General features: G+C 41.1%; 1 protein-coding gene across 2 annotated transcripts; it reads left to right on the forward strand.

Moving 5' to 3' along the window:
• The first annotated feature begins 369 nt into the window (after positions 1-369).
• Positions 370-50,163, forward strand: SLC37A1 (solute carrier family 37 member 1). Of its 2 annotated transcripts, none has more exons than XM_006137867.4 (20): positions 370-982; positions 4,650-4,908; positions 6,576-6,657; positions 11,108-11,234; positions 15,298-15,376; positions 16,204-16,339; positions 17,871-17,947; positions 18,736-18,902; positions 20,093-20,130; positions 25,983-26,066; positions 31,975-32,106; positions 34,805-34,895; positions 36,280-36,342; positions 37,836-37,921; positions 38,784-38,832; positions 41,570-41,643; positions 44,419-44,497; positions 45,189-45,286; positions 47,693-47,745; positions 48,680-50,163. In XM_006137867.4, the coding sequence occupies exons 2-20, from the start codon at positions 4,853-4,855 to the stop codon at positions 48,693-48,695; spliced, it is 1,587 nt and encodes a 528-aa protein (XP_006137929.1). In that variant the 5' UTR covers positions 370-982; positions 4,650-4,852; the 3' UTR covers positions 48,696-50,163. The 2 variants fall into 2 exon arrangements, with proteins under 2 accessions (XP_006137929.1, XP_014436502.1); XM_014581016.3 differs by having other exon boundaries at positions 4,655-4,908.
• The last annotated feature ends 2,515 nt before the right edge of the window (positions 50,164-52,678 follow it).

The following is a 52,678-nucleotide window of genomic DNA, read 5'->3' on the forward strand; positions in this document are numbered from 1 at the left end:
ACACTTTGATCATAAGTTGTTGAAGAATCAAGGCCAATTACTATATCACCTATGAGAACGAGGCACTTTCTAGTAAATGCCTCTTGTATTTTCAAAATAATCTCAAACAAATACAAAACCATAACTTACAAAAATCCTGAATTGCAAATAGAAAGTGTCAGGTTAAAATGCTTTTTAAAAAAAAGCCTTTAAGAAATAACGCTTTCTGTTGATTAAAATAAAAGTTTAAAAATATAACTAAGGTCCATGCAGCTCCCACCAGGTGGGACTCATTTCAAGAGCAAAGCCCTACTTTTCATCATTTTATATTTGTTTACTTCTCTCTTGGCTTGTCCAATAAAAACACAGCAATCGATTTCTCTTGTTTCTAGCCAGTTTCGCTTTCAGATTCTTCTGCAAGGAGCACAATCTTCCTGCAATTATGTGTTAAACAAAGCGGAGGAAAGTTGTTGGGTGTTTTTCCGTATGGATTTTTCTCTGTGGGGCATTTCCTTTTGGATTGTGGATTATAAAATCTAAAATTTGTGCCAATTCGTGACCTGAGAGTTTTGCCTTTTTAACCGGAAAGTATGTGTGACAAATGAAACCGAGCTGCGATGTACATTAGGGAATTAAATGTCTAACACTTTGCAGCGCCTTGCATGCGTGGGTTTCTCTAGGCAGAAGCGCTGCTGAACGTACACTGGATGGGCCAACTGTAAAGGGAGCTGTGTTGTCTTTGTGCACATTGCGCTGCTTTCGTCTTCCTGCGCTGTATGTGGAGCTAATTCAGAGGGCGAGGCGGGGGGAGGCGCGCCCCGTGCAAACAGGTTCTCCTAGAGCTCACCGAGAGCTGGGACCAGCTGAGCATGAATGAAACCAGGGGGAGCCACACCCGGCAGCTCAAGCAGGAAGTATCCAAGCAGCAAGGAAACACCGGCCAATGCGCGAGACTGTGCAGCTCAAGAGCCCTCGCTTGATCTCCTCCGAGCGCGATTGTCTGGTGAGCGCTTGGGTCTGTGCCTCAGAGGGGACCAATGGGAGGGGAAGAGCCCTGGGGGAAAGGGGAGGCTCGGGTGGTGTGGGGCTAGCCGGGGAGGAGGGCTCTTGGTTAGAGAGACGCACCTGCTCCCTCCGCCTGGGAATCATTCTCGTCCCCTATGCAGGGGAGGCAGGCTGAGCGAGTGGCACGGGCCAGCGGAGGCAGAGTTACAGCCTCGTGCTCCTGCTCCAAACAGAGAGGCGTCTGGGTTGCTGGTCCCCCCCTCCTCACTGATTCACTCTGCCACTGCTTCACCCCCAGAAAGCCTTTGGGAGAGCCGCAGTTGGCGCGGACGAGGCTGCACACAAGACGAACCCGGTCTTGCTTGAGTAGCTCATTGTCTTCAGTGAGACTAGTGCGTTTTGCGCTAAGGGGGTTAAGCGGTAGCGGTCCATCTTCCGTTAGCTGCCCTCCTCATTTCCCCCTAGGCTGATAGTGAGTGTAAAACTTCTTGCTACTTCATTTTCCCAAGCGTACAGTCAGTTAAATGTCTGGGCACTTGGAAGTTCTGTGACTGAACCTAATGGTGCCTTTAAAAATACATTCTGTTTCTTTTTTCTCATGTGGGTTGAAAGAGTTGTAATAATCTACTTAGCTGCAGGTCCCAAACAGGAAGTTTCCTCGGAGGCGTTACCTGTCAGGTAACCACCATAGGAGGTGCACTTTTTAGGCATCATTTATACAACCAACTGTCTTGCAAGAAACCTGTATTTGTCTTGAAGGTAGTAATTGTGTGTGTGCATGTGTGTGTACATATAATTTAAGGCACAGTGTTTTGGACAAGCAACACTAAAGTGATGAAACCCAGAGATAAGCACTGTTCAGGATGGTGTTGAATCCTGGTGAAACGGATCTGTAATGTGTAATCAAACGTTCCAGGATGTAGGCTTTTATAAAGATCAGGAAATTCCACTACCTGTTAAACAAGGTAACCTTCGATTCTCTCTTTCCTCTGTTAGCAAAATACCCTAGGAGACGCAGTCATTATGCAGCCAATAATGACAATTCCTATTTAAGTAGTGGCCTTGATTCAGCATATTGACACTTAGAGAGACTGGGCAGTTATCACTAATTGAATGATTCAGGTTTGCTGGTCATCACTGATAGCACCAACTATGTTGCATGTTCCTGAGGGTTTTGTTTAGGTTTGTTGTTGTTGTTGAAATCCCTTATGAGTTATGACAAAGCACAGGCACATAGAACATTAAGAGAGTTTATAAGCTAAAGAGAATAGCAGTTTAGGGCTAGGTTTTGAGTTTCATATTGACTTAAGGGAGTGAAGAATTCCTTCATACCTGCTTACTCGACTTCTCCCAGAGTAGGTAGGAATGGGCAGAGGCACAGAGCCTTTTCTCTAGTCCCCCAGTGCAACACTGCTTAGGCCAGTGTTGAAGGTTGTTGCAATTTGCTACTGGTATAGGCCAACAACAAATTATTATATCTTCAGGGAGGAAGCAAAGAGGGAACTATGCCTCAGAGGTCTGTAATGCACAAGGTCTCTGGGGATAATGCATTTTATGCGCCACTCTAGCTCAGTGCTTTGCTTAAAGGTACAATCTAGCCCTGAGATTGCAAATACTATTTCAGAGATAACTATAGCATGCCTTCCCCCACACTATCATAAAAGGAGGAGATGGTAAGATGCTCATTTATCCTGAACTGGATTTAGGGGCAAGCGACCCAGGTGACTGCTGGGGTGCTGGACTGCATGGGGTGCTGGGCTTGCAGATTTACAGATTCTAGCATGTACATTTATCATCTTATATAGCAGGATTTGTTTTAAGTCATGAAATAGGCTAAAATGCAACAAAAATAGGGTATTGAAAAGTTTAATTAATGGAGCTGCAGGCACCAAAGATGTTCCTTGCCTGGGGTCTAGAGCCATCCCTGCATTTATCTACCAGGTTTGACGTGCTCCTTTCCTGCTACTTAGTTGCTTCTTTTAGGTTAGAAAATTAAGTCCTTAGAGTTACTGAAAACAAAACACTAGAAAACAGAATTAATTTTTTTTCTGATGTGTATTTACACTTGCTTCAATAATAAAAAAGGATGATTCCTCAATGAGTTACCTATTATGCTTGCCATTGCCTTTGTAACATACTACTTCCCCTTTCAGATATCAACTTAATATTAATACTTAATGATCCCATGCTGCCATAAAATGAATATAACTGTTACTATGGCTACATCTTTGTCACTCTTGTCACGGATTCTCATTTTCATTTTTTTAATCACTTCAGACGTCTGGTGAACGGGTGGGTGGATAGATGTGGTGGTAAACAATTGAAATTTTCTTCCATAAGAAGTTAGGCTGAGATCTGCTCCCTATGCATAAAGACAGAGATTGGCAGCTTTTATGTGGGTGGTGGATAAGACAGTGAAATCAGTCCCCACAAACTAGTGTCAGGGTGCTGGGCAGCACTTTCCATGCAGCCATTATTTCAACCTTTTGTACCAGTTGTATGAAGCACAAGATTCTGCCAGAGCTCCATTGTGGCCTTCATACTAACTTGTGTGGGACTAACATGGAAAAATATAGCTGACGTGTGCAGTCATTCATGTGTGTCTGCTTCAGCAGCAGAACCCTGGGTGAATGTTATGTGTGTGTGGGGGGAGGGGGGGGGGACTCTTGACCTGGCTGTTCATACCACATCTGAATTTCACTCAAGAAGAAAGGAAAGTTAAACCAGGGTCAGCATGAGAAGCTAAGGAAGCAAGTGCACAGCAACCACAAATACGTATGGCAACATAATGGAGTGGACCAGTGAATTCATGGTGTTGGGTAATTATTTCAGGGGTGATTAGATTTCTCCATCTAAAGACTTAAACTGAAACATCTAAAATATAAGTGGAGTTAGGCCAGCTTTGATACACTCATTACTGTGTTGAATACTGGCTGCTGGTGGAAGAGCAGAAGCACAATTCTTTCTGCTAATACAGGGGAATAAAGATTAAAGGACTAAAGTTCACAAATCAATGCCTCTGGCATCTATGTGACATCTCTTAACAATCCAGTAAGTCCTTAGCAATAGTGAGGACTTTAAGATTTTTCTTTAGCTTACATTCTTTTGCTTGTCTAGGGAGGCCAGTCTTATTATTTATCATTCTGGGCCAAACATGCCAAGCAGCAGTGTAACTAGTACACCCTGCAGTATCTGCAATCAAGGTTATTATGTACCTTTTCTTATTAGAGGAGAGGGTTTAAAATAACTGTATTGGGCCAGGAATTGGTAAGTTCCCCATGGCATCAGAAATTTGAGCGCATCTGGTGTTTTAAAATACATCATTGCCTGGTAGGAAATTGCCCACTTGCAGTCTCTTGGGGTCAGAAGCAAAGCCAAATGAAATCAATGGGATCGTTTCATTAACTTCAGTGATCTTTAGATCACATCCTCAATGAGGTCTTTTTATCTGTTCTGATGTCATCGAGAAAAACGTATTTGGGTGTGGTACCAACAAGGAGACAAAGGTAGCCTTTAGAAATTTATAATTTTTTTAATGGTTTAAACTGTTGCTACAGATTTTTGATGTCTTTTTTTTTTAAAGTTGTAGCACTTTATTTACATTACTGAAAATGGGAACCACTATGCAATTAAAACACTAACGTTTCAATATCTTTTTAAATCAGAACAGTTGATCATTCAAAGTGACTGAAAATATCAAAGAGAAGTCCTAAAGGGGATCTGCTTGGTCTGACATCTTTCAGAACTGTTCCACAAAATTCAATTACACAGCATTAGGACCATCCTAGATAAAAAGCTTGAATCCGGAACAATCCTTTTCCAAACATAGCATTTTGTCACCTAACCCCCGATTCTGGCACTGAAGTAAATGGCTCAACTTCCCCCTGGAGTTCATTTCATCGTTTTATTTACAAGAGATCAGTGGTAAGTTGTTTTCAAGTATACCATACTGACATCCATCCCACATAATACCAGATGTTATCTGAGAGATTATTCCATTGACTCAGACTCTCTAACTTTTTTTTATTTCTTAGAATGTAAAATAAGTCTTTATTAAAGAAATGGTTTTTTTATTGCATAATGAAGAGCCCTGCTAACAATTTTTTAATCAGGAGAGTTGATGCTAGTACAGAGTGATATAGGGGTCAGGAACACATTTCCATCATCAATAATTTTGTATGCTAGAGAATAAGCACTTCCGCTGTTTTACTTCACATATTATGTGCTTGGAGAGATGAATCACAGCCTTTTATTTTGAGTTATTTGGTTTATGTCTGTGAAAAAAAAATCAATGGTTATCATAGACACAGATCCTTCTTCTCTTGGGTAATACAATTTTATTTGCAACAGTGCCTATCACAACAGGACCTTGATATTGGTTGGTACTACTGTAAAATAAATAACTGTACTTGTCTAATTGTTCTTGGAAACTATAACATGAAAGTCTTTTGACAACTTTTTAATTCTGTTTTGGTCTTTTCAGCTCTTCTTGGCTTTTCAAGGGAAAGAGCGATGGGATTTGTTACAGTAAATAAATGACTTTAAGAAAAACTTAAAAAGCAACAAATAATCTAGTAGCACTTTAAAGACTAACACAACACGTAGATGGTATCATGAGCTTTCGTGGGCACAGCCCACTTCTTCAAGAAGTGGATTGTGCCCATGAAAGCTCATGATACATCTACATGTTTTGTTAGTCTAGTAGCACTTTAAAGACTGTTTGTTGTTTTTTAAGTTTTTCCTGTTACATTTGAACAGTTTTTTTTATCATACACTTCATCTAACAGCTGCAAGGGAAGATTAATTGCAGTTTTATTATGAAATGCAATCTTCAGTAATGGACATAACTGAACACCCACTATAAACTCTGATACCAAAACACAGATGGGGTGTTTGGGTAGTCTTAGTTGCATAGTCTGCTGTGCAGGTGCTGGTTCTGCAAGCTAAGCAGGGTTAAACATAGTTCTTGGAAAAGTGATGACCAAGAAAATCCAGAAAATTACCTGTGGCAGAGAATGTGTTATACAAGTTACTGAATTGCTGTTTGCCTCTAATTCCATGCTTAACCAATGCATTCAATATTACTACTGTATTTCTGGAGGTACCATCCATTAGACAGCACCCGAAACTGAAGCCCTGACTCCTTGTGGTCACTAAGGATCCTGTGGTGTTTTTTGTAGTAGAAGTGGTGTTAGCCATGGTGTTTTGGCACAATATCAATTATATGGTATTTGTACTGTATTGTGGCTACCTACACTTCAGTTGGAGATTTAAATGGATACATTACACTTGTAATAGCATTAGTAACTGGAAAGGAAGAGAAGAGTCAGCAACATGTTCTCTGTCAACAACCAGTGAACCTCTGGGGTAAATGATGCTTTGTTCTGATGCTGGCTTAAATAACTATAGAAATTGCTCAAATTTGCACCCTGAGGATCCTAGTTTAAAGCTAATTTAGAGACATTTTAGAGTCAAGGGTTAGTAAGAAATGAAAAATGTAAATACTTTGAAATATTTTGAAGATATAAATCTAGTGAATGAAATAATTTAAGAAAAATCGGTGTTTTTTATATTTTATATTTTTCTTACAGGTGCAGAGCCTTCACTTTTGTTCTGACCTTTTTGCTATATACTAGTTTCCACTTGTCAAGAAAACCTATTAGTATAGTTAAGGTAAGCAACAACGAATCATTTTGTTTAAATAACCTCCTAATTTTATCCACAGGGAAGTATCCTTTTGTCTTTTTTGAAAGACAGTGCTCAAGTTTAACCCACAGTGCTATAAAAGCAATCTACAGGTAATTACAGGTAATTGTCATACCATAATCTCATACTATAAATGTTTTTGCTGAAACCATACATAGAATACTGTGCATACTTCCGGTTTTAGGCCCTCATGCGAGTTAAGCAAAGTACATGCGTGTTTGCAGGATCAGGACTTGAAGTCTTAGAGCTGCTCAGTTACTCAGTCTTGACTGAGTAAATTGTGTGGATTTGATGATCAAAAAGGATTGTGCAGTACTACACATGAGCTAGTGCAGTGAAATCAGAGAAATACAATATGTTTCATTTTTGCCTTTAGTCTTTTAGAACAGATTGGCAGTATATTAACTTGAGGTTATTTCTTGTGTATATTTTTTAAAACTTTTTCAACAGCCTATTTATATCAAAACCAAAAATTCTCGCTCCATACTATAAATAAAAAGAAATGAACCTGTTATCAGAGTGCAAATCACTTAGAGATGGTTTCATTGTTTACATTCCAAACTGTCAAGTGTTTCATTAACCTTCTGATTTAATTCCCAATAAGAACCTGTTTATGCAAGAGATAAAACTGACTTGAACACTGTTTCCTTCATATATATACACCGAGAGAGAGACAGATCTTTCATATGAAACCCATGTTATCTTAAATTAGACTGTATTTTGCTGAGATTATAAAATAGCATTTTTTGACAGGGAATAGTTGTCAAAAGTGAAATTCCCATCCATACTGTTTCTGCAGTGTCAGTATATGTTCCTGTTCCATTTCATCTTGAGCATAAGGCTCCATTCCTGGAATGTGATCAGTATGTGTAAATCTCTACTTCATTATGGAGTCCTGGTCATGTCAGTGCAACTCTTCACAGACCTAGAAGTCTGGTCATGCACGTCAGCTTGCAGTATGGGTATGTGCAATTGCTGTGTGCTTGGGACTAAGGAGCAATGTTTGAGAGAAACTGAAAAAATTAAATGTATTTTGTATGAAGAAAGGGTATTGCAATGTTTTTAGATGACATAGGGACAAATTTGCCCTTATTCACAGCAGTGTAAATTCAGAATAACTTCCCTGAGGTTAATTCCAAATTTACACCTGTGTGGTTGAGAATGTCACTTACATATGAGCATTTTTTAAAAATATAAATCATTAACCCCTTTATACACAGTGAATAGATCATTCCTCGCAGGGAGAGGGATGGAGATATTCTGCTTCTGTGTGGTGTATATGGTGTCCCATACCACTGAAATATTCTTGTTGACTTATGGGAACAGCTGAGTGAACTGGAACATTTTTTCAGCATATTGATTAGTGTGCTGTGCTGTTGGAAATGCCATCTTTCCAATGATATATAAAATCCAAGTCTTGGTCTGTTTCTGATCATTCATGTTCCCATAGCACTTGAAATGATAATAGGGTGTTGATCTCTGCTGTGTCAATCCTGCTAATTACATTTCATCTCCCTAAATTTCCCTTGCAGTTTCAATGGAGTGTGTTTTCTCTTCTATCCCTGACCTAAATTTGGCTGTGCTGCATTATCTGGGATGAAATAAAATATACTTCCCTTGGTGATGCAAAGATAATGCACATACTTAACACTGTGCACAGAGACTTTGATGGGATTATTCACAATACTTAAAGTTAAGCAGGTACCTGTTTGCTAGATTCGGACTGCTGTTTTGAGCCCAGTCCTGCTTCAAGTGAAGTCTTGGCAAAAATTTCACTGACTTCTAATAGGTGTAGAATTGTATTTACTCTAATCTTATACCAGTGTAACTCCCAGACAAACTTTGTAGGCATCCTTTGACATTCAGTGACATGAAAGTGAAGCATAAGAGTGGTTAATCAGCCCTAGTGTTTGTCATTGTAACATTGCTGTTAGCCTGACTGGTGAAGGGTGCTTCATTCATAGGAACTTATCCAAAGCCATTAGAGTAGATATTAGAGAGATGAGATGGATGAAAGAATATCTTTTGTTGGACTGACTCTAAGAAGAGCTCTGTGCCATTCTAAAGGCTGTTGAACCAATAGAAGCTGATTCCATAAAAAACATAACCTCGCCCACCTTGTCTGTCTGGGTATGTCCACACTACAGCATTATTTCAAAATATCTTATTTAGAAATAGTTAATTTGAAATAAGTTATTTCGAAATAATGCATCTACACACACAATGCATTTTGAAATAGCATTTTGCTATTTTGAAATAGCACGTCCACTCCGAGTGGACGTTTAATCGCATTTAAGGATGGCCGGAACCAGGTCCGGCAGGGCATCAGGTCAGGAGTTACTTTGTGTGGCTGCTGCCTGTGGCTATCTAGGCCTGTGCTTAAAGGGACCTCGCCCCACCCTCCCCGGACAGCTGGTTCTCAGGTTTCCCTGCTTGCTTGCCTACCTCAATGAGGGACAGCAAAGCATTTTGTCTCTGCGTGCTCTGGTTTCCCTCACTTGGGACACCACAGCACTATGCAACATGGAGCCAGAGCTGCCCCTGGGCACTCTGGTGCTTCTCTTGGATGTGTTGCTGCGAGCCTGGCTGCGCTTTCTGCAGGCTGCCATGTGGGAGGTCCATCGGTGGGCTGTCAGTATCCAGGAGGCCCTGCGGGAGAGCTTCCACCCTGAGGAGTACTAAGAGCCTCCCTGGTCTTCCCCACTGGGGGCTTGTGCCTCATTCCTCCCTCACATCCTTCCACTTCCCTCCCTCCACCCCCGTTCCTGATGTCAAATAAAATACACATTTTCATGAACACAAACTGTCTTTATTTAACAAAACTGATGGGGTGGAATGAAACTCTGGTGAGACTGGGGAAAGGAGGTGGGAGAGAGGAGGAGAGAAAGTGGGAAAAGGGAGGGGGAAACCTTGGAGGAGGGAGCTGGAAGGGGGAAGCAAGGGGAAGAAGGGAGAAGGGAAGTTCAGGGATAGGAGTCTCGCCAGACCAACTTGATTTTCATGGAAACCTGCTCCTGGGTTCACATGTGGCCTTTGGTGTCCAGGCTGGCAGCTATTCTGCATAGAGGGCCGCATTCCTCCATCTACTGCAGAGATCATGGACGTTGGGGGCATCCCTCCCAAACCTGAATAAGGTCCATGATCTCCACCCTGGACTAGGAAGGTGCCCGCCTTCTCCGGGCCCTGGCAAGCTCCTGGGAGCTGGCAGACTGCTCTTGAGGAGAGGTAGAGGGCTGGCTGCCAGTGGCTTGCTGGCTCATGTTTTGGGGCCACTGGGTCAGGGGCAGTGACTGCTGGCTCTGGGCTGGCAGGCTTGGAGCTGGCACAGGCACTGTGGCCAGAGTCTACCCTTTTAAGGGCTCTGTGGAGAGGGGAGGGAGAGGAGTGTTCTTGGCTGAGGCTGGAGTGGCCACCAGGGCACCCTGGGAAGGCTGGAGGCCCCCTATTTTGAAATAAGTGTCTACACAGCACTTATTTTGAAATAGCTATTTCGAATTTGGCATCATTCCTCGTGGATTGAGGTTTACCAAATTCTAAATAAGCACTTTGCTATTTCGAATTAATTTCGAAATAGCAGTTTGGCCGTGTAGACTCTAGGAAAGTTATTTTGAAATAACGGCTGTTATTTCGAAATAACTTTGCTGTGTAGACATACCCTCTGAGATCTTGGCACCAACACAGCTACAACAGCACTGCAAATTAAAAAGGATAGACATTAGGGATGTAATAGTTTAGTCGATTAACCAATAAGTAAAAGTTAATTGGTTAATGTTATAGACTACACACGTTTTCCCCCGCACCCCCCAGTAAATTTTATTGGACGTTGGCCAGCAGCCCAACTCATTCCTGGCTTGTTACGGGTTTGGGACCTACTCCCGCTGTGGCTCTGCATTTAAAATGTATTAGGAGCCAGGCGGGCAGGTAGCCCAGGTCAGTTCTTGTTTGCACAGGATCTGGGAGCTCAGACTCCCTCTCCCCTGGACAGGGGCTGCTGCCACCTCAGGCTGCTGCCTCTATATCAGAGGCACCAGCATGGGGTAACAGGAAGCTCCTCTGCGCGGGGAGCTGGTTTTTAAACTGGTGCCTCTCATGGACCAGCTCCTACCTTACACCCCACGCTGCTGCTTCTGATACAGAGGCAGAAGTGCGGTGTGGCAGAGGGCTTCTCAGGAGTGGGGCTGGAGCACACTGACTGCTGGCCGCACCCCCGGGGACTATAGAATAGTCGAGTAACCGATAAGAATTCGTGAGGTTAATTGACTATTCAATTAATTGATATTTGGACATATTATTGAGTTAAATGGGCTTTGGCTAGGGCCCATAATTAGCTAGATTTGTTAAATTTAGTACTCTGTTGTGCATAGCAGGAGTTTGTGCCAAATGAGTTTTATATTGTCAAATTCTCTTTCTACATTAGGGAGAACTACATAAGCACTGTGCTCCTCCAAATGAAATTGAACTCAACTCCTACAAAGAATATGCCATCCACAGTCAGCTTGATAAGAAGTTATTTAATGAGTCTCAGTGTGGTTGGGAGCCATTTGGTGAGTTGACCTGCATGCTAATTTTGTAATAAGGGTATTTATACAAGTGTCGTAATTTGTTATTTATGACAGGGATCCTTCCCATAGGAAAATGTATAGGAGGTGCATGTTTTGTTTCTAATTAAACCTGGCTAATATGTTGTGAGTGTCACAAATGAAATGAAGCTTTAAAAGGCAAGTCTCTTAATAACTTTTCTAAATAAATTATGAGTACAACTGCTGAAGTCTAAACTATTAGAGCTGGTCTTAATCTTTTTGAAGGAACAAATTTCAGTCCGAAAATGCAAATTTGTCAAATATAAATGTTTCATGGGATGTTGTTAATTCCATAGATTTTTGTCACAGAGATATGTCAAAACTGATTGTTTAGGCTCTTTCGTTTTGTTTCATTTTGACTTCTATCTTATAATCATATAATATATAATAAAATACTTTCAATGGGTATGATACCACTGAAACAAAACAATTCAATGCTTCCAGAATATTCATTCTGTGGAAAAATGTTTCCAACATGAAACAAAAACAAATTTTGAAATGTCAGACTTTCCCATGGAATTTCTAACCAGCTCTATAAGCTATTCAGTGGCACGGGGCACATTCTAGAAATGCAGGCACCTTCAAAAAGAAAATACAGGCAGTCCCCGGGTTACGTACAAGATAGGGACTGTAGGTTTGTTCTTAAGTTGACTCTGTATGTAAGTCGGAACTGGCGTCCAGATTCAGCCACTGCTGAAACTGACCGCCAGTTCTGACTTACATACAGATTCAACTTAAGAACCCCAAGTCAGCTGCTGCTGAAACTGATCAGCAGCTGATTCCAGGAAGCCCGGGGCAGAGCAACTGTGCCTCGGGCTTCCTGTAGTCAGCGCTGGTCAGTTTCAGCAACGGCTGACTTGGGGACGTCTGGGGCAGAGCAGCTGGGGTGCTGCTGGGTTGCTCCAGTAGCACCGCTCCTCAGTGCTACTGGACCAACCCAGCAGCACCCCAGCTGCTCTGCCCCAGGAGTCCTGATTCAGCCGCTGCTGAAACTGACCAGCAGCGGCTGAATCAGGACGCCTGGGGCAGAGCAGTTGGGGTGCTGCCGGGTTGGTCCAGTAGTGCCCACAGTGGCGCTGCGGGACCAACCGGCAGTGCCCCAGCTGCTCTGCCCCAGGGTCCACAACAAAAGCCTGGTCTGCTGGGGGGGGCACACTAGCTGCGCCCCCCCCCCAGCAGACCAGGGACACAGGGAGCAAAGCGGCAGCGGGGGGGGGGGGGGGTGCCTTGCCTCTGAGGCTTTGCTCTGGCACCGAACCGCTTTGCTCCTGGTGCCCCTGGTTTTCTGGAGACGGTCTCCAGCAGACCAGGGACATCGCGAGCGAACCCGCAGCAGCGGCGGGGTCCCCGGCTTCTGAGGCTTTGCTCTGGCAAAGCCTCAGAAGCGCGGGAACCCGCCGCTGCTGCGGGTTTGCTCCCGATGCCCCTGGTCTGCTGGAGACGGTCCCCAGCAGACTAGGGGCACCGGGAGCAGCTTTTCTCGCCCCGGAGCTCGAGGTGGCTGACCGCTGCCTGTGAGCTCCGGGGCGAGAGAGCCCCGTTCGTAAGTGCGGATCCGACATAAGTCGGATCCGCATAAGTCGGGGACTGCCTGTATGCTCATTTAGAAAGCCCTTTAACTACAATTTAGCTATGTTTTGCTTATTTACACATTAAAACCATAATAACTTGAATATAATAATAGATTTTGAATAAGTGCTTGACAGTTTGTGTTCAATATCTGATCATTAACAGGGAATGTTAATAGATGTGATAGCCCACTAGCAAAGGAGAAACTATTCAATGATTTCTAAGGCTGTGACCTCTAAGGCTGTGATCTTGCACTCTGAGCTGTATGTAGGCTGTTTTACCAAGTGGCCTTGTAACCCACTCTATATAGCTCTGAGACTCTCGAGGGCAGAGGCAGAGAACCTTCAGCCTGTGAGCCAGCCTTGGCCCCAGCCCTCAACTTACCTTGAGCCAGCTCATGGGAAAGCTTATGGTTTCTCAGTCTGGGGTCAGGTAAAGGATGTTTCCCTCCCTTCCCCTTCTCACTTGTGTGTGGCCCCCAACCAATTTTTTTGTGGGTCAGTCGCTTCCGACCTAAAAAAGTTTCCCCAACCCCGGCTCTTTGAGGCATGCTTCGTTAGGAAGTGGGGTGCTACCATTGAGCCACCCTAGACGCTGCAAACCAGCATCTGAGATGCTGCTTACTGGTCTCTGCTGTCTATCCCCCAGTTGCTTACACTCATTGTCACAGAGTTTCACTTAGTCTGTGTGTACTGTGGGCTTTACCCTTTGGGGGTAAAGATGTTAAGAGGTGGGTAATTTGCTAATCATGTAGCTGATAGAATTTTTATCGACTACTTGAGTAGTCCATGAGGGAAGAAGCACTTAGGCTCAGCTTGCGCCAGCTCTGGGAGCTACCCCTGCTGTGGCTCTGCAGTTTAAATGTAGTAAGAGCTGGGCATGCAGGCAGCTTGGCTCCCACTACAATTAAACTGCAAATAAGCTGGAGTAGGTCCTGGACCTGGTGTGAGCTGGAACTGAGTCGGGCTGCCTGCCCAGCCAGAGCAGCCCCTGTCCACAGTGGCCCGGGCTAGCTGCAGGCAGAGGCTACTCTGACAGCAGCCCCGTCCACGGGGAGTCCCAGTGGACAAAGGCTGCTTCGTGGCAGCCTCCTCTTGCCCCTCCCTCTACCCCCCATGCTTCTGCCTCTGATCTACAGGCAGCCAAGGAGGGGGGAAATTTGAGTAGTCAACTTGACTAACTGATAAGCCTAGGTTCAATGGTTAGTCAACTACTCACTTATATCCCTATGTTGGGGATAATGTGGCAGGTAAGCAAGGAGCAGAATTTCTTAACCACAGTCACATCGCTGGTACAGCACTCAAGTTACAGAACTTTGAAAATAACAGTTTTGAGACGCACAGACTAGAGAAGAGTGCAAATCCCTTGTTGTGAGTCAATGGCTCATCAGCATTTCAAGCTGAGCAGAGTTCTCCTTTAAGTTCTTTTTATCCTTCTCTTAAGTTTGTGTGCTGCACCTGCATTTTCCCTTCAATATTGCATCCACTTGCAGGATCGTTGGAGATATACTGTATATTTATGAATGGTTTGTTTATCACGGTGGGTCAGGGATTTCATGCAAAGCTTCCCAGAGGATGGCACTGCTCTATAGAGATTTACAGCCTGAGTGATTTGCCTCCATCACCCTCCTACTGCGTTTAATTTCTGCAGGAACCAGTGGTAACTTTTTCCCACTGGAGTTGCCTACAATCCTTGGCTCACCAAAAAAAACCCCATTAATAAAATTACTATAGTATTATCCCCATCAATACTGGACTCGGTTGCAAAATCTGTCACAACGTGCTCAAACTGCGGGCTGGTTCACGCTAGATGGAATTGATTGACCCAGCTACATCATTCGGGTGTATAAAATCCTTACCCAAGTGACATAACTCAGCTGGTTTACGTCCACATGAAGACAGCTCTTAGGCCAATAGAAGAATTCTTCTGTTGACCTAGCTACCATCGCTCAGGGAGGTGGATTTACTAGAGTGATGAGAGAACCCTTCCTATCCCTGCAGCAAGTGTCTGCAGAGAAGAGCTACTGTAAATGCAGGCCCAGCCTGAGAATCTCCAAATCCACCCGGCACACATCCCAGCCTCCTACGGCCTTGTGTAGAAAGACCGTTGTTCCATGGGATGGCCCAGTAGTTGAGAATCATTCAAAGCTGACAGTTCTGCATCTCTATCCGTGTGGTAATCCTTCAGTGATGTATCAAGGTGAGATTAAGGATACTCTGAACAAATTTTTTTCTAATATTTAATAGAGGAAAACAGAAATTATGGTATTCTTTCTTTAAACAGAATGCAAAATGTCAGCAACTGACATTTTCTATTTTTTTTTCTACTAGAAAATTCACTTAAGACTAAAAATACCTTTTAAAAAAAAGATTTCCAAGATCTGTACATGTAATGTATAAGGGCTTGAAAGCTATTGATAAACGTTTTCCACTGATTTGTTTTGAAAATATATTCTTAGACAAGAACAACTACAAGCAATTACTGGGAGCCCTGGATTACTCGTTTCTGTGTGCTTATGCAGTTGGAATGTATTTGAGGTAATTTGTTTCTTTTTTCTCCCCCCATACTACTTGAACTATTAATTCAGACAGCTGCATCACTTCTAATTTGTTATCCTTCTCTTTTGGGAAGCTTCTGATGAGTAATCACTAAAGATAAGGGAGCAGAAACTTGGATTGTTACATTCACTTCAAGCCCTGTGAAAAATGTATCTATCCTGAGACTCTTACAGAAATTCATAGGAAGGATCCGTATTCCCTTGAACAGAAATGTATCACAGGTGACAGTCTAGTCTAGCCCATATACATCAATGAGTATTCCTGGATCTGGTAGACATACACATACCCTAGCTCTAGTGATTAAAAGGAGCAGGGTGACTGTGGTGATATCAGTTAGCCACCTGAGTACATAGTGGGCTCGTTCCCTGAATATAATCCTCTCCGAGGTCCTGAGGCACAGTCCTGCTCTACTATGTTCATGCTTCTGTTTTTAGAGCACTATCTCAAGCAGGGCTAGTGCATGCTTGAGCTAGGAATTACACTTCCCAGCTGCTGTGTGGATACTCCCACTGTGACACTAACAGTTGTGTTGAAAGCAATTCCCATTATGCCCACAGTAAAACCATTCTATTTATTATTTCCATATCAGCATTTGTCATATGATGAACCCAATACTTCTTATTATTTAATTGAATCACATTTTACAAATTGCTCAATTTTAATTATAATTTCTGTTGAAACTTCCAGGGGGAAACCCTAATAGATGTAGAAATTTAACATTCTGTATTTGGGATGAAAGTTTGTATGAAATGTTTCACAATGTTTCTTTTAAATATTTTACTCCCTTTACTTCTGTACATTTGCAGTGGTATAATAGGAGAGCGACTGCCTATCCGGTATTATCTAACAGCTGGAATGCTTGCCAGTGGACTCTTCACTGCAATGTTTGGGTTGGGCTATTTCTATAATATACATAACCTGTGGTTCTACATGATAGCACAGGTGAGCAGTCTGTTGTTAGTTTCCTTAGTGGCATTGTCTTTCCACGTTTATTTATTTATTTTCAGGTGTCATTAACATGTAATGGTTACATTGCTGAAAACAAGACAGAATTGCATTTAAAACAGGATGGAATGAAAGAGTTTGCATGCACTAGCATCTCAAGAAATGCATAGTCTTAAAAATGAAGATCTGTTTTAAATGAAATATTTTTTTAAAAGCCCTTGCACTGATTAAAATCCCAGATCATGAATGTGTCTAAACCTAAACTTGAATAATTCTATACCTTTGAAAACAAATACATTTACATTTATTTACCTGTCTGCTATGACCTGAATGCAGGGTACTGGCTTTCTCTGAGTGGTTTCCTGAACTGGTGAAAGTATTTGAGATCACCAACTGTTGCAACAAAAACCCAAGGAGTGGAAATTCTCAGAAATCCTGTGGGTCTGATCCAAAGCCCATTGAAATCAATGGAAAAATGTTGCATTGATGTCAATGGACTTTGGATCAAATCTTAAGTGAAAGGGCTTGTGCTCTTGACTCATTTAGGGTATGCCTACACTTCAAGTGGGAGATACAATTCCCAGATCAAGTAGACATACCCACACTATCTCAGCTAGCATGTAAAAATTATCTGTAACTAGCAGGGTGAGCTACGAAAGAGCCTTGCTTCCCTGAAGTATTCATCAGTCTGAGACCAAAGACACACATTCAGGGGAGCGATCCGCTCACATCACTTTCTCTTCCACTGCTATAGAGCAGACCTGCCAACAGGAGGGCATAAGAGGTCCCAGCAATTCTTAAGGGCCTGGGGCTTCCGGCCACTGCTGCTACTATTATGTCCATAGTGTGCCCTGGGCCCTTTAAATTGCTGCTGGAGCACTGCATTGCACGCTCCAGGGGACTCTAAGGCTATGTCTAAACTACATCCCTCTTTTGAAAGAGGGATGTAAATTAGACAGATCGAAATTGCAAATTAAGCTGGGATTTGAATTTCCCGCGCTTTGTTTGCATAATGGCGGCCGTGCAGTCTTTCAAAAAGGGTATTTCGAAAGTGAAACTGCCATCTAGAGGGGGTTCTTTCAGGGGGAAAAAACCCTTTTTCGAAAGATCCTGTACTCATTTTCTTTGAAAGAGGGATGTAGTTTGGACATACCCTAAGGGCTGTGTGAACAATGGCGCAGTGTGCTCCAGGCAGTGTGGAGGGCCAGCTACCCTTGCCCCGCCCCTTCTGCCCAAAGCCTCACCCCTTCTGGGACTGAGATCAGGAGCTCAGTTTGTTCAGGTACGCGCTATAAAAAGCTTTGAAATCCTTGGATACAACACGATGTGCATATATTACTTTGCTTTTGCTGAAGAATGAAGGTATTAGTGTGGGGGGAGGGGAATATTAATCTAATATTAATTATAATGTTACTTTTTAAGTGCTAATGTAGGCTTATTCTTGTGCAGTTTAGCTTCTAAGGAAGCACTTAACATGAATTGTGTAGGAAATTTCATATTCATAAAGTGTTTTGAAATATGATTTCAGATAGCTAATGGGTTGGTGCAAACCACTGGCTGGCCCAGTGTTGTTACCTGCATTGGCAACTGGTTTGGAAAAGGAAGGTAAAATATTTAAAGTACTGGGACTACATGTGGGTGGTTTTAGGGCCTTATTACAAAACCTGGCGAAGCTAGTGTCAGAACTCCCATTTGAGCTAGGTGATTTTTAAATTAAGTCTTTTAGGGAAGAGCCTTTAAAAATAAGTAAATTACTTGTCTGTCATTCATAGACAGTGTGCGACTCTTGTATTTGGGGAGGCTGGGTGGGAGCACGGGAAGCAACCTAGAAGTGTGTGGGGGGGAATACTGGGGCTCATATCATGGCCCTTCTCCACCAGGAGGGCGCAACCCTAGTCAGTCTCTTCTGCTCCTCTCCACCCCCCCACCTACTCACTTCTGCTTGCCCCCTCCTGCTTTAACGGTGAGTAATGGGGTAGCGAGGGCACAGAGGAGAGAGTAGCAGGTGGGCAGGGCCTTTGGAAGAGGCAGAGCAGGAGCGGAGCCTCCAGGAAAGCAGGTGCAGTGGGGGTGAGCCACAGGGGAAGAAGCCAAGTGAGGGCAGGGCTTCAGGGCAAAGCGCAGGCTGAGTCCACACAGGGCCATGATCTGGGCGTCAGTGGAAGACACTCCCACACTTCTTGGTTCTCAGGAGCTTCCAGCAGCAGCACTCCAAAGCCATTGGGCTGGTGCACCCCCAAAAGAAGGTGTGCCCCATTTGGCATTTCTTGCTCCATATGCGGAGGCTTAGCCCCCCAAGCCTCTTATACCTGCTGCCCATGTTGTTGTAGCAAGTAACTTGTTAATATTGTTTATGAGTAGAATAACTAACACTGGCATCCTTTTGATTGCAGGAGAGGTTTGATCATGGGAATCTGGAATTCTCACACTTCAGTAGGAAATATCTTGGGATCATTAATTGCTGGTTACTGGGTATCTACCTGCTGGGGTCTGTCTTTTGTGGTGCCTGGTATTATCATTGCTTGCCTGGGGATCGTTTGTTTTCTGTTTCTTGTTGAACGTAAGTATATATTTCCTTATTTTTATTTATAAAAATAATGTAACTGTCCATCCTATGCTAGAAATCCCCTGTTCACAATGCAAAATACCTATGCAGGGCTGCTGGTACCTAAATAAATATCTGCCAGATATGGGTCATATCCTTCCCAGGAGCTTACATGGAGAAAAAGATGGCGTGTTCAGACGGTCAAGGTCTGGTATGCTAATGGAGAAGTTGCAAAGTCCTAATCTGATCCCCTGCATCTCTCTTATATATAACTTAAGGGTCTTCACTGATCACAACTGTGGCCTGGAAGAAAGGCAAGCTCTTATTTAAAGCACCTCAAACCATTTAGGACTTTACAGACTAAAGCCAAGTCCTTGAATTCCCCTCTGAAACTCATTGGGAGCCAGTGCAAATCATGGAGCCCCCTGGTGTAATGTGCTCCTTGCTAGGACTTCTATTTTAAGCTGGCCATAGCATCCTGCATTATTCTTGTTTCCGAGTGGTCTTAAGATACAACACCATGTGGAGTGATTGTAGCAACATGATTTCGAGGTGACAAAGGCATGATCTATCCTACTAGAATGTATTTGTCTCCTTCACCTCAAACTATATCACCTTGATCTTGTATCTTGACTTCAGTAAGTCGTCTTGGGAAGCAAGGGTCAGATTCTGTGTATGGATGGGAGAATTGGGGTATTCCTAGTCTGATAATATGTGACCTGTTCACTGGACTTCATACGCATGTGTCAGGCTGAAAATGACTTAACTGTGCTCTTTGTCTATGGCCTGAATATTAAAGAAAAGAAACAAAAACTCTATCTGTAGGTCAAAATGAGCGTGGGTATTTTTTCATTTGGGCCTAAATTATACAAGACAGTTTTGCTATTTTAACCATAATTAAAGCAGTAAGAATGCATGCAGCATGAAGGCAATTATATCAGTATAGAATTATTTATATAAAAGCTTATGCCAGCTCAGGGGACAAAATAAACTCTACCAATATAAGGCATCTGTACACCAGTTTACTGCATCTGTGCTAAGGCTTATACCAGTATTGCTAAATCAGTACAAAATTATATCTCTGTCAGGCATAGTTATATTGTTATAGCAACTTTTCCAAGCCTGTAGACCAGGCTTTAATATCAGCAGGATTGTAGGAGAATAATTCCTTATGTTTGATTAACTGGTGTGGTGTTGTATTTCAGACCCTAAAGATATAAGTTGTGCTTGCGAAACATCCAATGTAAGTGAGCATGTTTCTGTTTTGATTTCTCCTTTTCAATATAATATTCATGTCTGTTTCATGTTACTTTTATTTTTTAAGTAGATCTATAGGGCATTATTTTGTAGTTGTAGTATGAAACTAGCCATCTGGTATACATTTGAACAATATGGGGCTGTAATTCATATTAGGGGAATGAATAGTGCTTGGTCGTAGGACCAGTGATAATGTAATGTGTTGTTTTTTTAGCTGAATTAGAGTATTCATGTAGTTTGCTGCAAGGGAGATAAAAATGGTGTTTGTTTTTTGTTTTTTTTTAAATAAAACTGGATGTTTAAATTTTGATTAAATTAGCGTACTTTTTTTTTTCTTTTTGAAAATCAGTTTAAAATTAACTCTGAATTTAACACAAAATATGTGAAGACCTAAAATTATTATCTCTTCAAAGGTTTAAATATATAATAAATATGCTGAATACATGAGCCTCTGTCAAATACTTTAATTCAAAGTTTGCTTTTCTACATAAAAAATTTGGGAGGAAATGTCTAGTTTTTGTGGCCAAGCTTCATAAATATGGCACAGTAGGTCATGTACATATATTAAGATCTTGTTTTGTTTAATATAAATAAATGTTGTTGTTTGCTGTTTTGTGTGTTAAATTCCAGTTACCAACCTTATGCAGCTTGACAAAAAGCAAAAAGTGAATTATCCAGTAAATAAGCAATATACCATTCACCATTTTCTATTCCACTAAAAATATACAATTAAAACTATTTAATTGTTTAAATAAAAGTGTATAGTTGTGTCTTCCTTGGTAGCAAAAAGATGTACCAAATCAGATGTAGTGTAAAGGCTTTTTTAAGTGTAAAACATGGTGTTTTAATAGTTATATCAACTAAAGACAATGTACCTTTCTTTAGAGAATAACCAAAGTGTAAATAGAAAAGTTGATTTAAAATCTGTTCCTTAAATCAAGGCTTTCCAATTAGTTAAATCAATCCATGCTTTTGCTGGCACTAAAGTAGTGCATGTCAAGGGAAACCATGACACATGTTCACTTTTTGATTACTGGCAATCCAGCACTTGGGAAGTACTTGTATCTAATTCTACTAACATTTTCTAATATTTTGAAAATGTGCGCCTGGCGGATGCAGGAAAATACCATCACTTTTGAACCTTGGCACTTTGGGAACCTAGTGTCTGACTGTGTACATTGGTGGGGTGAGGGTTATGCTTTAACTTTGGTTTAACTATTGTAAACAAAATAAGTTATGGCTATAATGTGTAACCTTTGGTTTGTATTGCTGAGCACTTGCACAAGTAACCCTCACTTACTTCTGTTAGGCTACAATAAGGGCATATTTTCACTAAATGCCACAGCTCCAGACACTTTAGTACAGAGATGGAAGGGGTTCTTTATTGCTGTGATAAAATCCACTTCTCTGAGAGGCAGTAGCATATGTGTTCAAACGAGGACTTCAGGGGGTGCAGGAGCACCCCTTAGCTTGAAGCTGTTCACAGTTTGGTTCATATCTCTTAGCTCAATGTCCCATAGAAGATTTTAAACAGAAGTCAGGAGTGCTGGAACGTTTTTTATAGTGGGATGCTAAATTGAGGGAAATATTCTTCAAACGAAGCCACCTGAAGGAACAGTTTGAGGGGGAAAGAAGAGAGAGATCGCCACAAGGGGATCCTCATATAGATATATTTTCCTCTGGCCCCAGATTTAACTAGGATAAGGAATCATTTGGGCCTATATCATTCACCTCAATGATATCCTTTGACAATGAGTCCTGAGACATTGAAAGAAAATGTCTTGTCTCTGTTTTGAATATATTGACTGTCTTAATTTTTCATGCCCTCTCATTCTTGTATGGTAACTTAGGGTAAAATGGTCTTCTCTGCAGCATTTATTATTTCTTGTAAATCTCTTTCTTTTTCTCTTACTGTTACCTCCAAAGGACATCACCTTTAATCTTTTCAGTCTCTCCGATACAAAGTTTCTGATCATTTTAAATGCCAGTCTCAATCTGCTTTTTGCTTTATTACTAAAATGAGGTGACTAAAATCTGAAAATATTGTAGTTTCTATATTTTCTATTTAATTCTTACTGGATTGAAGTTACATGTATCATAGACAATTCGAGTTAGATTGTTCAGTATTTATTTGCTATCTATTGAGAAACATCCTGGTGAGTGTTTCAATCACTTCGTGAAGTGGCTGGAAAGAAAAAAATAGATCTCAGCATTTGCCACTAAGATTTTCTGAGTTAAATTTATTCCATTCACTTCCTGGACAGCTTTGTTAAAGAGCTCTGCACAGCATCTTGCTTTTCTGCCTTACCAAAGCTGAGATATGAAAGAAAAAATGACTTTCAACTATATCAGTCTTCATGTTGTTTAGCCAAAAAAAAAGGCAATTTGTGGATTTATTTTCTTGCAGCCACCCCCCAAAAGCATTATGTCATTGACTTAATCTTCTCAGAAACATTAGCAAGATAATTGCCCCAGACCCAGACTCATTGTGTGATGCATTTGACCTACTGTTTCCATGGATACCTTGCTATCTGGAGTGCAAAGCATTATTCCCTCCCACAGATTCTTGTTTGCAATACCATAGGAGGTTTTAAACACCTTTATCTCCTAGACTTTTCTCAAAAATAGCTACAGAATGTAAAATTTGCCAAGAGTTCAGCAAATCTTATAGTCTCGCATGATATTTGAATGTGGGAATACCTCAAATTTTAACATTTGAGTTCCACAAAGTATGGAGTATCCTCGATTCCTGTTGACTTCAATGCACTCTTCTTCTGCATTCACCACAGGTTTAATTTGTAGAAGTTAAACCAATTAATATAATATTGATTTAACAAATCTGGTTGCTGAAGTACAGATGTATAACAACTGTAAGGATACATCTATGGTATTAGGACAATAAAACTGACAGTTCATCACTGGAAACAAAAACCTCAGCCTTGGTAGACTAGCTGCAGTATTTTGTGGGAAGGCATACAATTCTAGCTGTTCATATGTTTTCAGTCCTTCGGAGAAGCAAATTCCCATGGGGCATTCATCCTCTTGATAATTTCTAAAACATATTTGTAAATAATAATTGAAGAGTACATTTGAATCTAAATAGAGCAGAAACAATGTTCTAATCACAGATGAAGCATTACAAACTTGTAAGTTACCACAAAGAGTAGTTCCTCACAGAGGCTAAATCTAAGGCATCATCTATGATCTGGTCTCGTAATTTTTTTTTTCGTGTCCTTGATTATTTGAAATGTTACAGGGTGCCTAGTTCCCTCCATACTTTCAAGTGAATAAACATAGACTGCAGTTAAGTACTTTGGCCATTTTAGTGTGGTTTGTGTACTTGTGAATCTGAAACTTTCTTTCAAAACCTTTCAGTCTGGTATAAATACCAGAAGTGGAGTCTTTGTCTAAGCTTTCCACAGAAATCTACTTTCCACAAAAGCAGTAATTCAAGCAGTCTATGCAATCTGCAGTAAAGGACACTAGCAAGCAGGTTTATGGCATCTGTATTAGGGAAAGAAATGCAAAGCATTATCTTTCATTCACTGCTCTTGCCACATAGCATGTAAACCCAGCTGACCAAAACATAAGTGTGTTGCAATACTTTTGTTCTAAGGACTCTTTTTAAAGATAACTTTCTCTTTCTGCAGAAATATCAGTTGTTATAAAAATTTTGTGGTAAAGTTCTTCACATATCTGGAAAACTCTATATTTTTCAAATTCTTATTTCTCTCCAGAAGATAAAGCATAAATATTTCATATGCAGCCTCTCAGTCTATTCGTCATCTCCAGACATTTCCTCATTATCAGAGTATATTGCATTTAAATAGTGAAATGAAAAAAAGGTCTTGCACTTCTTCTTTTCTTCGCCCTTAGATAAAGATATAGCTGGCCTTTCCTCAGATAATGGATATTCTTTCTGCTAGATTGGAGTGGATAGTAATTTTCTTGGGGGGACAGAGGGACTCCATGAATTTTGGTATGTCATCACAGGTCACACATTTCTGCTATATTAAAGGAGGGGTGTAGTGTCTGGGAGGGGGAATGGGTGCACGAGAGAGCTATGGGCAGGTGATTGGGGTGCAGGAGGGAGTACAGGGTGCAGGGTCTGGAAGGAAATTTGGGTGCAGGAAGGGCTTCTAGGGCACGGGGCTAGGGTGTGGGATGGATGGAGTGTGAGGTGCAGGCTATGGCCAGTAGGTGCTTACCAGAAGTGGCTTCTGGCTAGTAGCATAGCAGAGTGCTTAGGCAGGCTACCTGCCTGCTGTGGCCCCATGATACTCCAAAAACTGGCCGTCTGCTGCTGGCATGTTACTGCACATCCATTGAGGGGAGGGAGAGAGTGGGTTCGTGTGCTGCCCATGCCCACAAACCCTACCCCCACAACTCCCACTGGCTGATTTGTGGCTGGAGGGAGCTGTGAAGATAGTGCTGGGTGATAGGCCCTACCTCCACCCCCCGGCCAAGGGTGCACAGAGACACGCCCATAGCAGCTAACTGCTTCCCAGAGTGGCTTGGGGCCATGGCAGGCAGGCTGCTGTCCTGAGCGCCCTGCTGCACCTAGAATTTTTAGCGGTCCAAAGAGTCGTGGTGGGCCAGACAGAAATGTTAGATGGACTGGATCCAGTCCGTGGGCATAATTTTGCCCACTCCTGTGCTAAATCATTGTAATTCACTTCTCAACACAACTCTTCAGCAAGACCATTTCTAATTATTTATTTTGTGGAACCCTTGTCTTTTGACTTTGAACTATTAAGGAGGATTACTTCAATCTTTGTGACTACCCTCTATCTTTTATGGATTAGACATAATTTGTCCTCACCCCACCTACATTTTCTGCACTGCAGGAAGATTGTAATGGATGAATGAACAACTAAAATATGTGTCTCTACGCTGTATCTGGAGCAGCTTTGCCTATATTTCCTTTTTAAATTAAAACTTCAGATATGGACAGGGCAGGCTTTTCTGACTAAATTTTTACGTGACATTCAGGATGTACTAAGGCACTCTACAAACAAAGGTCCCTCCCATTGCAATTTAGTGCCTCACTGTGCTCCTCTAATTTTATGCCTAACTGAACACAGCCCCATGTTCTCACTACCGTGATGAATATACATTTAAGGATTATTTGAAATCTAACCAACCAGCAAATTTCATAGCAAAGGCAAATCATATGGTGACATTTTTCAAAGAATGCAATTTCAGCACACACAGATGTACAACTGAGCATGTGCATGGGTGGCTATATTTACAAAAAATCAATTCTTTAGATGTGTTTCAGTTGTCAGACTGGAGAGCCCACACATGATAATAGGATCAGATCCTTTGTGTGTGGGAGGAGCACCTCAAAATCAACATGGGATCAGACCACTAGACTGAGTATTTTTATAAGAGAATGTGAGACATTTTTATCTTCAGTGGGGTTGGGAGAGGGGATAAAGGTTGTTCTTTAACAGCCTTTGAAATAAATGGATCAGTTTAGGAAGTTTAATTGTAATTGAAGTTTTGTTACAAAAATGTTACTTTTGTAGTGAAAAATATCGAAGACATTAATTAAAAATGAGCTCACAATCTGAGTTTCCCATGCTGCTTCTGTGTACAGTTTGAAATGAAACAAATATATAAGTATCTTCTCTTTCATATTTTGCAATATTCACAGTGTTCCACCTGAATTTAAAATAACTAGAATGTACAATCAAACCAGAAGGTTTTTTTTCTTTTTGACTTTGTGTCTGAGATGTGATGAACAAAGATCTTTGTTATGTGAAAGTAAGGTTTAATCTTGTTTCCAACATCAATGACTTCTGTAAAGTAGGTATTTTAAAAATTGTTTTGCAGAATTCGAAGCCCTACATGAATGGCACAAATAAATTCAGAGTCCAGAAGCCAAGCTTAAACTTTAAAGAGACCAACAGACTTCAGGTAAAATGAAATGTCTTAACTTAAAATTGTATCTAAGATTTTTTTAAGTTTAGGTAGAATGTTTACAATGAAAATGGCTTTGAATCATATTCATGGGTAATCTGCTGAAGATCTGATAGGAAAAATATTTAAACTTACTGTAAAACAATGTGTTTTGGGGGAGATTTTTCAAAAGCACAAAAGGCAGCAAGGTGACCGTCCCTTATGCACATGAATGTTTTCCCCTTAATTTCTTCCCCTTAGTATGGTGTCCCCTTAGTATGTCTTCCTTTAGACTGGAGACTTTCTGCTGCTTAAAAATGACATATTTAACAACTTCTATGAACTTCTGTCCTTGCCTACAAAACTGGTTGCATCACTTCTGGGGTATACTTTGAATTGAAAATGTAATTGTAAAAGAAGGGGAGGAGCAGTGACAGAGCCATGTGAGCAAAATTCACACCAGTGATAAAGGGATGAGTTCAGACCAATAGCCTGGATCCAAAAAATCCCCAGACTTGAGACGCCTTCAGATCCTAATGCAGTTGTGGCCTGTCTCTGTAATAATTGATCCCTGAGTTTCATGTAGGGCAACAAAATTCCTGACTAGACAGTACAAGGCACAGATAGCCAAAACTGAAATACCTTTCACTCTGCATCCTTTTGTTTACTAAATACACTGTGTATGATTTATTAGAAGGGACTGTATTTGGCTATCCGCTTATAGGACTTTGAGTTCTGCAAAATAAATTTTAAAACACTTATTTTACAGAAGTCACTGATGTAGAAGAGAAGCCAATTCCCCCCATCATATTAAGGGACAACATATCGGCTATGTCTACACTGGCATGATTTTCCAAAAATGCTTTTAATGGAAAAGTTTTCCGTTAAAAGCATTTTCGGAAAAGCGCGTCTAGATTGGCAGGATGCTTTTCCGCAATAGCACTTTTTGCGGAAAAGCGTCCATGGTCAATCTAGACACGGTTTTCCGCAAAACCGCCCCGATTGCCATTTTTGCGATTGGGGCTTTTTTGCGTAAAACAGTACTGTGCTGTCTACACTGGCCCTTTTGCGCAAAAGTCTTTCAGGAAAAAGACTTTTTCCTGAACAGGAGCAGCATAGTATTTCCGGAAAAGCACTGACAATCTTACATGAGATCCTCAGTGCTTTTCCGGAAATTCAAGCGGCCAGTGTAGACAGCTGGCAAGTTTTTTCCGCAAAAACAGATGATTTTGCGGAAAAACTTGCCAGTCTAGACACAGCCAGCTGGTTTTGTTTCTTTGATGTTATCCAAAGCCCATTAATGTCTATGAAAGTCTCTCCACTGACTTCCAAGAACTCCAGATCAAGCAGCAATTTAACATGTTACTCCTTTCATTCTATGGGCTGAATTGAACCTGGTAGGCAGAGCCTGTAATAAGGTGTGGTATGCAGTTCAACCACTCCTGGGGAACAGAATGGCTTCTGGAGCTCCCTGGGGCTGGAGGGGGAGAGGGAATAGTAATTTGCTACCCCTACTAAGATGCTGGATAGACTCCATCACATGGCTAACAAGCTCTCCTGGTTGGCAGGGTGGAGAAACAAAGGTATGATTCTGCATACTCCACTTCTGTCTTGTTGCTTGTAGAGAAAGCTTGTTGAGGGCAGGAACTATGATTCTGGATGTCCCTTACATAGACCACCCATGGGATGCAGAGTCTGTATTCCCTCCTGGACTGTCCCTACTGATAAGCAAAACACACAGCCATCTAGGGCACCATGAAATTTGGGAAACCAAATTGCCCCACAATTTATGGTGCCCTATGCATCTGTGTGCTACATATTGGCTCTGGCCGCACCTTCCCTCCCCAACCAGAGCCATCCCATCCATAAGATGAATTGGGGAGGCTGGTCCCAGGCCCTGCACTTTTGGGGGCCCCATGACAGCTGCACCAACTGTTCTATGGGCAGGAGGGACCCGGAGGATTATGGTGGTCTGGCTCCTCTGTTCCATGCCTCTCTCCCAGCTCTGCTCCTATGTTGCCAACTCTCCTGCACCATTGCAGTAAATGGGATCTGGTCTGGAAGAATTTGCAACCCTATTCCCCACAGCTTCACGTCCCCCTCTCCTGTGCCACTGCTGGGCTGCTTAGGGGGCTATAAGCACCAATAGGAACGTCCCTGGCTCCCTCCCTCTACTGTGCAGGGGATGGTCACAGTTTAGCTCTGAGATTGTTTGTCTGATTTTCTGTTAAGTAGTTAGTTAGGTATGTGCATAATATGTAACCTTTTGAGTTTTTGCTGGACTTCCTCATGGAGACTGAACACTCTGGATTGGAATAAATCTCTTCCTACCTTCCATGCTGAGACAGGAACAGAGTTCTTTTCTTTCTCCCATTGTACATACTTATTTGCTGAACTTTGCAGTCCCTTTGTTTGCAAAAACAATCCTTCTGAAAATGCGAAATGAGTGTGATCTAACCTAGATAACAAAGACAAGCTAAAAATACCATTCATGATACTGAACAATGTAAAACTTAATTTCCTTGACAAAGGACAGCTCTGAACATCACTCGGGCACTGTTTTTAAAGGTTTTCTACAGGTGGTAGGTGGTTTTTGGTTGCATGCTTGTCACATAGATATTTTTTTAAATGAAAATGGTCTTTTAATTCTTTGTGGGGGAGAAACATACCAAAAAGCTAGCCCTGGACAAGTAGTGCCAAATATTCTGAGGTTACTGATTCTTAAACAAACTGCTTCCATTATGTTTGCTCTCGAGAGGCCAATGAGTTTACTTGCAGGAATAGTCATGGAAACAAAAAAGAATCTTAATCTATTAGAGATAATTGACAGAAGCAAACTTTACATTTGTAAATATGAATATTGGTATTCACACTAGAAACTGGATTCTGGATTTGTCCTTTCAGAGAACAGAAATATTTCTTGTGTCCAAATTAAAACACAAATCTTTTTTCATTTCAAAATGTTTTGAATCTAGCACTCTTGTTTTCACATTTTTTTTCCTGGGGTAAAAATTGAAAGTTGTTGATCAGAACTGATTTTCCCCCTGCCCTCCCCATCCCAAATTCAGTTTCAATGGCTAACTTATAATTTTGAGTAGGAAAACTTTTCCCTACACCAAACTTCAACAAGTTCTACTTATGAGTTCAAACAAAATGAACAAAACCATTCTAAACTAAGTATATTCACTGTGTATAATGAAATGCTTGAGTACAACCTACAACCCAAATGTTACTTGCCGGTATTATGCAATGAATAATTCTAAAATAATGGCAAAGAGTCTTGAATCTCATTAGCTGTTTTTGGACAATTCATAAACACAGAGTTGAAATTTGAAAATAAGCCATTGCCTATAATTTGCTCTGCTAGCTCTAATCACAGCTCTTACTAATTGGAACTCTTGTCAGCCTGTATCAAGAGGCTATAGGTTGAAGGGATAAGGAGATTTTATCCTCTCACCAAAGAGATGTTCCTTCTTGATCATGACAGAGGGACAGTGGCTGAGCAGTAGCATTGGGGCAGTTGGTGTCAAATCTGTCAGAGTTAATGTATGTTTTCTTTGCCATCTATGTTAATTGTTCATAATATTAAGAAATAACCAGGCAAAATGCTCTTCTTGTTTGCCTCTGTTCTGTTTTTGAGACCTTGCCCTTTTCTCCCTGCAGTTGAGGATATCTAATCTTGCTCTTGTAAATGTAGAATGTAATATATATACTTTGAAGTAGGAATAAGAGATCCTCCAGAATAGGGCTGTATTCCGGAGGATCAGGCCAGTCTAAACGCTTTTTTCCGGCTTTTCCCCAAGTTGGAAAAAAAGCGGCGGCCATGTTTATTTAAATCCCGCGGGGGATATTTAAATCCCCCGCGGATTTCCCTATTCCCACTTTCAAAATTAGCATGCCCCTTCCGAAGAAGGGGCCAGTGTAGACATAGCCATAGTGTTTCTAGGTACGCAACCTGAATACCCCCAGGATACGATTACACTGCAACACTATTTCGAAATAACTAGCGCTATTCCGAAATAACTTAGTCCGCGTCTACACAGCAGGCAGTTATTTTGAAATAGTGTCAAAATACTGTCAAGCTGGAGGACTTCTTACGCAGACTCCTGTAACCCTCATTGGACGAGGAGTAAGGGAAGTCAGAGGAAGAGTGCTCTATTTCAAAATAAGTCCTGTGCAGACGCTCCCTATTTCGAAATAAGATACGCAATTGACAGAGCTCAGTTTGCGTAACTTATTTCGAGTTAAGCCCTGCGGTGTAGACACACCTCCATACATTATCTGTCATGTCAGGTTGCCCTCTAAAATTAAACAGTATTGAGTAATAATAAATCCTTCTTCACAGCTTAGGAGTGTACCACATACTGATAAAGCTGAAATGTATTTTCTCTGCCAACCTCAAATTGCTTTTTCCTTATCTAGCTACTTAACTCCAAAGTATTGATGCATATCTCCAACTGGAATTCAAAAGAGAGGTGATATGTATTGGTAACTTCCACTTCAGAATTATCATCTCTTTGCTTATTAATCCATGATCAGTATTTACTCAGACAATTCCAATCAGGCTATTATACTTACAGTTCTGCAGGGTTTACTCTGTCCTAATTCAAGCAACACTCCTGTGGAAGTCAGAAAATTGTCCTGAAAAACAGACAAAAGGGTTTTGTTCAAAGGATTTTGTGTTGGGGATTGACAGTGTAAATTGTAAATGTTAAATTAATTTATCAATGGCGTTTCAGTTATTCAAAGATTTAAAACCCCTTCATGTGTACCAGGTCATGCTTCAATTTCAATGCAGCTACACAGCTGGGATGTTGCTCTTGATCACTTTGGCAACAGTTATATTGGGTTAGTATGGGATAGCTGCTTAACAGTGGTTAGACCAGGGCAGTCTATGGGGGAAGGGAGCCATAGGGGGCAGTTGCTGTGGGGCCTGGCAATTTAAAATGGTCCAGGACTCCCAGCCGCTACCACAACAGGAGCAATAGCTGGAACCCCGGGCCCTTTAGTTTGCTGCTGGAGCCCCACGTGGCATGCTCTGCGCAGCACTGAGGGTTGGGTGGGGGAGGCTAGCCCCCGTCCTATCCTTTCTGCTCAAGGTTCCACACCTTCCAGGGGGAATCCAGGAGCCAAGGCCTTCCCCTCCCTCTCACCCAGGGCCTGTTGAAATCTGTCACCGGCCCTGGGTTAGGCCATGGATCCCCCAGACTATGGAATTCTGGGCAGGTGCAGAAAGTGGAGGGGAGGGGGAAATTAACTCTCACCTATTCCCCTTAATTGGTGCCACTGCTATTGAAGTAAGGAAAGAATCTAGTCCTTCAATAATGCTGATATAATTCATAGGTGTGACTGCCTGAAAGAGTAAAACTGAAAACTAGAGGTGGGGAACAAAACAAACTCAAGAATCTTTTAAAACCTAAGCATATGCTGTACATACCTGAACAGTAAAAATTATCCCTACTTAAATTGATGAATGTGAAAACATGAGGGGCAACAATTGTGAAAAATCAGCTTAGTATTTAAGTAGAAGCCTAGTAACGTCATTGATATCTTCAGTATGTCAACCAAGAAGTATTTTCAACTGCAGTTAGAGAGGCCAAATTTGAATGGTGAACAGAGAGAGGTCATTGAAAAGTAGAAGAAATAAGTCAGAATTTCCGAATATCTGGTGTCCATTGAAGGCATGCTCTGATATGTTGTGGTTTTGCAATGTAGTATCTACTCCTGAATGCACACAGCCCCAAGCAATAGTGGTTTTTTTTCACTTAAACACTACAATAAAAATTTCAGAATCAGTGTATCACTTTCTTCAGTACAGGAGGTTAAAAAAAAAGAGTTTTAAGACACATGAATGACTTGGTAGTTTGAAACATATATATTTTAATGAATTTACTTTCTTATTGTGGTGATGGGAAACTGTATGTAGGATCCAGCGATGCAGTGTTTGCTTCCTGACAGAGAGAACTGCACAGTGCCACTGAACCAGAACATTGCAGTCAATGGGGAAAGTGGAACTAGAATGTCAGCTATAAGCTTCATCGGTGCCTTGCGAATACCTGTGAGTACATGCATTAGTCTTGTCCACTTTACTGTGACTTGGATTTTGCTCTAGAAGATTCTGGTTTATATACAGTTTAAATGAAGAATTGGATGAAGTGGTTTTCCCATTTAGGAACTGGTATTCTATTCAATTCTATTGAGTTTTGACTAGACATTGGGAATCAGAGGATCTTTCATATAAAGCAAAGATGATGTCCTATTCAGGAGGAGAGCGAATACAGAAAACAGGAACATTTGGCTCAAATAAGCAAGTTGAATAAATTAATAAGTCTCATTAGAATTTACAAAGTTCCAAAAAACTAAAGAGTGCAAGCTAAACTTGGTCTTGGATAGTTTTGAGCTATATGGCTAGCATTCACATTCCTTATATCCCAAGAGTTTGCTGACATTATTAACATACTTCATAGATAAATATTCTCCTAGTAAGAGAAATAAGGGGATCAGAGACAGCCTCAAATTGTGAGGATTGCAGGGGAAGTAGCTACAGCCTCTTCTGCAGTGGCCAGAGAACTGTCCTTTCATTGCATCTCTTTTTATGTTCTGGTACTGAATAGTCCCAATGAGCACTGGTTGGAAAACTGTATCTAATGGAAAATGCAGTTTTCACAAAATTACTGATTTTTCTTGGGAAATTTTCATGATGGAAAATTGGAAAAAAAATTCTTGAGTCTAGGGTTGACCTGAATCAAAATATTCCCATTTATTGAATGGAATAAAAATGTTTTATGGGTCACTTCAAACTTAATCTGCTTCCAGCTGAGCTGGCATGGTGTTTCATTGGGGTTGTAATTCAAGTCTTCCTCATTCCGCTCTAAAGGTCAGGTGCCTCAGCTGAACTTAATCTCCCATGATACACTAAGGGGGGGAACCAAAGAGCATCATGGGAGATGCAGTTTTGCTGGGGAGACTGTCTCATAGAGGAAAATGGGGACATGAAGTATATGAAAGACAGTTTGGGTACGGCACTGTGGCAGCTCAGGCAGATATAGTTCAAAGTCAAACCGAAATGAAATTTTTCCAAACTGAAAATTTTTGGAACTCTTCATTCCCTGAAAAATTTAGTAATTTTGACTTTTCATCCTATTTGGGTGTTTTTTGCCTCAAATGTTGAAATATCAGAATTTCCTGCATGGACAAAAGTTCAGATTTCTGACCAGCATTAGTTCCAGTGGTTCTGTGATATCCTTATGTGGGGGGAATTCTTCATCTGGTGAGTAGGCTAAATTGAAAGTGCATGTGCTTTTGTGTCAGATATGTTTTGGTTTTGGAGGATGGGTGTAAAGAGGAAGTCAGAAGTTGAGTTATATTATATAGCAAAGTCATATAACTTGCTATAGCACGTTACCCCGTTTTGTATGTATATTTGTCATCAAATTTGAAGTAATAGTATTCTTGTATATTATGAAACATTAAGGGTACGTCTAGACTGCAAAGCTCTTTCGGGATACCGAACATATCCTGAAATAGCTACCCCACATCCAAGGAACATGTCCGCTATTTTGAAATAATTTTTAAAATAACGGACATACTATTTCAGCATCCCTGTAAACTTAGTTCCGTGAGGAATAAGGGATGTTTGAAATAGAGCTTTATTTCAAAATTTGGCGCCATGTAGATGTGCCAAATTTAAAAATAGCCTATTTCGAAATAAAATCAAATAAAATACTTTAAGTGAAAAACTAATTCAACAATTGTTAAAATATAATGGAGATTAGGTATGAGTTTCCTATTTACATCTTCTGTAAAGGCAGTGGACTTACCCTGGTGTAAACAAGCTACAAGTCCACAGAAGCCACTACAGTTGTATTTGCTTACAGTGGGATTTAATTTGGGCCAGAATCACAAATGGCATCACTTCTTCAAACATATAACTTCCATTAATAGTAGTTTCATAGGTAAGGGTTGTCCTTTCCAAAAGCTCTTAATTTTAAAACACATTTATGGCTTGTATAAAGGAATGTCTTACAGCTCAAACTTTCAGGCTGCAAGATAAAAGGAAAGAGATTTTTGTTTGCATTCAGGGTAATAGCTCTGCTCAAGGGGAAAAAAATTAAATACAACTGGAAATGACATGGGGTCAGCGTGAATGTAGGACAAGGATTTAAGACTTCCTAGAACCCAAGTGGTGGGGAAAAGAATGACATGAACAGGTTTAATTAGTAGTCAAATACACTTTAGCTCTGTCTTTATGAAAATTTGACCTTACAGAGAATTCTCAGTTAAGCTGATGGGGTAAAAAAATCCTGAGACTTGTATGATAAATAAGTACCCATTTTTCAGGGTTGAGTCCTAACTAGGCAACTTTTTGAGACCAGTTACCATACGGGCTGTTTGTATTTTTAAAGGGATAAATATAATGGAAATCTTGGACCAATTTGTCAAAGGAAAACATCCCAAGTAACAACAGCATGCACGCACATTAGTTATATAAACTCTATCGGTCCTTATTAGTGTTCTAGCTTTGGTAAGCTCAGCACAGTCAAATAGAGAGAGAAATACATAAGTAGAATACAGCAATCTGCTTTGATCACAAGCTTCATGCTTCCAGAAAGCCTCAAGAGAGAGATTCCTGAGACTGGAAAGGCTTAAGATGTCACTTGGAGACTGCTTGCATTGTGTACTTTAAGAAAAGCAAAGAAACAACAATAATTCATGTCTCAGTGCTAACCTTGTTCTTTTTTCTTGTCTCTCCTTAGGGAGTCATAGAATTCTCTCTCTGTTTATTGTTTGCTAAACTGGTCAGTTACACTTTCCTTTTCTGGCTTCCACTCTATATCACAAATGTAGGTAAGTATCTATGGGAGAAAAAGAAGTGTTTAGTTAGTGTCATGAACTATGATGAGTCTAGTCACACATGGAAAACGAACATTGTTACTTTTGTTTTAAGTTATGGTTGCCCTAGTAGAGTTGAAAGACTGCCATTTTATTATGTATGTCAACGATGTGTACTGAGAATTAAGAGATAGTGACTGCAAAAATAAGAATCTGTTTTCTTCCTGAAAACTGCAAGTCTTAATGATGTCTCTGGCTTTTTGGTACCTTACATCCTGAAGCTGCCCAAAAGATTGACATTAATTTTTTTTTTTATTTTATCAGATCATCACTATCATTGCTTTTTGTATAGAGCATAGAGGAAGGCATGCTCCTTACCCAGAGAAGTTCCTATTCTTTGGGCTGTCCTCTGGCTTTTAAATCCACAGCCTCATGACCAGAAGAGACTGGTGAATGCCTTTAGGAAAGGGTATATAGGATGGACAACCACTGTGTATTTTGACAGAGCACAGTATGCCCTCCTAGTAACCAATACTTCTGAGCTAATAGGTTTGATGAAGGGAGTAGATTATCTAATACATTTTATGTTTCTGAACAATTGAATTAGATTTATTATATGAATATTAGGGGCATTGGACATCTGACTCCTTTGGGTGCTTTTGAATTTTCCACCCTATATTGCAGTAGCACCCAGAGGCCCATTGTTCTAGGTGTTGTGCAAATACACACAAATATATGGTCCTTGTTGCATATAATTTATAATCTAGTTGCATGAGTGTTCCTCTGCATGCGGGGGGTTGAAGGAGGCATTCTGCCTCCCTCTGCTCTAGCTGGAACAGCGCAGCTTTGCACTGTGCCTTACTGCAGGTTGCATTTAACCAGCACAATTTAGCGAGCCAGTGGTACCAGTCACTTAAGAGTTTCAGGGTTAGGCTCTCTCTATGGCCTTAATTTATACCAACTATGTTTCTAAAACAAAGCAGCATTGCTTATTGGTACTTCTTAGTAGCGTGATGCTCTGATTATTTTAAAGACTGTTGCTAATGAAGCCGAAAATTCTTAAGCCTTGTGTACACACACACACAAGTTGTACTGCTTTAACTCGACTGGAGTTCAAGTAGTATGAGCTGCTAACATGGACACCATTATATCTGTTTTTACAGGAATAAGTTTTACTGGTGTATATAAACCATTCTGATGTAAGGCACCTTAATACAAGTATAAGTGCCCACACTAAGCTGTACAGTTTGTAACTTGAAGGGTAAAATATTCACACCACTAGCTAACATAATTATTCTGGAGCATGCTTTACATAGGGATCCAAATAAAATGAAGATGTTTGTTATAGTTGTTAAGGGAGAGGCTATTCTAATCAGATTTATTCTACTTTTATTGTTAGAGCATCTTGATGCAAAGAGGGCTGGGGATCTTTCCACACTGTTTGATGTGGGTGGAATCTTTGGTAAGTTTAACACTCTATTTTTAATCAGACATTGTATAGAAAATCTGTAACACACATAGCTGTGTTTTACTAAGAAACTGAGGTTTGATCTTGCATCTACCAGAAAATGGCAAAAACTAGCTCCACTGGGAGCAAGATGTGGCCCTTATAGTTTAATCCTATGCCATGTGATGAGCCTTAGTAGTGAGTCTACAGGAATTAATCCACAGCCCCTTATGTGGTCCTGGTGCAAGAAAGATTGGCAGATCCAAATGTCATAGAAAGCTCTGGCTTTGTCCCTTCACCCCTTTCTTCTCCGTCACCACACCCCTACCCCAAAAATGTGTCCTGTCCTCAGCTTTGCATAGCAGAACTAGACCAGTTTTGCCGTTCCTCTGCACCCTCAATATGCCTCAGATGGGGTCTCCGTGCTAGTTCAGTTGAGGACCATGATTGGATCCACTGAAACTTCCCTCATGTCACCCAAGCGTTATGCAGATCCAATGGTCCCAAACATTGTGTGAGTGACAGAAAGGGGTTGCAGCCACTGCTCTAGCCTGACCCTGTATTTTAACTGCATCATTCCTCTCTATTCAAGCTTTGTGCAGAAGATGTGAATTTCATGCCGTGCAATTGAAAGCAAGCTAGGCAGGTATATCTTGATGTTTCAGAGACTATGAACATGGCTGCATTGCATGTGATGGCATAACCCCTTTAATGTAGAAGCATGACTGTAAGGATACCACATCCCCAAACAATAGAAGCTATGTCAACAAAAGCATTCTTCCATTGACATAAGTAGGTCTACATAGGAGGTTATTGCAGTCAGATGAGGGTTGTCTTCCATTCCAGACCAACATAGCTATGTTGACCTCTCTTAAGTGTAGGCCAAGCCCATAGCACCCAGAAAAACAGAGATTTTATTTGGCAATCTAAACACATCTTCTGCTACAAATCCAAGCCACCAGCATAGCTGACGAAAGGTGCCATTTGGTACAAACTACCAAGTGATTTGTACCTTAGGATCTTACATTTGAATGTGCATGGGATACAAGGTTCATGATAATGGTCATACTTTTCCAATCAATTATAGTCAGACTGTAACATCCTACATGTTGAACTAGGTGTATTCTTCTTCCAGACGAGATAGAGGCCGTAACTCATTGGTTCAACCCCAGAGGCTGGTTTGACACAGTGGGGTTCCAAAACAACAGGTGGAAAATGCTGGTGAGCCACTCTATTAGTGACACAGTGTAGCCATACCATAGATGTCCCCTCTAATTACCTCCTACTGGGTGTACAGGTAACCTCAGAAGGAGCCAAGTAGGCAGACTACAGTGCCCATCACAGTTGTCTAGATTTTCAGTCCTATGCTCTGTGTGTTTATAATAGAAATGTACCTTTAAAAAGACAACTTTGGAGTCCTGTAACTTTGAGGAAATACATGTCCAATTATATTGCATAAAATGCTGATGAAATAACCTACTTTAGTCTTTAATGTCTCTCTTTTTCAGGTGGCATTCTGGCAGGCATAATATCAGATAGATTGGAAAAAAGGGCTTCAACTTGTGGAATGATGTTACTGCTGGCAGCACCTACCGTAAGATCTACTCTCCTTATTTTAGTGGTGACCTTATGTGTCAAGTTCTTTCAGCATTTCTATTAGATTCCTGTTCTCGGGAGTTTCTGACAATTTACCCCAGGATGAAAGTTGTGCTGAGACTTTTTTCAGAGTAAGGCACAACACAGAGGTTTGGGTTGGGTTTAATAAACTAAATATGCCATTCTTTGGCATGTCATGTAGTGCAGCAATGGCTCTCACCCAAGGTCTGTGGCCCCCTATGGGTCTACGAGCCCTTTCAAGGGGGCTTCGTGCCCCTTTGCTGAAACTTGGGACTCTGGCAAATTGTCACAGTCATCTGGCTTCAATAGAAAATCTATTACTCAGTTATTTCAATTCTGAATCTGAATCAGGCAAGTGATTTGTCTTTTTTATTTCAAATAATCAAAATTGCCAAGCTGTTAATGTTAGGAATCTGGCTACCAAATGTGCCACATAGTTGTTTCTATAGTGACTTTGCTGAGCTTACCAGAGTCTGCAGAACACTGTGGTATGCTAATGCTGAAAATCTGACAGGTTAAAAAATTATGGTAATAAAAATTAGCTATCTCTGTGAGACCCCTATGAGAGAGGCAACCATGTGGGGAAATTGAGTGTGATTGAATCCTACTACCAAAAATAACAAAGGAATAACTTTATATCATAAAGATAGCTAGTATTTTTCACGTTATGATACTTAAGTTAATTGTGCGTGTGAGAGAGAAAATCTAAGTTATATGAAGAATAGGGGCATGAACTTCCTTTCACTCTATTTCAGTTGGAAGTTATACTGATAAAAGTTTGAGATGAGATTCAAACCTTATTATTCTGTTTTCACTACTTACATGTTTATCCATTACAGTTATATATGTTCTCTGCAATCAGTAAAATGGGCCTAGAAGCCACCATAGGTGAGAACTTAAGTTATATTCTGCCTGTTGTTTTTAACAGAACTTAGTTTGCTTTTACTTTTTGTTCCATTCACACTGATTTTTCTGGGGAAAAAGTCTAGAAACTGTCTGCTTTTCAGAGCTGTGGAGCACCTGCGACTCCCATTGAAGTCAAATGGATTTCTGCTTGGGCTCCTTATAGGCCATAAAGAACCCAGAGAAAAGGGTAGAGGACAGAATTTCAGTAACCTAGAAACTTCATTATTGGCAATGGAAAAAATAATTGCATTAGAGTTATTGAAAAACAGAAAACCTCTTTTACAAAAAAAATTGAAAAAGTCAATGCTCTTTATTTGAGGGTCTTCAAAAAAGGAATGATTTTCCTTACATGTTTAATAAAAAATGAACATTTTTGGTTTAAATCTTTCACATTTTTTTTCTTTTCCCCCTCCCAAAAAACTCAGTTTTCTTACCTCCCCTTTTCCATTCACTACTGGAAAAGGGGAGGTAGGAAAACTGAGAGCCCCCCAACCTAAGATATTTTCACCTCAAAAATTCCAGTTTTGAAAAAAAAGAACACGTCTGAAGGGGAAAACCCCTTTGTCTGAACATTTCTTACTCGCTTTGAAAGACTTCTAGCCAGAATGTACCACGCAAGGGGCAGTCAGACACAATACATTGAAGGGAAGGAGGTCTCTGTATGGTTCTCCTTGCATAGTTTCTCCCCAGCTGTTCTGTTGAAGGGGTATTTTCTCTAGGACCTGCCCCCCAAAGCTGGAGGATTCTCAAACACGTGTTGAATGGAAGCCTGAATTTGCCCCCCATCAAATTCCCTGGACTCGAGTCACACTGAGTCCCAAGACTTTTCATTGCCTTGCTGCCCTTGCAATTCCCCCCTTAAATGAGGGTTCCCTTCCACGTAAGGAGTTCTACTAGAAAGCTAATGCTTCTCCAAGCTGTGTTACTACTTCCAGGGACTCTGTTGGGACTGGCAAGAGGATGATGCTCTAGGAAGGGGAGGATGGTGTCCCTTCCACTCAGGAGAGTGAGAATCATGCATGAAGTGCAGGAAGAGTGGCTTGGGCCACTGTTTAGTGGCTTACAGAAAGACAGATTAAAAGTAGGAGTAAGTGTCATTGTTTTCAGCCTCAAATGGGCATACCTAGACTAAGCTACACTTTCAAAAGAGGATATGCAAATGTAGCAGGAATTTGCATATCTTCTTTCGAGCTCACTTTTGAAAGTGGCACTTTTGAAAGTGAAAGTAATTAAGACGTGGTTTTGTCGGCGAACCCTCCCGTTTGTCGACAAGCCGCTTTTCCTTAAAAAACAAGGTTTACGTGGCCTGCCAACAAATAGGAGGGTTTGTCAACAAAACTGCATCTTAATTACTTTCGCTTTCAAAAGTGAGCTTGCAGATATGCAAATTCTCGCTGAATGTGCATATCCTCTTTCGAAAATCTGGTGTAGTCTAGATACGCCGGATGATTCTTGAGAGCCCTTATGGGGGGAAGGAGATAAAGTCTGCACACAATAAAATACTCTTGAATTAATGGTAACAATTTGATCTCTTTCTTTTGAAAGCAGAAAAGAACATAATTAACTTAATCACACTTTTGTCCACAATTATTGTTGTTATATGTAACTCCTATAGCATACATGAAGAAATTAAAGGAAAATATTTTTTTTAAAAAATAATGGTACAGTTTTAGCCTATAAAGTTGATGCATGTTATATCTCCACTTTTACCAATTTCCCTGTTTGCTAGAGCCTTTCATACACCAAAAGGGGGGAAAAAAGATACTAGGGAAAAACAGGAAATATATTTACAAAACCACACAAATTATTCTGGGAATTCAATGGCCAGGAGAGTTCTGGAAGCTATTTGTAATTTGATTTTAAATGAACAATATCTTTGGGTATATATTTTGAGGAGTTAGGGAAAATATTCCTCAAGTGGATTGGGGATTGAAGCGTGCTGATACGGTGTAGAGAATTATTAGGAATTATGTGGTCAAATATTTCCCTGAGGAAGTTCAAATAGACACATGTAATTGTAAAGAGATTGCCCCTCTGAGCTGGCTCAGTGCCTCAAAATGTAAACTGTGTTGTGTAACTGTGTTTAAGGGGTTTTGGAATCTTGCATTCTGGCTCATTGTGGACTAGAATCATTGTTACAAGAATACATCTCTGGGCGCCATATGCATGACTGAGTTGAGATGGGACAGAGGGAATTTAATCAAGAAAAACCTGATAGAACAGCATGCATAGTTGAAAATGCTTACCTCCCTGAGGCCATAAATAAACTGAGAGGAGTTAAAATGTAAAAGCAGTGCTGGGTGTTGTAGTTATGGCATCAGAATCTAATGACCCTGTTGAGCTTTGGAGCCCCATTGTGGAAGGCTCCGTACAGATAAAAGACTCATCTCCACCCAGAAGGGTTTACAGTCTAAAAGGCACAAGCTGCTGAAGAGTTTGGGCTAGACACAATCGTGATCTCTGCTGTGCTGGAAGCAAACACCCCTTTGTGTTTAATCTGTCCATTACTACTGAGATGGCTTTTTACCCTTGCCTTTGTTAGCCATTTTGAAGCAAATTTGTACTTCCCAGATTCATACTCTGATAGTTATGATATATCTTTCGTAAATGCAATTAATGTTGAATTATCAGTATCTAGATCCTCAACAGGCGGTTGTGGTTTATAAATAACCAGTTCTAGAAACTTTGTGTTCACTTCTCTTCACTGAACTTTCAACAGTTATGCTGCTTATCAGTGGAGCCCTGGTGAATGGCCCATATGCGCTGATCACCACTGCGGTCTCAGCTGACTTGGTGAGTTTTTGGCTTTGTTTTACATTTAGCAAACACTCCCACTCACTTGTTCCCCTTTAGGGGGGAAAGGTCTGATTTCTGTGCTGAGTAAATGTGTGTAAAGCATTGAAGGCTCACTTCTATGTAGCACAGAGACAGCGCGTGTGTGTGTTGTGCTTCTGTGTACAAGGTAAACATAATGAGCAGGACAGCCAGCAATGGGGAACTCAACCCTGACTTAATACTGATGAGTGGCCTCCAAATTCCTCCTGCCTTATAAGGAGAGAGGCTCTCTTAGATAAACTCTTCATGTGCATGCTGAGGATCGTGCATTAGGCTGTGTCTCCTTAGATGTGCCATTTGCCACCCACATCCTGCATTTTTTGCCCTGCATCTTCGAGAATAAGCAGTAAAGTATGCAGTGGGCTGGAGACTTGTCTCCGTTAGGCATGGAGGATACTGCCTGGTGCTTGCCTTGTGCTCATGTTATCCTCCGCTCACCTGTATACTGCATCCCAATCAGCCTGTGCTTCCAACTAACATACTGCACCAGGCCTTGCAAGCTTGTGTGGTTTGACTGCAGTACATACTTGTCACGGGGTGGGATGTCCAGCCCCCAGGAGGCAGGGCGGAGAGCTTCTTAGGTCCCATCTGGGTTGCTCCATCCCGTAATTGTTCCTCCCATCTATGTCCCCAGGCAGCAGTGCAGTATGGCCCAGCAACCAAGTCAGTAAAGTAGTTGAGGCACCTCATCTTTTGGGGTCAATGGGATAGGGTAGGGAGAGCTGGGCCCTCCCTCTCCACCGGGTCCCAGCCCAGGGTCCTATCAGTGGTGGGCATGTCCCACCACTAGCTCAGCGGGGAATCTGCCTGAAACACTCTGAGCTTGCCTTCCAGCTCCCTGTCCTGGGCTACTTCCTACCCTGTCTGATGGCTGGCCTCTTCCCCACCTGCATCTTCCGGGCTAGTTGCTCCCCCCAGTCAGTCCTTGCTGGCGGGCCTCCACCCCAGCGGCTGCTGCTGCTGCTCCTAGGCTCTGACAGGAGCTCCTTCCCCTTTCATGCTCAGCCCTGCTCCCCCGGCATTTATACTGGGCCTGCAGTTGGAGCATGCCTAGCAGGGCTGTGGGGGGTGGGCCCTCTCAACCAAGCAAGCCTGGTTAACCCCTCCTGGGCCAGTGTGGGGTTGGTGCACCCCGTCACAATGCTTCATGATAACATTGCCTCTGGTTACCTTTTCTTCCATTTTGCTTTTTTAATGCCAGCTAAACGTATTGCTCTGAAAGGTGCTAGAGGTGAGAGGCCTGCAGAGTGTGGTCCTTCACTAAGACTGTGTCCAGACTCGAGGGTTTTTTCGAAAAAAGTAGCCTTTTTTCGAAAAAACTTCTCCTGCGTCTAGACTACAGCCGCGTTCTTTCGAAATTAAATCGAAAGAACGCGGCTTTTCTTTCGACGGCGGAAAACTTAATTTCACGATGAAGAACGCCTTTTTTCGAAAGTGCTCTTTCGAAAAAAAGCGTTCTTGAATGCAAACAGGGCTTTTTCGAAAGAGAGCGTCCAGACTGCCTGGGTGCTCTCTTTCGAAAAAGTTGCTTGCTTTTTCGAAAGTACTGCTTGCAGTCTAGACGCTCTTTTTTGAAAGAGGCTTTTTCGAAAGTATCTTTAGAAAAAGCCTCTTTCGAAAGAGGCTTGCAGTCTAGACGTAGCCTCACAGCATAAGAACAGGAAAGGTAGCAGAATTTAAATCTCCATCCCACCCCAGCATTCCCCCTGTTCTTCCCTCCTTCATGATCCTATAGTTCACCCTTTAGGTCCATTCAGTCAACAGCCTCGTTGCTGCGTCTGCAGCTAGACCGTAGGATCTTGTCACATAGGCACCCTGGGAGCTGGACAGAAACTGCCAACTAATATTTTTCTCATATGTCACTGAACAACCATCTGACACTGAGGACTTTAGGCAACTGGTGACCTAAACTGAAATCTGCTCAGTGCCCTGAGTATAAATGAAAGGCTCTCTGTCTTATTAAAAAACCTCTGAACCATCCGGTCTCTTTTATACAGAGTTATAAAATTGTTCCCATGGTCATTAGCTTTGCACTGCAGTCCTATTCTATAACTGGCCTAATGAAAAATGACCGTCACAACTATTTCCTTTCGGTGCCTTTTGACTCAGTAACCAGCTAACTGGGTTTTTTTAATGGGTTTTATGATCGACACTTTAGCTTTGTTACTATTCTTGCCCAACTAGTGATTCTCTTCTATTCTGCAGAGCTTTCTGGTATCAGCAGTGCCTGTACAGACAGACAACCGTACAGTCTCAGAGAAAAATCGCAGGCTTAAAGTGTGGCCCATGCTGTCCAAACATCTTACTTGCAGCATAAAAGGAGTTATTTATAAAGAACATCATTAAAATTATAGGGGGACATTTCTAAGCAATGATCTTGCCCCTGCTTGTTTAAGACTACTTGCAGGGCTGGCCCACAACATTTTGGCATCTGAGGTGTGGAGAGCTCAAATGATGCCCCCATGACCCCTCGCTGCACCAGCAGCAGACACCATTTTCTACACTCTGGGTCCTAGTAGCGCCCTCTCCCCACCCCCCAGACTGACACCTGAGGCAGCTGCCTCCGTTTGCCTCATGGTAAGGCTACTACTTGGTAAAGTTCATGCTAACATATATTTGTCCATTATTTCGTGTTGTATTCTGTATGGGAAAAGCCTGGAATATGAAGCAGATGGATGGCTGTTTCCCAGGCTTGTCTGTAAATGGGTATGAACTGAATATTTGTTGCTGTAGGGTACCCATAAAAGTCTGAAAGGAAATGCAAGGGCCCTGTCCACCGTTACGGCGATCATCGACGGAACAGGTTCCGTAGGTAAGCTGTGGTTCAGAATCTGCCTTTCTTACCTGCAATAAGCTTTCTATGGCTCTAGCTTCTAGGGAATGACTGCGCAATTCTGCTCTGAAAGTAGACTAAAGCTGGCATCAAGGAGTTCATGTCTCTTTCGGTGACCTTCACATCACATGCGCGCAGTGTGTATATGAAAAGCTGGCTTTCCCCCCAAACTGCCAGTGCTACAGAAGCAATGTGGGCTCTGTCAAGCTGGGTTCTCTCCATGTGGCATCTAGCCAGTACTCAGCCCCACTTTGGGCGTGGGGGATGGGCAAAGACCGCTTTAGGCCTCCTTTGCTCTCCCCAGGGTAGGTGGTGGGCTGGTTCCCAGCCCATATTAGACCAGTATATACCGGGAGTAGTTCCAGGCACTCAAGATACCTTGGTTGTGCCTTCTGAGGAGGCAGAGATTGACTGTGGTAGATCTACTCAACCTGTAAATGCTTCTAACCAAGAGGAATCCTCCATAGAACACCAGTGCTAGGGCAGCTTTGCAGGCATACTATAATATACTATCCATACATTACGGATCCTCTTGCCAATGTATGCCAAAATGAGTTTGCTTTTATGAAGGTTGAAATTGAATAAAATATCCAAACACAGAATATGTGGCCATTGGCACTAGTAATTCTTCCACCTCATAATTTTAACACGTGTCAATACTGTATTCCAGGTGCTGCTCTAGGGCCTCTGTTGGCTGGTCTCATCTCTCCCTCTGGTTGGAACAATGTATTTTACATGCTGATGGTGGCAGATGCATGTGCCTTACTAGTAAGTCTAAATAAAACATGTAGTGCCATATTTCTTTCTTCGTAAGCCCCTCATGTTAAAATGGAAATGTCCTCAATGTAATGTGATTTGTATTGAGTGGGAAGTTTTCATTCATTTTGTAGGGGCTGCTGCTGTTGTTAGAGTTAAGATGAGCATTTTGAAACTGCTGTTGAACTTTGAAGCCAGAGAGCAAATTAGCATCACTGGTTGATATCAGTGTGCAGTAGTTCACCACAAGGATTATAGAAAACATAGTTGAAAACAAAAATTCATATACAAGTCTGAGAGCACCTCATTTTTGTCCTGCAGAAGAATTCTTCCCCATTTTTTTAAAGCACCACTGAAGCAGCAATGCCAATTTACTGAAATAGTAATACAAATTTTGCTACATTGTCCTTTTGCTGATTCTACAGTATCACCATGGGTAATGCAACTGTTAAGATCAAATGCATCACACATTCCAATTTTCCCTGACATCCATCATTTCTTTTTCCTGTTGACATAAAAATGTAATGGATGGAATGACCTGAAAAGAAGCTGTTTCTGACTTGCCATATTTATCTTATCTTGGCAGGCTGTCTTTTATGATGCTTAAGGGGCAAGATAAGGAGTCAGAAAAATCTAAGGATAAATTCTTTGCTGGTGTAACTCTGTTCAAGTCAGTGGTACCACAGCGGAGAATATAATCTGAAGATTCTGTTTCTGATTTTGCAGAAGACTTCCTGAATGCCTTTTATCAAATCTCTTAACTTTTGTGACTCTTGTTTCTCCCTCTGCCAAGGGAGGATGACAGTACAGTACTCACCCACCTCAGAGAGGGCTAGGGAGGCTTCTCTTGTAACTCCTTTTTAAAGTGTTTTGGTATCACTTAAGGGAAGCTGTTGACAGAAGGGCTAAATTTTTGTTAGAAATGTCAGAATCAGACCTCAGCTCTCCTGTCTGATCCCCACAGGCAATTCTTTATGCCATAAAGTTCCATTGAATTCAGTCACAGACATGTAGGAAAGGTAGGCTGCCCAGATGTCTGAATATTAAGGGCTTGGTCTTATATAAGCAACTATTACTGTCCACGTCAAGATTTTTCATACTTGCTGTCTGGTCATGGTAAGGGAAACTTTTTCCCTATGAGACTCTGCATAACTCTAATTCAAAAAAAAAGTTGGTTGATTCTCAAGTTGTTCCACATTATAGAGTAAGATTTCTGGAATTAATAAATAAAATGGATACATTTATATTTCAAGAGGAGCACCCACAAATATTCAGCAGTTTTTAGATCTAGTAGACAGAAGTACCAGTCCACAGCCACAAGAACGCAGTCTGAGATCCCATGTTTTTGAAATAGATAAAGGTCACTTTCCACCATAGATAGAAACTGCTGCTTTCTACTAGTTGAATTCTGTCAAGTGATGAATGTGTGTTTATAAATTACTGTATTCCAATGAGAATTAGGTGTAGGATTAGGCAATTAGGTGCCTTGGAAAATCAGACTTCACTTCTAAAAAGTTGCAACTTGTTCATACTGATAATAGCCAGAAAACATGGAAGACTGACATTTTCTTAACAGATTTTTCATCAAACATTCTCTGCAATATCGCTCTTCTGTTTCCTCTTGAATCTCGATGAAGGGCTGTATTAATTGGTATATTTAAGACAGTAAGTATAAAGGGCCTGCTCCTGTAGTCAGAAATGGACCTAAGTAACTTTAATTGTTTGGGACTTGCCCTAAAGTTGGTATAATAGTTACCATTTTTCTTGCAGGCTTGGGCTCCCTCTGCTGGTCTTATCAGAGTCTTGCTGATACAATAATAGAATTGTTCTTGTTAAAACTTAAGTGGGGCGGATTCAGAGAGGATAATTGCCATGAATTTGACTCACTTTATTCCACAGATTTAGAAATAGAACAATTAGTAATCAACAATATTTGGGATTTTTTGAGTGGGGGGAAGGAGAGTTGGGGTGGGATAAAGTTTTCTCAATTTTCCTTCCTCTTGCCCTCCTCCCTCCCTCCTTTGCCACTGAAAAGGTAAGCAGAAGGGAGCGGGGGCAAAAAAGGATATAGGGAGAGGAAGACAATAAACAATAAATTGGAGGAATGGGGGTTTTTTTTTTTCAATGCTGTCACAATGCACGATGGGATTGCAAAAATGTTCTATTTTGAAAACTCTCACTCAGCTCCAGTCCTTGCATCAGCTCTGGATCCTTGCAGACACAGAGAGAGACTTTGATTTAGCTCCTCTCATATGATTGGTGCAAATTTATCCTCCAACCACTGATTGAACATGTCTGAATTGAATGGTTTTCTATTTGGTCACTCTGAGATAACAGTAGCAGTGTGAATTTGACACTGAAAACTTAGTTGAGTGGTTCATCTGTCTAGATTTTTAACCTAGATTTGTTTTTGTACAGTTCTTACTCCGTCTCATACGAAAAGAACTTCAGTGTAAGATGGACCATACCTTGTAAGTCTGCTTCTTGTGTATTTTCTGTATGACAATTGAATGTTTCATTATATCACAGATTTTTTCCTTTATGTGCCTATACCTTAATCTGAGGAGTGGGAGAAGGGGTTCTGCTTTGTAAAGAGTAACCTTTTTTCTTTAAATCCATTAAAATCTTTCTTCAGAACTGGTCTTTTTTTTTTTAATGATAGAAAAAAATGAGTTCTCTGTCACATTCACTGTAACTTTTCTCTCAGGCTATGTCTAGACTGCAAGCCTCTTTTGAAAGAGGCTTTTTCGAAAGATACTTTCAAAAAAGCCTCTTTCAAAAAAGAGCGTCTAGACTACAACCAGTACTTTCGAAAAAGCAAGCCGCTTTTTCAAAAGAGAGCACCCACGCAGCCTGGATGCTCTTCTTTGAAAAAGCACAGTTTGCATTATATAGCGCCTTTTTTTGAAAGAGCACTTTTGAAAAAATGTGTTCTTCCTCGTAAAACAAGGTTTTCCGTGGTTGAAAAAACTGCAGAGTTCTTTCAATTTACTTTCAAAAGAACGCAGCAGCAATCTAGGCACGGGAAGTTTTTTCGAAAAAAGGCCACTTTTTTCGAAAAAAATCCTGTAGTCTAGACACACCCTAAAAGTTGTGTTAATTTTTCACTCTTGAATATGAAACTTGACGATTCTTTGGTTGGGTGGGAGGAAGGTGGAATAGCTCAATTTGTACTTTTTTCCCCCAGAAACTGGCAGGCAGGAAAGGGCGATTCTGATTTCAAACCAGTGTAAATCCACAGAAGTAAAACAAGTGTATATGTGAAATCAGAATCCGGCACTTCATTCAGAAATAGAGCACAGGATAGGAATGTGTATAATAAGAATGTGGACCGCATTTTGAAGTTATTGATATCTTGTGTTATGCATTGTTTCAAAACTTCTCATATTAGCTATCTTTTCACAGGTTTAAAGAACACTGAATTATGAAACGTCAGACATGGATTTAAGAGCTTCATGTGTGATTAAAACTGCACCCTCAAAAGACTGTGGAATAAATTATTCTGTATTTAAGAGATTAACTTGTGAAGCATTTTGCACATTTTACCAGGAAAGGATTTAGAAATTCAACTGGTGAATTCCTGGAGAAGTTTTTTGTTGTTTTGTTTTTCCTGTTTGCACATGCCTGTCTCTCAGGATGGTGACTGTTGATCAGATGAAGAAACAGAAGCTTTGGAAAGCTACTAGCTGTACGCCTTAACTGAGTCAAAAAAGAAATATCAAGTGCCTTTTGATTAATTTTGATAGGATAAGTAAACCTTAAATTGCATATTTTTAAACAAAGTGCAAAGAAATTTGAGTATAGAGCATAAAGAAGAAAATTTACTTTCTTCAGGTGCTCCAGGAGTGCAATATGCCAATGGGGTTAACTCAGAATCACTGCTATTCAATATCCTGAAACAGTTTAAAGAGTAAGAAAGAAATCTGACTGTATTATCAGGCTTTAATTACAGCACTAACTTATCTTGCACTGTAAAAATCCCAAGGGCAGTATTCTGCTCTTTCATGTATTGTATATTATGACTTGTATATAAGTAGTTAAAATGTGTTGTAAAAAAGTAGCCTCCACTGGCCTCCTGAGTGGAGAGTTTTGCTCGTACGGGTTTTTCAGAAAAGGAAACTCAAACAACAAAGAAGCTTATTATGGTTAAGCATATCGTGTAAGGAGTTTTAAAGATTTTGAGTTTGTACACTGGTTGTACAAACTTTATAGAATTGTTTTGTTGTTAATTCTATAGGCTCCTTAGGAGTTGCGGGTTATTTTTTATTTGGAGGGCAAAGACAGCATCTCCTCTGTGACTGAAGCTTTAGCACTAGTTTCTTTTTTGGGGGGGAGGGGAAGGAGAAGGAGGTTGAACAAAACATTGGCTGACTTTTAAACCCTGGTCCTGAAATGGTTCTCAGCACCTGATCCCATTGACTTCAATGGGACTGGATGCAGATACAGGGAGTCTGCCCACACAGAGCTCATTGCAGAATCAGGACCTGAAAGCACCACAAATCTGTGAAGAGATTAATTTTGCCATCCCAGTTTAGAGCCAAAGTCTATGGTTTTAAAAACAACAACCTGGATTTGCGCTGAACATGAAATGGAGAGAAGAAATTCAGAAGTTTATATTATTGCGTAAATGCAAATGTTAGTGTTTTCATAATACACTGTTTCTTCTTGATCTGACAGTTTTTAATCTACTTTCAATAGAAGATAAGCTTCTGGTGAGCATTTTTAAGTTGTACAACAATATTATAGGGAATTCCTCTGAAAGATATATGTATTATGTTGACTACAAAGGTTAAATAGACTTAAACTGTATATAATTACAAGGTATATTTATTAAATCTGCTACTGTTCTAAATTTTGTTTTAACTTTTTTTTATAAAACAAAGTGGTACTGTATATGTCTCCCTTGCTTAACAAAATAATCTTTTTAAAAATGACCCTACAAAACAGTGAAATTTCTTCTGATCAACTTCTTATTTGCATTTTTTGTTTCTGATACTATGCTTTTTCTGACACTAATCTTTTTGGTTGTTTTGGAGTTTTGCTTTTTAATTCTTAAAACTTTGAGCAGTTGTCCTTGAACTCATGATTTTTTTTTTCTAACTTTTGCCTTTTTGGCCCTGATGCAGCAAAGCGCTTAAGCACATGCTTAAATGTCATTGATTTGAACAAGGCTTCGCAAATGCTTAAAGATAAGGACATGCTTATGCACTTTGCTGCAAATAAATAAAGGTCACTATTCATCAAAGAACCACCCAAAGGCTCAATCCAACAGAGATTTATGCAAGTGCCAAAGTTCATGTGTAGTCAATGCCAGGCAAAGGTCTCTATCCTGCAAAGACTTATATAAGGGCTTAACTTCACACATTGTGAGGAGATTAAAGTCAATGGGAGCACAAACAGTGCATAAATTTGAGCGCATGCCTAGTCTTTTGTAGGTTCAAGGCCTGAGTTGCCAAAATTATTTTATTCCTAAACTCCACCATTTGCAAGTAGTTGTTTTGAACTGTTTGTCACTCCAGCTAAAGTCTTATGTTAAAGTGCCTCTAACCGTATTAGTTGATAACAGAATTATACTGTCAAGATTTTTAGTGTACTCCAGTGTTAGGTATTTCCTCCTTGGGAGCTGACATTATTCATTTTTTACTTTTTTGCAATATAAGAGCCCACATATAAGGCAGTGAATGTGTCTGAGGCAGGACTAAGAGCCCCCTCCCACTGACCACACTGGTGCATTAGAACTCTCAGCTCCTCTTTTATTCTTTGGAAGTTTAGATTCTTTTTCATTTACATAACCCTTGCCATTCACTTAACTGATGTGGGATTTTCCTCAGTGCTGGGGTATCTCTTGGAGATGCTCTTTGCTACTTTACTTGGTGTTAAGTGGGAGAATCAACATCTGTAAATTAGAAAAGACCCACTAAAATGGTAGCCAGCAAATTAAATGTCCACAATTATCTTGAGGAATGATATACCTAGTGAAGCATTAATGACGATCCTAAAGTGTAAGGAATTAATTAATTTCTGCATCAGGAAAAAATGTCCAAATATGGAATTCCCTGGTCATTAAAAGCCAAAGGAGGGTTTTGTCTGTAACAGCAATTTTCCTGACTCAGAACAGCAGGCTCAGGCTTCAAATTTCCAAAAGGCGCTCTGTCTAATTTCTAAATATGTGTTCACAGGTTGTATGTGTGATCATTTTCTGGTGCAGATTATTAAATCTGAAGGCCTAACTCCCTTCTCGAATTTGCTTTTAGGCAAGAAATTTGGCCATTTTTCAATTTTTATAAAATCCTTGCATTTTGAATAGTGTATTTTGTTAGCTTATTGTCGACACTCATTCACCTGGGGAGGAGGGTGAACAAAACTGGTGACAGATCTGTATTGCACGATGGGCAACCTAGTCTAGTGAGTGGGCTGCATGAGTGGCCCTTTATCTTAGTGGGTTGCAAGACTGTCATAACCAAGATGGTCTCCCAGGATAGGGTAGTTTGCTAATTGTGCTTGCAGCATACCTAGAATTTGCAGGCATGTGCCGAATGGACCGTAGCAGCACTTTGACTGGATGCAAAGAGAGCTCCCTCAAGAATTTCATAGTCTTGATCAACTTAGTGTTTAATGTGTTTCTCGCTCTCCTAGAGTGGGATAGCTCGGTGGTTTGAGCATTGGCCTGCTAAACCCAGGGTTGTGAGTTCAATTCTTGTGGAGGCCATTTAGGGATTTGGGGCAAAAATTTGTCAGGGATGGTACTTGGTCCTGCTGTGAAGGCAGGGGACTGGACTCGATGACCTTTCAAGGTCCCTCTCCAGTTCTAGGAGATAGGCAATCTCCAATATTTGCATACATTGGTCTATTCAATAAAATACCTACATAGCTAGTCTTTCACAAGTTACCCCCTATTTACCATCAATAGCTGATGTGCCTTCCTGAGGTTCTCCTCATCCCCATTCTGCCAATAGATGAAATTGTCTGATTCCAGGGCTGACAATTGATCCACATAGTAATCTGGTCACAGAGGCCTTGAAGGTAAAAGATGATTCCTTAAATCAGGGGTGGGGAATCTCAGGCCCAGGGGCTGGATGCGGCCCCCAGCTTGCCTGGATCTGGTCCTCAAGGCTCATGCCTCCACCTCCAGCACTGGAGAGCCCTCACTGCTCCAATGAGGGGCTAGAGCACACAAAATCTACTAGGCCAGGCCACCCTATGGCCTGGTGTTTGAGGGGAATGTCTTTTTCCTTCTCAGTGAGGGTTGTTTTTGTGGGGAGGAGGTGGTGTTTGCTTCTCAATTGTGTGCAGCCCCTGACTGATTTTTTTTTCTGTGGGCCCCCATCCCAAAAAAGGTTCCCCAATCCTGCCTTAGATGTTAAGTCTTAAGTGCAGGGACCTTCTTTTACTTTGTGTTTTGTC

The sequence above is a fragment of the Pelodiscus sinensis genome, chromosome 1, assembly GCF_049634645.1.
Source record: "Pelodiscus sinensis isolate JC-2024 chromosome 1, ASM4963464v1, whole genome shotgun sequence".
In the NCBI taxonomy this organism is placed as follows: Eukaryota; Metazoa; Chordata; order Testudines; family Trionychidae; genus Pelodiscus; species Pelodiscus sinensis.

What these genes read in the sequence shown, in the direction of transcription:
- SLC37A1 (XM_006137867.4), top strand. Translation starts at nt 4,853, where the DNA reads ATGGCTCAACTTCCCCCTGGAGTTCATTTCATCGTTTTATTTACAAGA. An exon ending in AAGAGACCAACAGACTTCAG is followed by an intron (nt 26,067 to 31,974) that starts GTAAAATGAAAT and finishes AACTGTATGTAG; the next exon opens with GATCCAGCGATGCAGTGTTT. An exon ending in GGGCCTAGAAGCCACCATAG is followed by an intron (nt 38,833 to 41,569) that starts GTGAGAACTTAA and finishes AACTTTCAACAG; the next exon opens with TTATGCTGCTTATCAGTGGA.